The 71,098-nt window shown below is 46.1% G+C and overlaps 3 protein-coding genes and 1 long non-coding RNA gene across 4 annotated transcripts; 1 reads left to right on the plus strand and 3 right to left on the minus strand.

Annotated features, from left to right (window-relative positions):
• Positions 1 to 1,358: 1,358 nt before the first annotated feature.
• LOC139335530 (cryptochrome-1-like) lies at positions 1,359 to 25,165 on the minus strand. Its single transcript, XM_070969170.1, has 15 exons — positions 25,002 to 25,165; positions 21,506 to 21,669; positions 14,599 to 14,707; positions 14,304 to 14,446; positions 13,937 to 14,121; positions 12,613 to 12,701; positions 12,241 to 12,381; positions 11,830 to 12,141; positions 11,371 to 11,522; positions 7,685 to 7,887; positions 7,163 to 7,273; positions 6,894 to 7,073; positions 6,450 to 6,530; positions 6,047 to 6,168; positions 1,359 to 4,792 (listed from the first exon to the last, which is right to left on the minus strand). The coding sequence occupies exons 2-15, from the start codon at positions 21,661 to 21,663 to the stop codon at positions 4,784 to 4,786; spliced, it is 1,995 nt and encodes a 664-aa protein (XP_070825271.1). The 5' UTR covers positions 21,664 to 21,669; positions 25,002 to 25,165; the 3' UTR covers positions 1,359 to 4,783.
• Positions 25,166 to 32,056: 6,891 nt separating this feature from the next.
• LOC139334720 (ras-related protein Rab-7L1-like) lies at positions 32,057 to 34,004 on the minus strand. Its single transcript, XM_070967816.1, has 3 exons — positions 33,864 to 34,004; positions 32,935 to 33,080; positions 32,057 to 32,237 (listed from the first exon to the last, which is right to left on the minus strand). The coding sequence occupies exons 1-3, from the start codon at positions 34,002 to 34,004 to the stop codon at positions 32,114 to 32,116; spliced, it is 411 nt and encodes a 136-aa protein (XP_070823917.1). The 3' UTR covers positions 32,057 to 32,113.
• A 5,431-nt stretch (positions 34,005 to 39,435) lies between these two features.
• On the plus strand, positions 39,436 to 40,307 carry LOC139335671 (uncharacterized). Its single transcript, XR_011602434.1, has 3 exons — positions 39,436 to 39,509; positions 40,044 to 40,142; positions 40,270 to 40,307. It is a non-coding gene; the product is annotated as an uncharacterized lncRNA (long non-coding RNA).
• A 1,984-nt stretch (positions 40,308 to 42,291) lies between these two features.
• tmem81 (transmembrane protein 81) lies at positions 42,292 to 44,397 on the minus strand. The gene is made up of 5 exons (XM_070969341.1): positions 44,176 to 44,397; positions 43,945 to 44,090; positions 43,151 to 43,266; positions 42,878 to 43,071; positions 42,292 to 42,735 (listed from the first exon to the last, which is right to left on the minus strand). The coding sequence occupies exons 1-5, from the start codon at positions 44,395 to 44,397 to the stop codon at positions 42,640 to 42,642; spliced, it is 774 nt and encodes a 257-aa protein (XP_070825442.1). The 3' UTR covers positions 42,292 to 42,639.
• Positions 44,398 to 71,098: the final 26,701 nt, after the last annotated feature.

Here is a 71,098-nt window from a genome sequence, read left to right on the forward strand (position 1 = left end):
GGCGCTAGAGGAACAGTCAGAGGTCACGACAGTCTAGGATTCATCCTCTGGTCACCATGACTGTCTGTGCAACATGTCGTAGAAATCTATCAAATAGTTGTTGAGATGTTGTTGTTGTTGTCCTGTTGCTAGCATGGCTAAAAACATTAGAGCATTCATGGCTCCCACTCTTACCTGAAAATGGAAAACACCGCCATGACAGACTGAAACGAGGATGGAATAATGATGATAGGGCTTTTTAAAACTTCTTCCTCATTAGATTACGTGTGATGTTTCAGTCATGGCATAAGCCTGATACAAAATACTGCAGTCATGTATTTGACCGTAGAAAAGGCCTGTCTCAGCCTGCCTCAGCCCGCTTCGAGGAGCTAAGTTTCACTTGATCTGATCAGAAGAAACATTTTTGAGGGGCATGCCACATTTAGAATCTCTCTCTGGAATTCGTTGAACTGTAAAGCAGCAAAAAAACCCTGGCAACCCATCAAATATCAGCAAAACGTCAGCCATTGAAAACTGTTTAAATGACTGACCATAAATCCCTCATCGCACACGGCATCCTCCAAAGACGTCTGGATCTGAGGTCAGAAGATGAAACGAGATATCAGTGTTAATTCACTGGTCCAAGCTGCGACATGCTTTACTTCTGCTGAGTCACAGGCTAAAAAGGTGTTGTGGTTAAGACAGCGTTTGGCCTGAGGGTGCATACAAAGTGTGAAATAAGACCGTCCGTGCTTTTCTGAGTGAGATAGAGATCTCTGAAAGCATCCTGCCTGCAGCTTCCAGACGAGCACATATCTCACCCCCCCAACACTGTGAGCGTATTCATGTCGTATATCATTAGCTTATTGTTACTTATGCAATAATGATGGTTATTTTGTTTGAGCCCAAAGTGGCACCTTCACACTGTCTGTGGCCGCAGTGTGTGTGTGGATGGTTAAACAGCTTGTGATGAGCAGGCGGCCGAGCCATCAAATGACTGTGGGTGAATACAGGCTTGTGTTGTAAAAGCTTTGAGTGGTCGAACTGAGAACAGCACAAAGAGAAGAATGACATTGTGTTTGAAACTGATATCTCACTTTGCATCTGATGCCAACAACACGCTTCTTAAAAACGGGGCCAGGCTCATGTTTGGGAGCTGAGGAGACCAACTGCTGCTGTCATTCTTGGCTGATGTTCGATTTCAGCTGGTCAACAGTTCAGGGTCTCCTCTGTCGTGTTTTAGATTTCATAATGCGCCAAACAATGAGTGCAGGCAGGTCAGTTTAGCAGCAGGTGAGATCCAGGAGGAGGTGTTATGCGTTGAATCTGGGCGCAGCGTGAAGGCGTGAAGTGAACGGAGACGACAACGCCAAAAGATGTCAGGTTGTAACCATTTTAATTTCCTGTCATGAACTTGATCGAGCACAAGAAAAGCCTTTCACAACACAAGGAGAGACAGAGAAAGAGCATAATATTACAGAGATGATAGATGGCGTCTGTTTTCGCCTTCGTGTCACAGAAGGAGGAACAACAGAAAAAAAAGAAGCAAAAATAAAAACTTGGTTCGATTTGTTTCCATAGAGATAAAGCTACAAAAAACTACTGATGCCCAAATCCCCTTGAGAACATATAGAATTATAATACAGAACCAACACAATACTCTATCTCCCCCTCCCTCCCATTTACCCCCACCCTCTAAATTACTCCTGAAGTCGAGGCTGGAACGACCACAGATGGACAAATATCGAGTACTGTACACTGACACGAGTCATCACGGCTCCACTGAAACCAGAACTTTCTCAGGAGAGAATCCGCCATCACACATCGACAGCCCCCATCGGCTTAGCCTTCATCGGGGGGCCCGGTCTTTAATTCCACTGTCCGGAGGTTCTGATTGGTCGCTTACTACAGCATCTGCCGACAGCAGGAAGTGAGCGTTCGGCCAAATGGAAATGTCACGGGACGATTTTGTGGCTCACACACACAAGTTTACGCAAAAGGTCGAGTTTCATGGTGACTGATGGAGTCAGGCTTCACTTCTGTCCTGTCTAACCATTCAGAAGTGTGTGTGTGTGTGTGTGTGTGTGTGTGTGTGTGTGTGTGTGTGTGTGTGTGTGTGTGTGTGTAAAAGAATAATTCAAGATCAATAGGAGTGTGTGTATGTGCCATAAATTCAAACATACGGCTCCTTCGCTCTTGCAGCTGTTCACGCTTCTTCCACCTGAGCGTTAAAGGGCCGCAGATGGTCACGGCTAACCTTCTCTGAAGAGCTTTTACTTTGAAACACCAGCAGGAAGTGCTGACTTTGATTGACAGCAGCTTAGAATGATGAAAAGCAGCAGAACACACCGAGCTGTTGGTTCAAGAGCTGCTGACTGGCTTTAAAAATGGAGTCGGCTTTAGTTTGAGAATTTACAGTGTTTGTCTGTGAGGTTGTGAATGTTTTGCGTGCGTGTGTGTGTGTGTGTGTGTGTGTGTGTGTGTGTGTATTCACATCAGCTGCTGGGTGTATTTTACAGGGGAATCATACATTCTCTGATTCAGTTCAACTGCATTCATCTCACCAGGAGTAAAGGTGATAGTGGAGGAGGGATGGGACCTAAATAAGACACCAGCTTCATCTTTCCCGCGCTGTTACACACTCCTCCCGCCTCAGCTTGGCGCCCGCCCTCCTGCGACCCGTCAGATCGTGGTCGTTTTGCGGCGGCGGCGCGTTGCTGAACTGCTTGTACAGTAGTAGAAATCCTTCATGGGGAGGGTTCGCTCGTTTCTGAGGAATGTTGGTTTCTGCTGCGCTGACAGAATTCGGCTCATTTGGATCCGTTTTTGTGTCGACTCATTTTTTTTCTTCCTTTTTGTTTTGCAGCTTTTTGGTTTTTATATGAAATCTTAAAAAAAGCGAGATCTTTCCAGACCTCCTCTCCTCTGACAGCTTGTCACGTCGTCGCTGGGAACGAGGGAGCAGGCTTCAGGCGCCGCCTCTTTCTTTCTTTTCTCACCTCGTTGTCTTCCGTTCGTTGGTTTTACAGTCCGTCTGCGTTTGTACGAGTCTTTGCTGATTTTTAGTTTTCGAGTGTTTAAGTGATGGAAAAAAGAAAGAAAGAGGAGTTCGCACCCTGCCGCCCGTGTTCTCCATCCTGGTGGTTTCTGGCAGGTTTGACCACATCCTCTCCCAAAACGACCTTTTTTTTTGGTTGTTTGTACAGCAAAGAAACAATCCAGAGAGCCTCAGAGATTCTCCAAAGTCACTGCTTCTCGACTCCTTCAGGCATTTTGAGGCGTTTTAGAGACGATGAAGATCGGCGGGGGAAACAGAGAGGTGAAAATGTGACCGACTTTTGAAGGGAAGTCAAATTAAAAAGGCTGGAGGAGGATCGTCGAGCTGAGCCATAAAAAAGTTCTACCGGTCCTGAAACCACAGAGACGACTATCAACGAGAAGCAGAGTGAGGATGACAAAGCAGCTAACGATGAAGATGGGCCGGCGGCAAAGAGCCGGTGACCCTCAGTGAGCACGCAGAACAGAGCCTGCTCATGTCTGACTGATGTTCAACTAAAGGCCTAAACGATTCTCCAACCGATCACTTCAAGAAGAGTTTCACTTCCTGTGTCCGGTGACCTCAGTTACCCATAATGCTGCTGTCTGAAGGCAGTTTTATTCACTGTAAACATGTTTTTAACGAGCTGTTTGTCTTCTGCCGTGTTGAACGCCTTAAAGTCAGACAATCGCTGCTTTTAGCTGCCGACACAAACACGAGCGACGCCGAGAGCTAACCTGGCTGATGTTCCCGTCAGACAAACTGCAAACAGACGCGTTAGTGTCAGAAAGGAGAAGACGCTCGCTCGCCAGCAGGACCTCCAGCACCTACAGGACTCTGTGTGTCCACAGACTGAGACAGGAGCTGAGAAACGACTCATGTTCAGCTGACCATTGTTTTCATTAGCAGCTAATTCAGCCGGTAACATGTCAAGAAATTGTTCATCACTGTTTTCCAAAGCAAAAACTCCTCATTTCCTAAAGACAAGCAGCGAATTCTTACACTTCAGAGGCTGGAAGCAGCCAATGTCTAACGAGACGATTAATCGATCATCAGAACATCTGCAGGTTAATTTTGCTTCGATCGACGAATCGAGTCCCTGAAACGAGCTGCCGGGCTGTTACTGTGAGCGTTTGGTCATTTCGCCTGGAGAGATCAGGGTTAATACACAGTTTGAAAAAGAATTATCTTATTTACACACGTTTGATCTCAACAACACGAGCAGAGAAACGTAAAAACATCACTATGAAGAGGGTTTTTCCACGTTAAGACGCTTACGGGACATGTTTGAGAGCGAGAGCGTGAGACGGAGCGTGGTGCTTTCAGGTCAGCGAAGGTTCATGGCCGACCGCTTTTAAAAAAACAAATATTCCATTATTTTACACTGATAGCTGCTTCAGAGGTCATACAGTATACACTGGCTGGTGGCAGCAGTTTTAAGACAATACACAGTTTTTTATTTTTCTTTTCATTTTGTACAAAGAATTCGCCGCGCTGAGACTCTGAGGCGTCTTTTTCTTCCCCTCAGCTCGTCACCGTGTGAAAGCCCTTTTACAAATCGTGTCAAGAGCCAAAAATCACATTTTCACCTTTGTGTTTGCACCCCAGGGAGTTTGTGACGGTGAAGACAAAGAGCAGTTTGAGTCTGAGGGGAGACGGCGGCGCCTGGAGCGGCGAGCGTTCGGAGGAAACAGTGGGATTTCCTCTCTCTCCGCCGGCCGGGTGGTGACTCCATCGTGCATCCAGGCGCTCCAAGCTCCACCTGCTCTAGGTCGTCTGCAGGAAAGATGGAAAAAAAGAGAGTTTACTGAGAGAAAAGCTCATTCTGCAGAACGAGGAAGTGTGACTCCTCTTTTCCTGCTCGCTTCCTTTCACATTTTCCGACGCTGACTCAAACCTTTGTTTGGCATAGCTAACGCTCTGAATTCAAACATCTGCTTTGTATTTTTTATTGAGAACGTGGCAACCTCATGACAGACCGACATTTCCATAGGTGACTCTGCGCTGCCAATAGACTGCCAGGTGATGAAGTGTTTGTTTTGTAGTGGGAGTACGCCCAAGGCAGCGTGCAGCCTGAACAACAAACACCTGCCGTCACTCCAACTTTCACTGCTCGCTGCTGGAAATTAAAAAAGTCGACCGCCTCAACAGTCACATTTATAATTCATCACGGAGTGTGACGGGTGATTACATCAGCGGCATCAAAACACACACCGCGGGTGACATGTGTCACGGTGCAGCGGGACATTATCGCTGATAATCCTGTGGAAAAACATCTGTTTTATTCCATACGCTCCCTCAATCAGCTGCCGTACCGCAGCACACAGCATGGCCTGCAACGGTCGACACAACTGAGAGATAAATACCTTTACCCACTAACACCTGTTTCCAAAACTCTGACAGTTTGACAAATCTACATTATGTCACAGTCTACACTCAGCTGCCACTTTATTAGGTACACCTGGCTAAACCTAATGCAGCCTCAGAACACACTGAGTTTGGTTGTAGGCGACTGAAGAGCTGCTTTATTTTACTGTCAACAAACTGCCTGGAAAGACCAAAACCAACAAGATCCTGCAAACCAGCATCACCTGCAGAGCTGAGGTCTGATACATGTCAGTCCCACATTCACTGTCCTGCAGCCCCAAATGCTCGAAAGAGCACAAAACGTGGATCAATCCACCAACAGATGTCCCTGTGTCTGCGTGACGTTCGATAAACCGACAGCGAGCAGTTTGGAAAAGGAAACCCTGAAGTTATGAGCTGTTATTGAAGACTTAAGGGTTACAAACAGTTCTGGGACTGAACACATCGTTGGTTTTGGTCTTCAAACGGATTTAAGGACAAAAATAAAACTTCTTCTTTAAGTTCACAGAGACAAAACGTGTGAAATTCAGCGACTGTTCTTTTGGAGTATTTTAACAATAACCAAAAACAGAAAAGAAAACTTGAGCACTGGACTTTGATTGCACGATCACTCATCCTGACAGCTCTAATACCACCGGGCACAACGGTGAGCAGGAGCCTGACCTCAGCACTCTGCCTCTGCATCTTGTGAACGGAGCAGGACGCCGGATCTTTCTCCCCCGACCCCTCTCGTTCCGACTCACGCTCCCTCTTTCCTGTGATGCCTCTGGTGTGCAGAAGGAGTCCTGAATGTCCCAGTGAGCAAGAACAGAAGCGTTATCGTTACCTGAGCGCCTGATGCAGGTGACGGCTAATGGGGAGGAAGAGAGGCGCCCTCTTGTGGCAGCATTCACACACACCACACAAATACCTTCATGCCTCCCTTTGAAATTCTATTTCAGAAATGACACTATGATTTATTGAAGTATTGATTGATGAAGTGAGCATTGCAGGTTAGACTGTGAGTGCATGCACATCATTTCCATCCAAAGCTGGACGTCTGCAGAGGATCCTCTCTGCTTCCTACCTGGATGTTGAGGCACAGCGAACTCGTGGTAGAGCAAGCTGCTGGTGATGGTCTGGCTGGCGTCTGGCATTGAGTGGTATCCTGCAGACAGATGCATCAAACAGACACTTTAAACTCAACAGTTCAGTATCGTACACTCATAAAACAATGGCACAAACCACAATCAACAGGTAAAACAACATGTTTAACCTCGTTTGGTGAAGGGGGAAAGGTCAAGGGATCCGGACTGTGATCATCTGATGCAGTGTTTCAGAGGAGACCTAAAAATGACCATCGGGATGCTTTTGCAGACATGATGATGAGCCCTTTGAGGCCCTTTGAGGCCCTTTGAGGCCCTCTAAAACTAGCAAGTACTGCAGCTTATAAACACCTGAGCTACAGTGGAAGGCTGACACTGAAAGCTTCCTGACATGCTAACAGGAAACAGCGGTCGGGGGATCCTACCATGCTGCTGCTGCTGCTGTTGCTGTTGTTGTTGTTGTTGTTGTTGTTGTGGCAGTGCCTGCAGTCGTTGTTGCTGTTGTCCAGTGCTGCTCGGGCTCGTCTGTTCTTCATTGTCAAAGTTCAGTAGGATGCTCCCGCTGCCGTTACCCGTTGCGACGGAGCTCCCCGACACTCCAGGCACTGAAGAAAGAATCACACGGACAAAGACGTGACCTGAAGTGGTCGAACACGTGCGAACCATCGCGTCTCTTATCGTGAAACGGACTCACGGTGTGAGTTATTGTTGTTGTTGTTGGTCCCTGGCTGCTGCTCTCCAGGAGAGTAGGCCATCATTCCTCCGTTTCCGTTCCCATTGGTGGACGGCACTGATGCCAGCAGGCCTGAAAGACACAAACACGTGTTTCACTTCTTATTTTGAAGGCTCTAAAACTCCCACTGCTAACATTAGCATGCTAACATGGTTGAGTATTTTACGCCACCATTTCAAATATTTGAGTTTTACCACCGTAACCGTGTTTACATGACAGCATATCAAATGTTGCATGATGAACGTGTGCGTGTTAGCAGATTAGCTTGTGAAATTACAAACCTAATGGTAGCACGTTAGCAAGCACGCTATATTACATTTTAAGCACTAACACGTGACTGTGAGCATGATTCTGTGTGGATGCTAACATGCAAAACATTCATCAGTGCGTCGACATCATTGTGACGACGATAACAACACGATCCATCCGTCAGCACTAGTTTGTTCGCGCTAGCTATCAGACGTTTAGTGATCGATCTCTCACCCAGTCCCCGGTATCGGCTAAGCTGCTGGTAGATCTGCTTCATCCTCTCGATGTTGAGCCGGCTCGCCTCTGCGTGGTGCACCATGGGCTTCGGGTAGTGGACGCCAATTATGCACTTGGCGGCCGCCTGCACGGACTCCGGGGCGTTCCACGGGTCGTAGATGAACTTAGCAGGGAAACCTCGGAGGATAGGTAAATATCGTCTGGCAGCACAAGGAGACATTAGATTTGCTTGCTTGTGTCGACAAGACAAGGAAGGTCACAGAGTAAATCAGGGGCAGGAGCGACGTAGGGGTGAAAAACAACACCTTATAGTAGCAGCAAGATAAATGAAAATCTTACTTGTGTTTTGGCTATTTCAAATAGTTTGAAATGTATCGTGATTTAATGGTCACATTTAAAACTGCATTTCATGCATGATGCATGTATCTGAGAAGATAGTTTTATGAGTGAATCATGGTGCTACAAGATGCATTTCAGTCTTAATCTCACAGCTTCTGCATGTTCTGTAACTGACAGCTGGTCTGCAGCACTTCACGCTGGGTGCTACAAAATGAATGCTACCAACAACCACAACACTGCACAGTATGGCTACAGTACATGAGAGTGAACTTTTAGAGGCTGTGGCACTGAAGGGAGTTACCGTCACAGTGCGCAGTGAGGACTTTAGTTCACAACGTGGTGGAAGAACGAGGGGCTGCGGTCCCGAACAACATTTACTGTGAGTTAGTGTGATAGCAGCCACGCCGCAGACAGAAAGTGTGCTCCTCCAAGAGATGAAGCCAATGAAGCCCTGACTGCGACAGGAACCACAGAGGAGTCAACAGTCCAACCTGTGGACGGAGTTCTGTCCCCTTTGGGCTGTCGTGGATTTGCTCCATGTGACAAAGAGAAGCCACCTACCTACTGCGCTTGGTCCGACCTTACCGAGTCCGGGGAGGGGAGACAGACAGGACAGACGAGGGTGGGCGAGTGGAGCTGCGGGAAGCGGCAAGGCGCAGCGCTGACAGGCAGAGAGGGGGGTGGGGGCGCGGGCGGCGCACACACACGACGGACGGCGCTCCGGTTTCTACGGAGACCGCCTCCGTCGCTAGAGAGCTCACTGCCGTTCGGGTTGATGGATGCTAGGAGACGTCTACTGTAACACGCGGTTAGAAAGCAGAGTGTCTTGACCCCCGCCCACCCTCTCCCCCAACCACCCGCCCACCACCCAACCCAGACCAGAGCAGGTGTATGATGGAAAAGTTCTGCCATTGAGAGATCTGTTCCGTCTTCTTTCGCACCCCGGGACAAAAAATAATGTTAACACTCTTTCCTGGTGGTTGACTTCCCTTTTTGTCCGCCCTTCCATCGGGGGGGGGGCAGCGGAGGCTGAAAAACATCCCGAGTCTGAACATTTACAGGTTTAATCTTCTCAAAGCTCTGCCTTCACATCCCCGTGTCCTCACTTGATGCCCGTCCAGACAAAAGAGACTAAAGCTAAACGTCTACTTCAAATGACAGAAGTCTTCCATTATACCTCACAGCTCCAGGCCCCCACCCCCATCAGACAGCGGTGGACTGAGAAAAGAGCTCATGCCTGCTCCCCCTGTCCCTCAGACTGTGGTGGTTGTCTTTTAAGTGGTCTGACTGACTGTCCCCTCCCACGACCACAGCGCCACACTCTGGGCCGGCCCACTAGAGGGCCCCCTCATTTCACCAAAAAGGACGACAACCTTTTTGCCAGGAAGATCCGTGACCTGCCAGTAACAAGTGGCCCTGCAGAGGACAGCGGGTGGTGTGTTCGAGTCTGCGGCCAGTGTGTGTGTGTGTGTGTGTGTGTGTGTGTGTGTGTGTGTGTGTGTGTGTGTGTGTGTGCACGCTGTGGTGATCCATATTTTGCAGTTTCTTTAGAAGGTTTAAGAGCTTTAATGAGACAAAATGCGACCTAAAGCAAATCTCTGGGCTGTCACCATCATGAAATTTTAGTAGACGACTGTCACTGAAATAACTGCAATTAACAATTAAACTGTCTTTTTTCTGTTTTATGCAGCTACTAAGAGCACGAGCTTAAAAGTAGTTTAAGACACATCGACGTTATGAAGAAGAAGAGCCGTTCACTGGTGAGAACGTTGGAACATGAATAAAAATGACATCAGTCTTTGCCTTTAAGGCTTTGTAAAGTTAATTAGCCTCAAAGCCGATGGAGCTGAACCTGATTTAGGCTTCCCTCCACAAACTTTAACCAAATCTACAGAAAACGGGCAAAAGGAAGTGCAAAGTAATGTGTGTTTCCATCCAGCAGCACAGAGCGCCGTGCACACCTCAAACAGTGGAAGAAGACGTGGAAACAGTGAGGAGATGCGACGTTTCCATCAGCTGCGTCCAGCTGTTTGACGCAGGTGAAGGGGAAATGCTAAATGTGTGCATCTCGTTGTGTGTATGTCTGTGTTTGTGTCCTCAGTGCCGACATTGACCAGCCACTGCTCCAGGTCCACCTGAACCGGCAAGGCTGCATTCACATAAGCAGAGCACCACTGAACATTTCACAAAGGGCCGGATGAGGGGCTTTGCCCAGCGCCTGGACAACGGACCCACTCGCGTGGCACAGCGCAGGTAACGAGTACCGGCGCCAACCGTGCGTCACTGCGATGGCAGAGCAACAGCTGGTCCAACGCCTCTCCTCGCTACCCTTTGGGGAATGCTTCATAGTCCCCTACCTAATGAATGCAAGCAAGGCGTTTGCATTTCCCTACCAAACGGTCAGAATCCCTTTTGACGAAATGAGACGCCACCGAGTTACAAACCTGCCCAGAGGGTACCGCTGGGGCGCGAGCAAAGTCCCGTCCCTCGGGGTCGCACAGGTGAGTAAAAACAAATGACCACCGGTTTCTCAACTCAGTCCCCGACTTCCATCCAAGGCAGCCCCGGCCGGCGGCCCGGCTGCGCTGGGTGGGCGAGGGGGCGAGAACGACCAATCATCTTAAAAGCAATCAGCTACAATCTACGAAGAGGAGAGGGATAGCTGAACTGTTCCCCCAATCCCCCCAAAACACAGACACAGAGCCACATCCAGAGACAGAAGAACTCATCGACTCTGTGAGCTGAAAATCATCTGGTGGCAACAGTTACGCATGTTTGAACTAAAGATACGCACGCGTACACAATCACCAAAGGGACATTCACAAGCAATCAAAAGGTACGCAAAGAAGTACACTGTGGACACTGACATTATCACAGAGGACATGCCTGATTCCAAAAACTAAAGCGCTGAAGTTTCAACGGAAAGAAAACGACTGATGGGCAAAACGAAAAAGTAGAGAGGAGGGAAGGATGTTCCTCGTTCAGTCACTTACCCAGAGATCTGGATGGGGGACGCCCTTTATCCCTCCATCTCTCTCTGCTTCTCACTGCTAGATTACACCTGGGATAGAGTATGAGCTGTGTGTGCGTGTGTGTGTGTTACTTGTGGTCAAAATAGCTAAAGTATTTGTGTGTACTACGAGATGATACGAGTCTAGCGCTGTGAGTGTTACTGCCATGTCCGTCCTGCGTCTCCCTGCACGTCTGACTTCCTTCCTGCCCTCTCGCTGTTTCCTAACTGTCTGCCTGAATGTGTGTCGTCCGGAGAGACGGAGGGAGGAAGGGTGCCATCCAGGTGGAGGGTCAGCAGTTCACCAAGGGGCGATGCCAGGAAAGGTACCCACCTGATGAAGTCCCCGTTGGGGTCGGTGCGCCGGCCGAAGCCCACGGGGCAGTAGCAGTGGAAAAACTGCTGGAAGAATGAACTGCAGGACAGCCACATCCAGCTGCCTGCGTTCACGCTCCAGTCTGCATCGAGAAGCAACTCCTCGAAGACCTGCAGCGCAGAGACGGAGAGTTATCCAGCTGTTTACCTGAAGCCTGCGGCAGATGTTTCACTGTGCGACTGATGAGAGGCCTTTCAGGGGATGAGAAGCTGGGAAGTGATGCACATCTTTGCTCCTTTTAGGAGCCTGATTTGGCTGCTAGTGTTTGAATTCAACTGAAATAAGGAACTACATACTCCAGATGACGCTCTTATATCATTATAAGTTTAATATTATCATTAAACTGAGGTCAGAAGCAGCTGCTCTGCGAGGAGACGTCCCCCCTCCACCCTCCACTGCACAGCCCCGCGTCCTCACCTTCATCCCTTCCTCCCAGCTGATCCACAGGTCGCCCCTGGTGAGGAAGCAGGCCACAGCGTGCCTGGCCAGGTGATGGATCCAGCCCTCCTGCCTCAGCTGCGTCATGATGGCGTCTATCCAGGGGAAACCCGTCTTAGCTTCGGCCCACTTGGCCAGCGCTTCAGAGTTTTTGTCCCAGGGGATGCGGACGCAGATGGGGTTGCCCTCCATCTTGTCGAAGCGCGGGTTGTTGGTCGCCGCGGTGTAGAAGAACTCCCGCCACAGTAACTGGCCGTACAGAGAGAGCGGGGGGGAGCTGTTCTTTTTCACCTGGAGAGAAATAAACACGGCAGGAGATTCAGTGACGGCTCTCTGCAGCCAGATATCTGTGTTTCATATCGAGCTGCACTGGATGAGCCGTCAGCTGACCTTTCGGTAAAGGTCTGTGAGCTTGAAGTAGAAGAGGCGACACGAGAGGCAGCCGAAGCGCAGGTATGGACTCAGGCCTGTTGGGCTGGCCAGCAGCGAGTTGGCGTTCATCCTGGGACGCTCGAAGTTAGCCACCCAGGCCTGGAGGGAGACAGAGGCGGGCATGAAGGGACAGATGAGAGACGGCGGGTGAATGAAAGAGATGCAGAGAACAAGTCTAAGATACTGGCTTCACATTGAATGTCACATATCAGTTACGGTCTGTGAGGGTCTAAAAAGTTTGTTCTTCACGTCAAAGAAAACAACGAATGTGACGTCCCCAAAGGGTTTGTTCACATAACAGAGTGTCCAAGCAGGAGGCGCAGAACTAACTTTTCTCTCCAGGTGGCGCTCTATCCTCGTCAGAGCCTCCGTCTCTCCTCCCGGCCACACAGCTGTCGGCAGGCCCTCGATGTCAAAGCCTGAAAACATTGAAACAGCTCCATGGTTTACGAACAAACCGATGTGCTGGACGAGTCCGCTCTCAAACACCACGCGCAGCTTCATGTCGGCCCTCAGCACAAACTCCCACCTGCTCATAATTCACACAAAGCGTGAGCACATGTGCAACTGGCGGCCGTTCTCTGTCCTGCTTGTGATTCTCAGTTTATTCAGACAGACTTAACAAATGATCCTGATGTTTGGGGTTTGCAGGGTTTGGTGTGGAGCCGGCTGCAGGTGAAGCAGCAGATGCTGAGCCTGAGCGGAGCGATCCACATTGATCAGCGCTTCACACAGGAGCCGCTCAGCATTGACTGCTGTCCACCCGGCCTCAGCTCGCCGCGCATCACTCAAACAGATTCAGGAGGTTAAACGTGGAACTCCTTTCACATCCACAGCATTTTATAAATGACCAATTTACATCGACTGAGCTCCACTAATCACGAGGTCTGGTAAGACTTTCTTAATGCAGCAGGTGACCCAGTTAGCTCATGAGGGACGGTGGGTGCAGGTGTGAGCGGCAGGTGGCTGCAGAGCGTGAATGGAAAGTGGCCTCCTGTGAATGGAAACCAGACATCTTGACTGACCGAGTGTGAGACGGTTAATCTGTTACCTGGTTAATTTAGGGGACAAATGACAGCTTGGCTGGAGTAAAGCAGGAGTTAAAATATCTCAGACAGGTGTCGGCGGCAGATGGCTGCAAGGCAGTTTGTGGTGCAACTGCATGAATGGACTGTAAACTTCTGTGAAAGAGACTCAGAGAGGGCGAACACGTGACCTGACTCATGCTGAAGGTGGAGGCGTGAAAACATCTTTCTTCATCGTGGATTTGTTTTTAGATTTGGTCAGATTTCACATAACAAGTTCAAATTTAATTCTACTCTTTCTGGGTTTTACTTTAACGTAGACAAGGGGACAAGACATCAGATACTGTTTTTAAATGCAGACTGCAATGGATTATGGGTCTTTCGTAGTCTTAATATTACTTGGCTGGCGGGTTTAGAGTCTGGCTTTTAGACTTTTTGTAAGCGTTTCAGAAATCCAGTTTCTGAAGCTCTTTCAGGGACCAAATCATCTGTAAAGCAGCTGTCACTCAGTGTTCTTCCTCACTGCACTGCTGCAGCGGTCGCTCTGAGGTCAGTATGTTCCCCTCCTCCTGCTGCCCACGCACCTAAACATCCTTAATAAAGTGCAGGGTGTATGTTCGGTTTCTCACCCAGCTCCTCCAGGGACGGGACCCCGTACTTGTCTCCGTGGTCCTCAGAGATGGGGGTCACGCAGCGACCCATCAGGGAGTCCGAGAGCGTCTCCACGGGCATCTCAGGAGGATCCAGTCGACTGATCAGGGTCTGGAAACGCTTGTAGGTGAGAGGAGGCTGACCACCGTTCAGCTCGATGATCCTGGGGACGGGCGGGGACACGTTTTAATCTGAGCTCAAATTTACTATTTGCACAAGTAAAACACAAACTCTCAAACTGCTCCAGAAAACCACGCAGCGCGTCTCTCCTCCCTCTGCACGAGGAGATGAACTGTATTAACACTCCGACGTGTGTTTTCACTGTGTCTCTGAGTCTGTCCTCACTTGTCCAGGTCGTAGAGGGTGTGCGATATCTTGACGATGACCTCCACCCCCGCCTCCATGGCCAGCTTCTTGATGGCAGCGTCTCTCTCCTTCCCGAAAGGCTCCGAATCGTACTCGAAGGTCAGCCGAGAGATCTTCCACTCCTAAGAGACACAAACGTCCACGAGGTGACGCCTTTGGACGCTTCTGCATCCAAACCCAATGTGCAACGATACAAAACAGCAAACAGCTGCAAATCCAAACATCTGAGAGGCCGGAAACTACAACTTCTTGGCTTAATGAATGAAACTCTGACCTTAAAGAGCCGCGGGAACACGTTGGCTGGCTGGCCTCGGATGACAAAAAGGCGGGAGTTGAGCTTCCGAAGGTTGGCGTCCAGATCCTCCAAACACTGGAGGAGAAAGCTGAAGAGGAAGACAAAGAAGGGAGAGGACAATGAATTCATTACCAGCGGTCTGATTACGACTCCTTCACTGCTCCTCACTGCATGTTTCTGTTCAGTTTCAGATGTTTGGCCCGACGTCACGTGACAAAAGCTCTGACAACAAAAGGCCATCCGCTCGTTCGCTACAGACGCTCTATCAGAACAGTCTCTGTTAAAATACCCTGTGGTAAAAGTGTGTGTGTGTTTTTTGAGCTTCATGACGCATCGACCACCCAGTGAAAACTTATTTCCCTCAGCGTCAGACGCACATTTGAAGCTTTAATGGATCCGCGTGCATCAGAAAGAATACAGGAATGAGACTGGGCTGGTGTCAAATTAAGATGAAATGAGTCATTCGACGTGTCGTCTTTCAGATTCATGCTGAACTCTTTCATTCCTGTTCGTACAAACCCTGAACTCGCGCTCAGATCAGACGTGTTTTGCTTTGGTCGCTTTCGTCCTTCTGAAGCGGACGAGTGATGACGCTCGCTGATAAGAACAACAACAGGCGGGCCGCAGTGTCTTCGTCCAGTGACAAAAAAGCCCATCAGATGCCGACTGTCCACGGCCTGAGATGAGCTCATTCGCCTGATTACCATAACGAGCGGGCATCATGGGCAGACGACCTTTCTCTGTAAACGAGCTTGTGTGCAGACACTCGTGGGGATGCAAACCACTGCAAGCTGAGAGGCTGAAAGGCTTCTGTGTTTCTGCCTCTGAAGGACCTCACAAAGGTCGCCTGTGACGTCCGGTCTCCAAACGGACCAATCGCAGCGGCTCAGGATTTGTTTTGAGATGCTGACAGCGGTCCCTGACCTGCCGAGCAGCAAAATGAATTTATTTGGACTTTTCGGTTTCAATCGGAGCGAGGCGTGATCACAAGCCTCACAAAGCCATTCATGGCCACAGCGCGTCTGCTACATGACCTGCCCGCCGCGCCCGGGAACGGCCGTCAGCTCGTCGCCACAGGTCAAACGGTTGAGCGTCACCCCTCGTGTTGTGTCTGATGGCAGAATCTGGCAGGACCACGGGCCGAGCAGACGGCGTTCTGCTGCCTCCTGTCTGACCCCGTTAGCCTGATCATTCAACCAGAGGACGGCTCGCTAACAGCCAAAGCTCCGCTTGCTCCCAATCCGCATGCAGACGGGCAGAGCCGGGCGGCACGTGTCTGCTTATTAATGAGCACAGCCAGCTCAGACTGCAGCTGCAGCTTCAACGGTGATTCTAGCTCAGGCATTAAGATACGAACACTGCTCACCTTTAAGAAGCTCTCATAAGCAAACACCAAAAAGCCCGAAGGGGAAACACTAATTCTGCCTGTCAATCACGCTGGGATCAGATGACACACGTCCCGTCATGTTTCTGCACACTCAGCACCTGAAGCCAACACCTCCACCTGCCTCTGTCTTCATACACAGGCCAAGCTTTATTGACACATTCAAACAAAACAAACACACAGAACATCATATCAGAAGATTTACGGCCAGGAGTCTCAGACTGAAGATTTATTTTATTCTTATAAATATACTGAAAATGTTCAATTTCATCATCTAAAACTTGACTCTGATAGACAAAACGTGTGTTTCTGCTGCCCTCCTTCTGTCCCAGTGGACAAAAAGCATCTGAATAATGTCAGAGATGCTACCGGCTCCTGTGTGTGTGTGTGTGTGTGTGTGTGTGTGTGGACTTGTGAGCATCAGTGTGTGCTTCCACATTCGTGAGCCTCTGACTGTTCCTCTGTGCTTGTGTGTGTGTGTGTGTGTGTGTGTGTTGCGGGTTAGCCACTTCCTGTTGATGTTCCTGGCTGCCTGCCTGTGTGTGTGTGTGTGTGTGTGTGTGTGTGTGTGTGTGTGTGTGTGTGTGTGTGTGTGTGTGTGTGTGTGTTTTGGCTGGCTGCCTGGTCATGCATCAGTCCTTATATAACTGCTCTGGCCTACATCTGTCAGAACACACACACACACACACACACACACACACACACACACACACACACACACACACACACACACACACACACACACACACACACACACACACACACACACACACACACACACACACACAGCGAGGACTAACCACAGCACACTCACCAAGCCCAGTAACCTCATTCCTGGCAGGGCGGGACAGCTGGTCTCCTCTGTCACTGATACACAAATCAGTTTCTCAATCAATATCTGCAGATAAGGAACGACGGCTTGCTCATGCACACGCACACGCACACACACACACACACACACACACTCTATCGGTGCATCTCCAGGGTTTTCCAGCGTGTGTCCGCTGGCTGACGAGCCACGCGAGAAAGCCTTTCCACAAGTAGGTCACGATCACATAACCGCTCACAAGTTTCGCGCAGTGGCACACTAACCTACATACATCTGTCGCTCCGACTATTCTCACATTTTCCCCTAGACTGAGAAACAATCGATCAGCTTCTCTTTGATTGGCTTGTGCTGCTCCAGAGCTCCGGGTTACACATCACCACGGCGGGGACACAGAGCACGTCTTCATCTGTCGTGTGCTCAATGTGGCGCAAAAATACGCATTTAACTGGGATTTCTGAGGTAAAAACCTTTCTGTGTATCTTTTACATGTCAGTTTTGTACCATTTAACACGCTGACATCATATTTTTGAGCTGTTCTGACAGGACTGCTGTCCAGCTTTCAGTCCCACGTGACCGGTTGAGTGAAATTTGATCAGAAATCAAGTGACAATACAGCCCGAGTCTGTAGAAAATGTTGATGACACGCTATCATAAGACACTGAACATATAGACAGTTCAAGAGCAGCAAACAGGCTGATGGCATCAACCTGCAGAAAGTAAGCTACAAACAGAGGCCGCGTCCCAAATTGCGTGACGGTTCCTACGTCGTTAAACAAAAACAGGAAACTAACATGTACGTTTGTTCTAATTTCAATGAGAAAAAGGTTAGACCTTGTTTTTCATTCACGTCAGCAGAACCAACATTTCACAGATCTCTTCCAGCACACGGTTCTCCAGCGTGGCCTCCTTAAATCTTATTTACGGGCATTCAAAACAGATAAATAAAGCTGCAACAAACTGGGTGTTCATGAGTTAATGATGAAAACAGTGATGAAGCAGTGAGGCTCACTGAGTCATCGTCACGGTTACGTTGTTTACTGGAGCTGATGATGAGATGCTACATGAATAATGCTCTTTTATTTTAATCCTTTATTGATCTAATTCGTTGAATCTTTGTAGCTGTGACGTGGACACCAGAGGTCCATGTATGGACAGACGTGTCCTTCAGTAAGGACCAAACCTGCAGTCCAGAGCTGCTGGACGAGGATTGAATTCATTTGGAAAGTGTCACTGTTACACAGTTTGTCCACTAGAGGGCACTGATAAGTTGATTTAACTGCACGCAGTCTCTACTGCATCCACAATAAACACAATAAAATCATTTTTTGCATGTTGAGCTGACCTGCTGTGCGCTGCATCAAGGCCTCTGAGTTTAAGTGTAATTCAGTGGAAATACTTATGTGTAAGTGTTTTGACTGAACCCGTAATCCCACCAATATCAAAGGCTCTGGATCAAGAAAGGCTCACAGATTATTATCTGTTTTAATGGGTCTCAAAGTAAAATCCAGTGATTTGGTCAAAGTGGGAACACAAACATCAGCATGCTTATTTATTTCATGACACTGCGCTCCTCAGACTGTTTGATCAAAAAGGCCTTTAAGCGCAGCTGAATGCGAACACATTATCACCAGCTCAGCAGTTACATGCTATACGTGACAGCAGTGACTCTGAAAGACGTTTGTCCCCGTTTGTTTGGAGTATTTTAGCCTCTGCTGCTTTCATTTTGACCTTCCTTTATTTATCTGTCACTTCAAACTTTCTGAAAGCGTGGCGCGAAATCACTGAAGAGCCTTGGACTGGTGTCAATAACACCGTCAGACACACAAAGAAAAACCAGTTCAGGCTCTAATCCAGACTTTTCTTGTCGTTTGTCATCTTATTACTTCGTTAAAATAGGATCCATAATATCTGAGCACATTATTTCCTGGAATTAATATTGTATCTGTCAGAAAGACCAAAGGGCAGTTAAGATGTCTCTCACAGAGACAGACAGAGGCTTTTCTGTCTGATTGTGTCTGACTACACGTTTGAAAGTACTGAGGGACAACTGAGCAACAGTAAACAGGAAAGACGGCGACCAGCTGACTGAGAAGGTTGGACTGATGTCACTCGCTGTTAGTTCATCAGTCGGGACAGTTTGTGGGGCCTTTGAAGGCGGGGACAGCGGGACAGACACAGGACAGTCCCAGTTTAAGAACAGTTCTAATTGGATGCTGGTGTGCCGTGCCTGCAGGTGTCGGGGCAGCTGGACGGTTTTAGCGTCCCTGCCTGAGCATGTGAGGAGCGTTAATGCTGCAGGCATCTGTTTGGTCCGCCTCGCCTGCTCGCCGTCTGCATGTGGGACACGTCCAATTAGGTCCTCAAGAACTGAGGAAAATGCTGTCGTCTCACACAGCAGAGGGACGTGAACAAATAAGAGATCCAGCTGTGTGCTGGTGCAGAGACCAGCGACCTCAGGTCTGTTGGCTTTGTCTTAACTGGACCTCAGAGCATCAGGCTGCGACCTGTTATTCTTCTGCGTTCTGCAGATAAAAAGGCTCGCTGAGGCGTCGCTGCCTCCGTCCACATTTGTGGGACACATTCTGTCCACTTCAACTGAAAAGAAGAGCAAGCTTCTTTTTCTTTTAACCTCCTCAGCTATAAAATCAGTATTTCACTCAGACTCAGAGCAGATGTCCTCTGATATATGATGCATCTATCTATAGATATATATAGATATAGATATAATGTATTATTATTGTTTATCAGTTGTTTTCATGTAAACAATGTAAACAATCTTTTGCGTGTTCAGCTGACCTGCTGCGCGCTCACTAAAAGTCTCTGGGTTAAGGCAGCAGTTAACTGGGAATAAGTGTCTGACTGAACCTTTAATTAGAGCAAAGCGACACAGATCTTTCCAGGAATCTTTGCTGGAAATCTGAAGGAAAAAATGACGCTGTGACACAAAGTGTGAGCAAAGTTTCTGCATCAGCTGATCAGTGGGTACAGTTAGCTTGACGACATTAGCATTTCAGTGCATCTGCTTCACCGGTGACCTATAAATGATGTCTGGGCTCCGCGAGCGGCCACCGGGTGTCTGCCTCTGATGTGTTTCCTGCCTGGACGCTGCTGCCAAAACCAGCCACATGTTTACGTTTTTAGCACCACCATCAGCTGGATATCACTCGGTCACTGGCTTCAGTATCGACTATTTCTGTGCGGGGGACCACAAATAGCGCTTAAGAGCAAAAATGGGCCAGTGAGCAATGCATGCTGGGTGATATTCACTCTCCTCCCCTGCAGAGCAGATCTGATGGTTTACAAAGTCGACGCTCACGTGAACTCACATGCAACAACACACACACACACACACACACACACACACACACACACACACACACACACACACACACACACACACACACACACACACACACACACACACACACACACACACACACACACACACACACACACACATACCATTTATCCCAGCAGTTTGCACATCTTCTCTCATAACCTACTTCTCAGACCCCCCCTGAGCCCGCTGCATTTAGAGACGGCAGTCCTTGGCTCACCTACTCACCCGGCCGCCGAGGCCTGAGACTACCTGCCGGCTGACCTCTATATCGGGGATTAGTGGATGTGAGAGGAGGCTAAAACAAAACGGTGCCCTGTGGCTGTGAAACCAGCTGAGCAGGTGTATCCAGGTCAAAGCTGTAAACCCTTACTTATATCGCCTGTAAATCCCCTTAAACGAAGGGGTACAGTTTAAAACAATCTGGTTTTCTGTGGTGTGTTTTAAACCACCACTAATGGCCAAAAAGAAGCTGGAACAAGTCAAAACAGGATTTCCAAATCCAGATTCTGACTTGCCCAGCTCAGGACGACCTGAGCGTTTAAACTGTGAGAGGCTTCCAGACGACAGCGTTTGAAAAGCAGAGAAATGCTGCCATCCTGCTGCGTGTCGAGGAACTGCAGCCCGGTAGCTCTGATTTTTCTCCTCCTCATTATGTGAGTCACAGCTTCCAGCAGGTCTGTGACTGACTGTACGACAGGAGGAAAATATGCAATTCACATTCAGGGATGTGTGCTTCATTTTTCCTGCTTGTTTTGTCTCTGAATGTGTCTGACTCTGACTCATCATCGCCTTTTAAGCTGAAATGTGAGCTAGTTAGCAAACAGCTGCTGATTTACACGGCCAATAAGCACGATGGTTCATTTCCAGTCGTGTTTGTGTCACCTGATGAATCTGAGTTTGGTGTTCTCTCTCTTTTAGCTCACTGCTGAATACGCCACACCTCTCACGTCGTCATTCGACAGACTGTTATCATGAAAATATCACTTACATTGTTTGTTGTAGTGTCAAAAACCTGGAATCACTGATTAAAACCAGTATTTCCAAACCTTTTTGGCTGGTGATCCTTTGAGACGGACAGATTTTTACCTGCGAGCCCTCGTCATTGATCGCTTGCGACTAATGACTGACGAGTTCTTTCTTACGTGTTTTCCTCAGGACGCTGACCCTGAAGCCGTCTGAGGCTTACCTTCTGACCTACAAAAGACCTGTGTCAGGTGTTTTCATGATCAGGTGACACGTGAAGATTGGACAAAGGCGCTCTCACACGACTGTCAAAGAAATACCGAAAAACCTTAAAATGCACAAATACAGAGCAACAAAGAAGTCCTCTTACCGCCACCTGTTGACCCCGACATTGGAGGAGCCTGCAAACCACGGGTCCAGGAAGTAAACACAGCGAACCGTGCCCGCCCCTCTGACCGCCTCCCGCAGCGCCGGGTTGTCATGGAGACGAAGGCCCTTCCGGAACCAGTGGATGGAATTTGGGGCCATCTTATTCTGAAAGGACAAAGCGAGGAGGAAGAAGAGGGATCAGAGATGAGTCGACAACGACGGGACGGGCGGCGAAGGCGCCTTCTGCCTCGGCTCAGTCGCAGCTCGTACAAAACTCTCCAAACAGGAGAGAAGACAGAAGCAGCCGAGATGTACCAGCAGCCAACAGTGTGGGACGCGCCAATAATAGAACAATCTGAGCAGAGCAGCATCCCGTCGGCGTGGACGCAGAGTCTTCACGCTCTCTATCGTCAGCGAGTCATTTTCAGGCGTTTGGCGCCTGTTGAAGCAAAACTCAGCTGTGAGAACGCCAACACGGACAGTCAGAGGCAGGAAAGAAGAGTGAAGAGTTTAGAAGTGCCATTAGGTGATTAAACAAGAGACAGGAAATGATTAATTAAGACATCCTGACATGACACAGGAATGTTTCTTAACCTAAACACATCGCCACAATAATCACTGCAGCATTAAACTGCCTTTAAACAGGCTGTTTATTGATCAGCAGCATGAACAACCCCAGATACAGAAAGAGGCATTGCCAGCTCTTTGCGCCTGTTTCGAGTCAAATACTCGTGGTTGGACATCATCAGGACTGACAGAAGAGCTGAAGGGAAGACAAACAGACATGAAACTCTGTGCGTGCAGCAACTTGTGGCACTGCGCTAACGATGTCATGATGCTGGCTCGAATCCAGCCTTGTTCTTCTCTTTTGTTGCACGTCATCCACCTCCAATCTCTGCGTCCCACTCCTTCTGTCTGTCTGTCTGTCTGTCTGTCTGTCTGTCTGTCTGTCTGTCTGTCTTCTGTTCAGGCTGAGATCCATCAAATAATCAACACAAAGACCTGACGCAGCTTTGGTTTTATGGTATTGTGCTGCTTTCCTGCTGCAGCGCGCTCTGATGGGGCTGTTTCTACAAGAGTACAATAAGGTTTTAGGTTTTCACACATTTCATTTGCAGCAGAAGGATGAATGAATTGAAGGAGGCGCTATGCAGAGGGTGGGAGGCGTTTCTCAAAAGACTAACACAGTCTTTACCTGCCAGCGATGAATGGCAGCTGTGTCTATAATTACTCTCTCACATTTATCCTCGTACTCGCTGTCAGCAGCCTGTCTGAGGCCGGTGTCATGGAAAACCAACGGACTAGTCATTAAAACATTAAGGTCTCAGCAGTCCACCAGCCCGCGGGACAGGTGACACTTTGGGATTTACCTGCCATAAATAGTTCAACTCTTTCCGCCATTTGGTGCCCCACAGGTGCTCATTTTAAACCCCTCAGGTAACTTCGTGTCCAGACAAAACTCTCACGGCTACGACCGTTTTCCACGAGCTTTCGCTCGTGTCGACGTGGGGCTGCCGTGGCGTCGCAGGTCTGTAAACATGACAGCTGGCGGCAGCGGAAGAGAAACGAGTGTCCCTGACAGACGAACAGGCACTGACTAATTCAACGGGCTGATTGAGCGGGTGGCCAGCTGACTTAACTGCAGGTTCATTCACTTGATCTACTGTATCTGTCGACTGACTGACTGGAGCCGGGTCTGACCGCGAACCCAGCGTGCCTCATTGAAAAGAAAACGATGTTCACAGAGCTTAAAAGGAGCAAACTGCAGACACTATCCTCCATTCGACCGTCAGCAAGAGCAGAAAAACAGCAGCTGTGGAGCGTCTGAAAATCGGCCATGGGTTAACTTAAATCAGCCAAGTTTACTGCTGAACGTCACATATCTCTCTGTGTTTTCCTCTCTTTCAAACACTGCTGTACAACCAATGAATGGATATTCAGTAAAGGGCGCTAACCTGAGACCAAGAGAGTAGACTTTGACATGAATAAGTGAATAAAAGGTCTATCCAGCTGGCTGTAATCTGCAACCTCACCACTAGATGCTACCAAAGCCTCCACCCTGGATATGTAATCCACATTTCCTCTGTGGAAACTCTGGAAGCTCCAGAGGAATTTTAAAGATGTTTGGCTGAACAGACTGAGTTGGTTTGATGAGACTGTGCCACTGAAAACACGGCAGGACTGAAGACATTCAGACCTTAGGGTGAGGGGGGTGAGGGGGGTGAGGGGGGTGAGGGGGGTGACGGGGGTTAGGGTCGCACTGCAGTTTGTATTAAATAAATAGCATCATATCGAATATTTCCAAAAGCTTTCAGATGAAGTTTTAAGAAAACAGAGGCTTCCTGTGTCAGCAGGCAGAGGTTTTAATAGCGTGGGGGCTCTTTTAGCAAAATCTTGACAACCTTTTGTCATCAACAGTCACCTGAAGGTCCCGGCAGGGATCTTAACACCCAAGAGGGTCAATAAATCATAGATGAATGGATTAGAAAGGCCGTTTAGAGCCTTAAAAGTGAGCATTAAAATATCAACTGGGAGCCAGTGTTTGGAGGCAAACACAGCGGCGGTGTGTTCAGGGCTCGTTTGTGACAAACACAACCCATCATGCTCTCTGCCACGCCGCTGATTCGAAGCGCGTCACATGTAAGATGTGAGGCGTTAGTTGATCTGGCACTGCCAACAGCCGGCGAGCTGATCTCTGGAGGAGCCTCTGTGATGTGAAGCACATTCAGCACCAGCGTTGAGCCTGCTTGTGGCTCATCTTCTCCACACAAACAAATCCAGATTACAACACCCTGAAAAATAGCTGCAAATGGCTGATGAGGGATGGAGTGAAGGTGGATGGGACAGGTGGAGGGCTCTGAAACACTGCCATCAGCCTCACTCATGTGACTGTAATCACTGTAGTACACTGCTACCGGTCAAATCACAGTTATTTATTAAATTAGTACTAAATTATTAGCAATATAGAAGTAAATTAGGGAATGTTTTGAAAGTTCACTCATGTGACCTTCACGGAACACTGTAAACATGAGCATCATCTGTAATACAAAAGGTCCCAAGGCTTTGATTTGTATATTAATATGAGTATCAATAATTAATCTATACTCTCACTATCGAGCCTTGAGGCAGGTGATGTTGAGAAAAGGCAGATTTGTTGCTGAACACTGAGTCTCATGTCACACTGATGGCTTCTGTGACTTCTGCAAATGGAAATTAGGTCACATCGTCTGTTCTGAATGGTGGGCTGATAATGAATGTACCTGCTCGGATCCTCACCCACCGACCAAATAACGACACAAATAACGAGCAAAGTGGAATTAATGTCTGTAACAAGATCTACGAATAACTGAGTTTCAGTTCAAGTATCTGGCAAGGAAACAACATCTCTGAGGACCAAAACGGGGTCACCGGAGCACCGCTTATGTAAGCGGCGGCGCTGTGTATAAAAGAACAGGCGAAAACTAAAGCCAGAAAGCGGCCAAAAAGACCCGTCTTACCGTGAGTTGGCTCCCCGGAGGTGTTGTTTATGTCAAACCCAAAGAAAGAAGCATTTCTTCACTTGGTTTAGATGTGCGGGGACGTTATGCACGACCGGTAGTTATCTGTAGTCTCTGAATTGCTCTTGTGTGCCCCTACCTGTTTTCTACCGCTGCACTAGTTTGTTTCATAAGAGTTTGAGTCACTGCGCATGCGTCGGACTCTGCGCTGATCCTGTGCTGCGTTCAATGAACAGCGGTGACAGAAAAATTATAGAGCCACCTGACGTACGCGTCCGCATGTCAGAGCATTTATTGACGTTGTATAACTGCAAACAGGGGGATGATTACAGATAACATTAATGGTGACCACGAAATACGGCCAAATCCGAAGATTCTGCTTAAGCGCATTTGTTTTGTTTGATGGAAATAAACAATTTTATGTACTTTTGCGCAAATTATTTTCACGATAACAACAATAACAGAATCAGCGGACTTGGACTAGGTGGTGTAAATGCTTGATTGGTTCTATTTTTCACTTGATAACCTACACGAACCGTTATACAATGTCGTAAATGTTCGGTTTATCATATTTCCTACTGTACCGGAATGCAGCTCTGGCCTCTGTCAAACGTGAACTGCGACGTGTTGCCAATACCGCGCTCCCATTGGTCAGTTTAACATAACTTCTAAGATGCCGGGTCACGTTTGAGAGGCATGGAAATACGGAAATCCATTGACAGCAGCGAGTGGCAGCCATCCGTGTAATGAACAGCTTTTGAAGCTGTGATGGTGAAAACAAAGCGCCCTCAAATTATTTTACCGAGGAAATGAGTGAAACTGCAAAACGTTGATTATGACACGTTTAGGTTTTCCATAGAAAAACACCATAAACATGACTTTCCTAATTTGAAACCATTTAAAAAAATAGTAAAAGTACTCGGGCCTTTCAGTACTTTAACAAAGCACCTTTGGCAGCAGTTACAGCTTCTTATATGTAATTTATTAATGATTTGGCTGCAACAATTTGTTTTTCTTTGTTATAATATACAATGTAGTTGTGTATAATGTGCAAAACATTTGCTGTCTTTCTTAAATTATCAGTATTATGTAATGTTCCATATGACTGACACCACATGCTCTTTGGCTTGATGTTTACTGTCACAGCGGGTGTCTTATATACATCATTAACCTTCCAAAAGGCATCTTTTTTAAAGAACCAGACACTGTATCACCATAACAGCTTCTGTGGTGAACACGGAGCAGGTTTGGATGGCACTAAGATAACTTTTTAATGGCTGCCTGGCACATTGTTGGAATCACAGCATTTGTGGCATATTTATTGTTAGATAAGAGTGAGATGCATACGGCGAGTAACAGGGGACGATAACACCACCGTCATTTGGCTTCGCTCACTTATTTAATTGCTCTCTCTGTCTCTCTGCTCACTCTATCTGTTTCTTTTCTCCTTTTTCTCAGTAAATCCAGTCCTCTCTGTCTGTCCTGCTCCAGTGTACATGCATGTATCAAGGTGTAAATGCATAAGTTCTCTCTATTTCCAGAAATAATCCTGTTAATTATTTCAGTAGTCCTGCAACAAAAGGTGTTGCTACTGTAGTCTTCACACACAGCTAGTCTCTGTATTTGCTCTGTAGCCTGAGGTCGTCCTTTATATTTAAAGACACTTTCATGTTGGTATGGAGCCAAAGGTTTCCCCTCGCTCAAGGCTAATGTTCTGAAACTCATCATCACAGTTTCATCACCATCTGATTAACACGCTGTCAGAAACTGCTTCCAGATCTTTGCCTTGTTGTTGTTGTTGTGGTGGTGGTGGCTGCTGGTGCACGATTTCTCCCACAAGTATTAATTATCAGCATGACAATAAGAATCAACTGGTATGATGAAACACATGAGGAATTAGACTCCAGTTTTCTGAAGCGCTCAACGCTACACAATGCAGGAACAAATCTACAGGAAAATAGTCCAAATGTCAGATGCCCTGGAGGCTGCCCCTCACCAACACCTCCATTTATTTCTACCATTCATCCCCAAATAGTTTCCTTTAAACTGGTTCTGATGTTTGCATGGATCAGCATGAAGGCTTCTTGACCTGGATAGTTGGTCTTTTGTTTTTTCTGTCTCTGCTTGCTGTCTGTGTGACTCGCTGTCAGCAGATGGTGGAGGATCTGTTGGATGAAAAACCCCGACGCAAACAAACCCCAGTGAGACTTCCTACATTTGGCGTGGCAGCGTCATCAGGCATATTGTCATCCTGCCCACTCGTGGAACGTCAACCCCCGTGAATAATCATCCGGCTTTCCTTAATCACGACTGATGCATTTTATTCTTCACCCACAAAAAGTGGCTGTCGTTAACATTTTTATCTCATTTTTTACAACAACAGTTTTTGTGGAAACTTAACAGCACACTTACGTCACTGCTTTATTTCACTTTCATTGGGAAGATAAGCTTTGGGTCAGCCTACCTTCACCAGAGCGGCCTACACCTGCGGGTGATCCAGATTACGTCAGTCATGAAAAATGTCAAACGTAATTCATGATGCAACTGTCCGTTTGCTTGGGTTATTCCAGGAGGGTCAGAGGTAAAGGGAGTAAACACCATCCCTCCTCCAGCGGCTCCTTGAAGGAGCCACTGGGGCGCTGACGTCTCGTCTCAAGGCCTCGTGGAGTTTTGACGCTGCTTCTGCAAAATCAGCAAATTCTTCCTCTGAAGTGTTGTAGTTGACATCTGTGGGGACCTTTTCCTCCACCCACAGTCACCAATACTCCCTAAGTGAGAGCAGCATTTGATTTCAGCTGTGAAACCTCCATTGATTGCTAACCGCTAACACGTAGTATGAATCAGTGGATGATTTTCAAAAAGGACGTCCCTTCTGTAAATAACAATGTAGAATCTACAGCACAAGACTAAGAGTCTGCAAGCGTCCGGTGGCGCTGCCCCTTTGATTACTGCCTCACCCTTAAAACCCATGCAGTGAGTGTGATTTGTGTCTACAGCACATGAAGTAGTAATTCATCTTTTCAGACCACAATAAGCAAAATGAACTCTGTGGACTGGCTTTGGAAGGCTCATGCAACACTATCAGTTCCATTTTACACATATAAAACCATTTGGTTTTTATTCGGTCGATCTGATTGTGTGATGCAGCCTGTGGTGGAAGAAATCCTTAACATTCAGTAAAAGCACCAAAAATGATGCAAAAATACTCTATTACAAGGAAAGCAAGCAAAGGTATTATCAACAAATATAGACATACTATTAAATGATGATCATTTTAGGGGAATTGTCTGTTTGGTGAGGCCGTCCAGCTGGTTTAATCTGAAATAGTACTTCAATTTGACTTCAAGTACAGTAAAGCTGCGACCAAATGTTACTTTTGCTGTTGATTCATCTGTTTCGATTATTTTTTCGATTAATCGATCAGTTATTTAGTCTATGTCAAATGTCAGAAAATGGTGAAGAAGCCTAAATGACATCTTTACATGTCTTGTTTTGCCTACAGCCCAAAGATAGTTAGTTAACTCTCATAGAGGAGTGAAGAAACCAGAGAATATTCATATTTAAGGAGCTGGAATCAGACAAATTCAATAGTGTATTTTGCTTAATTTATTAGTAAAATTGTTTGGGATTAATTGAATAGTTTGAACAATAAATCTGCTTACTCGCTTTTCACCATCAGATGACACTAAAGACACAACATGAACTCCAGAGGCTAAATCCAAACACATTGGCCAAATATGCAATAAATGATGCTAAACAGATATGAGACTGGAGAAAATAAAGCCAACGTATGAAATCTAAATCAAACAAAACTGACATTTGGAGCAAACGTGATCGTGACATGGGACGAACAGCTCCTTCTATCTTTGGCTTTCTGGTTCAGAGCAACAGGCAGCTTTGACATGAGAGCGGCCGTCAGCCCACAGGAGGCTGGTGGGAGGCTTCCCACGCTGCTGAGGCCGGGAATAGAGACGTGCTGATGCCATCATCCGGCCAAGAAACGAAGCTCTGAATAAATGTTTGATGTCGTGGAGAAACGCTCACAAGCTCAGAACCAAAGTCATATTTTTGTTTATTCTTGGATATAAAAAGATGATGTCTTTAGGTGGTTTAATTTATGATAAAATAACATTTTTCATTTGCGGCATTTTTTCCTATTCACAGCAGCATTAAGCAAAATGTGCTCACTAGCGGCCCCAAATGGCAACAAGGGAGAACTGCTGCAACTTCAAAAGCTTCAGCTGCCAGAAATCACAAGTTTTTCCTCATTGAGGACAGATGTAACGAGGGGAAGGATGGGAAGGAAATGTGTTTTTATGGCACCTTTCAACAGCCTCAGAGTCCTGAGCTGCTTCTTAAAGACCCATGGTGGACACAGATCCAACTGGACGAAATGTCAAAGTGCATGAAGGTTGCAGTCAGGTGACCGGGTACAGGTGATATTGAGTTGTGGTAACATAAGAGGAAGAGAGGATAAGAAAAGGGATTTACGAACAGCTATTGAAAAGTTGCCGCTGCTGGAGTCTGGCAGCTGGGATCTCACGATCAACTGGGTCAAACTCAGAGCGTCCTCCTGTTTGCCATTTATCAGTGGACCTGGTGTGACCCCGTTGTATGGAGATGCTAATACAGAGATTCATTTAACCAGCATCACTACCAACTCCAAGCTACAGCCAAACACTTATTAGGACGATTCAGTCCTCAGTGTTCATTACTTGGTGTCAAACGGGCGAAGCGTGACTTGGCAGGCACAATAACCGCTTCTTACAGTGTGAAATTTAAGACCGGCACATGTGAGCAGAGAGAGGCCTCCCGGGTCGAAAAGCTCCACAATCGCAAATTTGCCCATTTACTTCCAGCGAGCCCTGCTGGAGTGCCCTTCCGACTGCTGACAAGCTGCGATTACATGAATAGAAAATAATATGATGAAAGTAGTGACGTATCCTGACAAATGGCCACTCTGACAAAAGTCCATCTGTTCAACATCCGGTCATTTTGTTGAGGCTTCTCCAGGACTGCAGCCCGTGTGGTCGACTGACTCACGGCCAAGAGCTCCTTCCTCCAACTCACTGATAGGAATAGAAGCCTCCACCCACACCGACGTGCAAACACACACACTCAACTCAAAGTGAATATAAGCAACAGGCATGCATGTACTGCAGGCTGCAAATTACAACAACACTTGTTTTTGTGTGTGTGTCACCCCGACCTTTCCTCCAGCGTCATGTTCAGGTCAAAATAAACACCTTGAAACACAAAATGTCCCATAATCCAACAGGCAGGTTGATTAAAATTGGTGCCTTACACTCATGCTCTGCATGGTTCTTTAGATTTCAAAGCAATCAGGACAAAATTTATACTTTTGGGTGCAATGGTAAGCCTCTAAAAATGGAGTCAGTCTCAGAGCTGAATGGATGCACCACTGTGAACTGTGGCGAAGGCGTGTCTGCTTGAGTTGAAAGTGTCTTAACTTGAGTGTAAAACAGAATGAGAGATAAGAAACGCTCACGCTGTGCTCACCTCCCTGAATCAATAATTGGCTTAATTTGTGCTGAATCTGCTTCTGTTCACATCCACGGCATGGATGTTCGGGACATGTAGGAACAGATCTGTTGCTGTGTTGGAACTGACAGTACAGAACATGAGTAACTGCTCCCCTTTCAGCTCTCTGAATATGTTGATGTCTCGATTCTGGGTCAGGTTGAGTTTCCGTGCTGCTGCTGCTCTGATTGGCCTCTCTGACTGAGCGCTTCTCCACAGCAACATTGTGGCTGGTGGTTATCACAGCATTTAGAGCCATCTGTCTTGATGAAGACTCCTCACAAGCAAGGTGAAGTCAAACTGGTTTAGCGCACTGAGGATGTCATTAACCAAAAGTTCATGCTGGGAATTTACTGCAGCTTTCCACATCATGTTTTTGTGTTTTACTGCAATGATTATGTCGCCAATGGGTGCAGTTCTGACATTAATAAAGACAATGTTTGAGATTCTTATCATTTTTAACCTCTTTTTGCTCAAAAAAACTGACTGCGCTTGACTCAAAAATAGTGTGAATTTACCCACAAATCCTGTCAACAGGATGTGTGTGTGTGTGTGTGTGTGTGTGTGTGTGTGCTCTTGATGTCGTAAAGGCACATGCACATCCATGTGCCTTCATCTGACACACACACGCAGAAACACAACAGCACCTACACACCATGTGGCTCGCTGGCACACACACACACACACACACACACACACACACACACACACACACACACACACACACACACACACAGGTTATTAGCACGAGGATGCCATGTGTCTGACTGACTCAGCCTGTTGGAGGAGGCGGCTTGACGCTCCACACCTTGTTCTCACACCGAGAGCTCTTCCATTTAATAAGCTGACACACACACACACACACACACACACACACACACACACACACACACACACACACACACACACCTCCCCTCTGCTCCTTCTGCTCCTCCTCATGTCTCTCTCTCCTCCTCATCACCGCGACCCGTCGCTCGGTTGGAGACTGTGGTGACTGATGTCTGTAAGGTTCAGGTCAACACCTCACAGAACGAGTGAGATGTTTTCTTCTGCATGTTGATGGTGGAGTTTCTGTAGGTGATGTAAATGCACACCATCCGATTCTTCTCACATTTACTGAAGAAATAACGACAAAAATGACGTTTACTCAAATGGAAAGAACATGAAAATTACCGGCAGTTTTTAGAATCTGGGCCGGCTGATTGGATATAAATTTGTGGATAATGGAAGACTGATTTACTGATGGATGCTTGGTGAATTTTTAATAAAAATAAATCTCTTAAACATTACAACAGTCATAAAAACCTACACATTCTCTGGTTACTGTGCTTGTTAGATTGTTTTAGAGAGCCTGACTGAGGCTTTGTGACATTAACGCTGGTGGTGGAGTATCATCCACCCTCAGTGTTTCTAATCGTAGATCAAACTGGCCGTTGGCAGCCTCGCGGTGCCTCCTCTGTCCTTCTCTGTTAGCAAAAAGCCTCAGTACTGGGGTGAAGTGGCTCCTCAAATGGCCAACGAGCAGCTCCCGGCTGTGTTTGCTTTTTCCCGTGACTGATGAAGGCAGCGCTTCAGCAGCAGCTTCTTCCTCTGCTGCTGCACTCTGAGTGCAGCTGAGGGCAAACGCTGTCCTGAGGTCCGGGTTGCAGCGGCTCCAGGCTGGACTGGACCGACAAAATCTCCTGCACCAACCTCCTGCAAAACAGATTTAGTGACTTTATTAATATGCAAACTGTATGAATCACAACCAGCCCTTTAAATGACTGTCGTCTCAGAGGCTGTAGGGGTACACAGCTGCAGAGATACACTGAAAACTTTTCCAAACAAGTGAAGCTGTGCTCTGATAGGACTTTACGGGCTCACATAGAGTGGACACAGGTTGCACGTGTCCACTATGACTTGTCGTCTTGCATCCATGCTGCCGGTCCACTCAAATTTGCCAAATTCTGATTTCCTGCCTGTTTTTATGCTTTTGCCAACCTGCAGCTTCTTCTGCGTCGTTAATACACCCACCTTTGACAAAGTTTGACAAAGTTTGACATCAGCTAAAAGCTACAAGTCTAGATGTTGAGCACATCTCATCTCCCAGCAGGATGTTGCAGAGGCCGAACTGCAGCAGCAGCAGCACTGTTTTTGGTCTTGAGTTCAAGAAAATACATGTTGGGTTATGACCCAAGAGAATATGTTATGGCCTCCTGACATGGCGTCATCATGCATACAAGGAGGTCTGAAAGAAGCTGCAGGTAATAAAACCATGTGAGGCTAAAGGCTGCAGAAAGTGACCTTAAACTGCAGCAAAATGGCTGATTTACGCTCACAGTATGTTTGCATTGATTTAGTGGGTCATCTTTTTCCTGTTAGCATCCTCCGGCCTGTCCTCCATCATCTGAACTTTCTCTGCCTCTTCTTGAGTTCCCTCATTGCCTCCCCAACCTTCTTGTTGTCTTTGACCGAAGTCTCCATCCGCGTCATGAAGCCGTTGGCCTTGCTGAACCTGTCGATGCTCTCTGCTGACACAACCCGCCGAGCCAGGTCACACTGGAGACAGACAGACGGACAGAGAGACAGAGAGAGGGCCAGGAAGACATTTTGTTGCTGTAAGGTGAGCAGTTTCAGCATCAGGTCTGCTCCATCTGCGGTATGGCTGATGTCAAATAGTCTGACCTGAATTTAGTGTAGTATCAATCTGTACAACGCTGTCATTTCGAGCGTGTTGATGTAGTGAAATGTGGCCTTGACGTTTTGTTTTCGCTCCGTCTCTGGGCCTCTGTAATTTGGATTGATTGATCTGAGGGAGAAATTTTGATTGTGACATGCTAATGCTAATATGCTAATATGTATGAAATTACAACTTTCTTTGAAAACATCCTTCAGAAGTATCTGCTGGAGGGATGCTTCATCAACTTTCTCAATGTTTGGAGTTATACGGTGGGTGAAAGGTGAAGATACCAAGCAATAACAGATGTTAGCAGGTCAAGGTTTCATTGTGTATCTGTGTGCCTTTTACTGAGAGTGAATGTGAATGGAAAAATAAAAGTGATTCACAGTTTTTGTGACATCTGTGCTTTTCTTTCTGTCTTGTTTTATGAAATGTCCAGCCAAAAACACAGAGCAAGAAAAAAAAGCTCTTTAAGCTCCATCAATCTTACCTCTTGATTATAATGTTGCTATAATCTAATCATTTAAATGATTATTTATTCATTTGACTCACAGAACATGAGGCTGTTAATCCATCCAGCGACAGCGCACGACTCATTTATTAATACTGAACCAGAAGGCTTTCATGATAAATTCATCATTACCGTAGATGCACTGAATCACCTTGCTGGCCAGCAGGATGCAGGGGATGGAGGCTCCGTTAGGCAGGATGGCCTTGTTGTCCAGGTCCTGTTTCCAATAGCAACAGCTGAGGAAGCTGGACGAGCTGGTGACGTCAAACATCACCGCACAGCTCACAGACATACATACGTAGACGCCTCATTACGTGCTGGAGTGTAATCCAGTGTATTACAAAGGACTAAGTATAAGTACACTTAGAAAGTACACTTTATTACTATTGAAAATATTTGTAATTCAGTGCATTTTTTAAAAGTACACAAGTACAATTTATGATACACTTACAATAAAGAACACTTTTTAAAAGTACTTTGAAATACCACTTTACTTTTTAGTACATTGAAGTAGAACTGAACGACGTGTATTTAGGAGAAGACTTTTTACAGTACGTGTCAAACACTTTCAATGAAGCACAAATGTTAAAGTTTGACTTTTCTGTACTGCAGTTATATTTGTAGTACTTTAAACTGAGTATGTTCAGTCTACATATGTGTTTTCTTTCCTTGCCGAGCTTTGAGTTGTCAGGGCCGCCACACCAAAGTGATCAAAAATAGAATAAATGCATTTTTACATCAAAACTTGGCGCTGAGCAGCTTCAAGCTTAGCGAGGCCGTTGAAGGCTGACAGACACCAGACCTGAGGCGATCCTGTTCTGCTGCTTCCAGTACGCCTGGATCCAACCATACGACCCTAACCCTAACATCAGCAGCTGGAGGGGGTCACTGGCAGATGAGACGCTCAAGTTCAGCAACTGGGACGTCCATCAGCCGTCTGGCTCCGTGAGTCAAGAACAATGTGGTGCCATGTTTGATACCGGACGCTGGCACGATAGCACCTGTGAAGCACCCTTTGAGCGTTCTGCATGGATGGCACAGGTGAGCAGCGGTGGACGAAGTACTCAGTGCCAGTACTTGAGTCAAAGTACAGATACTAATGGTCAAATATTACTGCACTACAAGTCAAAGGAGCTCAGTCAAAACATTACTCCAGTACTCAAATATTCAAAAGTACATGCTCTAAGAATTACTGAAGTAGAAGTAAAAGTACATTTTTATACACAGTCATGTGTATAAAAGACCAACTCATGTTCAGCAGGAACATTCAGGGAGGAGTGTCTTGAAGACCCCCTTCATCACCGCCGTCCCTGGTCGTGTGCTGTGAACACCTCACGGTAGCCAGAGTTGTTGAATTCTAACAAAATACTGATTGCTTGTTCTTTCTTAAAGTGGTTCTCCAGCCGTTTAGTGCTGGACTCCTAAAGCTGGGGGAAGAGTTAAAAAAAGACATCTTGACCTGTGTGAAACACAGGATCATACACTTCCCATGATGCATCTGTCATTTGACTCCTTTTGTGCAGAACAGCTTTTAAAGCTCCACACCTTCAGTTTAACTGCCCACTAAATTGACTTTAATGTGTAAAATGAGCAAATTGACGCTTTACGTGACACAAAACACCTGAGGAACAGGTGGACGAGCAGATGCTCAACCCAATCAGTGGAGGCTTGTAGAACACAGGGGAGCTTGAGCTGGAGCAGGAGTGCCCCCTGCTGGACACAGAGGGCGAGGTCAGCGCTGCTCTTGGTTCAGTGCGCGTTACTGCACACCTGCTGCACATATGAACGCACCTTTGATTGACAGTGACTGTGTTTGTAGATGCAGAGTGTGATCTCAGAGCAGGAGCAGCAGGAGAATAAGTACCCAGTGAAACCTCTGAGGGAGCTGAAGAGTCACTTTCTGATGCAGCAACAGAAGAAGAGACAGGATGCTGAAGCTGCGCTGCTTCACAAACAGAAACCACAGGAGGTAACGAGGCCTTTTCACTGAGACCAACACAGAGCGACAGCAGGCTCCCTGTTAGGTCGACACACACCCTCCCTCCTCTCACCTCCTCTTCCTGGACATGAGCAGGACGGCGAGCGGCGACCCGCTGACCCCCTGCGAGGACTGCAGGTGCACTGCTGGGTGTTGGTGCCGTCGGGCAGTCGGAGCATCGGAGAGAACTTCTTCATCGACCCTCTGACCGGGAACAGCTACTCCATCGACGACGACAACTTCCTGGACATCGAGAGTGTGTGGAACAAGCTCAGCTACTACGTGAACATGCAGGACTGCAGGAACAGCTGCACTGTGAGTCCATGACAGCTACAGACACACAGCTGACTGATGCTGTCAGTCACATGAGTACAGACAGGTCCGACATAAAGAAAGGAACAGCCGTCATGAAGGGTAAATACACTGACTGCAGTAAATGTGTTATACATGTGCCTGTGTACAGTATCTGCTTGTGTGTGTGTGTGTGTGTGTGTGTGTGTGTGTGTGTGTGTGTGTGTGTGTGTGTGCGTGTGTGTGTGTGTGTGTGTAAAGGATATGCTGTTTGACCTGGAAGATTTAAGGACGTGGGAGCTGGTCTTGTTCGGTGCAGCCAGCAAAAAGCAGCTGATTCTCTCCGTCCTGAACAAGAAGGAGAATAAGATGATGAACAGAATCAGCAGTGATGAAGAGGTGTGTGTGGAAAGTTGGACTGAAATGAGGTTTTCAAAGCAGAGGACACCTTTAAAGATAAGGCTGGTGTTCCTCCATCACTGTGAACACACACACACACTGTTTACTCTGGCAGTGTGTGACAGTGAATTAGCCGACTGTGAGCTCAACATTGTGTTTCTGTGTTGCAGCGCAGAGTTTTTGAGGTGCCCAGATCCTGGATCAGCCACATCACAATCTCCAAAAAAGGTGCAGGAGCAGCACAGGAGCTCTGTTTGTGCGCTGTTTGTTTTCAAGGTGTATGTGTAAGTGTAAAACACACAGATCAGTGCCAGCGTCCAGTCTCTGACACGTCTCCTGATGCTGGAAAACCTCCACAAACCGCTGCCTCGCCTCTCTGACTCAGACCTGGAGACCAGCTGGCCGCAGAGAACGAAGGTGACACGCTACAGGAAAGCAAAGCTGGAGAAGTTCGCGGCGTAGGTGAGGTCGGACGGCCTGGTCACACGCCCGACGAGATACCAAGACCTGGACTGTGAGTGAGGACACGTCTGACTGTCCACTCAGGGTTTGTCATGCGGAGAAGAAATGATGCACAGAGGAGAGGAGAGCGAGAGATGAGGAGATGAATTTTGGCAGAGAGGCATGATTAAAATCCCCTGGTGTGTGTGTGTGTGTGTGTGTGTGTGTGTGTGTGTGTGTGTGTGTGTGTGTGTGTGAGACAGTGCATTCTCCCTCTGTTTTTAATGCCAGTGTCGGTGAACAGTCATACGTGCGTTGGTGTGCAGAAACAGTGGCTGCGTTGTGATTGGAGGAGGGACTCTACCGTTTCCTAGTTGACCAGTGAAGCAGGAAGTGGCAGCATAAACCATCAGAGCTTCAACATGGAAGTCCAGCACACCTTGGTCTGCTTCCTCTTCCTCTGTGAGTGCATTCACTTCACTCGTTTTCTTCATTTTCGTGTCTTTGAGTGTGAAAATGGAAATTCAGCAGTCTGAGGTGTTCAGATCAAAGAGCCTCGTCCAGAGTTCAGTTTCAGGTGTTTGCTCTGTGGAGGGACGCTCTGAGGATTTCTCTGTGCTCACTGTGGGCAGCAGAACAAGATGTTCGTGTGAGACAGTCTGGTTCTGCTTTAGGACACACTTCAGAAAAAGTGATCCTTCAAAATAAAGTTCATCAGAAGTGAGATCGTAAACCGACTTTATGAAGTCAAACTAACTGAAGCCAATTAAAACTTCACAGCTGTCGAGAAACGAGTTTTTTATTTCAGTTCTTCTTTGCTTAAAGGTTGTTTGTTTTTTACGTGGTTGCTTTCAGCTGAAAGTAATGATTATTTTCATCATCGATTAATCTGCCAATTAATAAAAATCAGTATCAGCTCAAAACGCACAAATGTTCAGTTTACCCACTTTACTGTTATACATGAAGAAAAGAGTTGAATCCTGATGTTTGGGGAACTGGAACCACCAGAAGTTTGACGTCCTCGTTTGAAAGACAAAACGTTATCAACATAATTGCTATCAATTGATTGGTGGCTTCATCTTTTCAGCTCTTTGCAGCACAGAAGAGCAAAGAAAGCTGCACTAACGTTTGATGAATGTAAAAGACACTAAATCATTTTTCCTAAAACAAAACCAGCTGATGAGTGATTTCTCAGCATTATGTGGGAAACGCTGTGAAGGCTGTGGACTGACAGCAGCTCTTAAAAACAGGAAGACAGAGTGCAACAGGAGGTAATGTTGAAAGTCTCTTGTGGTTTGTGGCTGTTTGGACGTTTGGACGAACTCTGTTCCCTCTCAGGACGTTACAAAGTCCACGTTAACGTGAAGCGGGACGTGATCAGCCTGCAGCATCTGACAGACAAACTAATCATTGCTGGTCTTTTTGAAGCTTTGCAGGGTGGAAGCCGGGGTCTCGTTAACGCCCAGATCATCGTCTATTCAGGGAGCGAAGGGGGAGACGTCACAGTCGAATGCTCCCTGTCTCGCACCGGAAGCGGGACGTTCTTCTGCAGGGACAGCTGTGACGAAAAGGACATTCTCATTGAAACAACGGGTGTCACGGCTCACAGAGACAGATACAGCATCGAATACAGAAGAGCGTCTGGAGGAGGACGGCTTGTTGTGACCGTCAGACAGCTGAGGAAGTCTGATTCAGGACTGTACAGCTGTGGCTCCGACGGCAGACTCTCAAAGCAGCAGGTGGAAATCATCGTTATCGATGGTGAGTTTCTACTAGAAGGCAGGAAGAAAGTGCTCCACCTCGTCTGCAAAGTTACTGTTCAGTGACATCATCGCTGTGAGCGCTGACGGCTGCTCACACACACACACACACACACACACACACACACACACACACACACACACACACACATCTGTGTGACAGGTTTAAGAGTTTGAGCTGACTGTAGATCAGTTGAGTCGCTCTCTGCTAAAGACTGAGAGTCAGACGTAGAGTTTATCAAAAACACCTGAGCGTCTGCAGAACTTTTGCATAAAGTTGTTCATTAATTATCAGCTAAATCCTCTTTTTACAACTTAAACTCAAAGCCGGTTGTTTCATTAAAGCATCAAAGAAACAGAATGAGATGAAATGTCAAAATCTTCCTCCAGGATCAAAATAAACTGTCGATCATTGGTCTTTTCAGCGGCGCTGCACGATGAAAATCCTTCAGGAGAAAAAACCCTCTATGCACAAACTGGAGGAAGCGTCGTGGTCGAATGCTCCTTCACTGGCTCTGCAGCCGTGACCTACTTCTGCAAGGACAGATGTGAACCAAAGGACGTTCTTGTTAACACGATCGGGGTCAAAGTTCAGAGAGGCAGATACAGCATTGAATACGTAGAAGCATCTTCTTCAGGAGGATTTGTGTACGTGAGCATCACACAGCTGAACACGTCCGACTCGGGGCGGTACAGGTGTGCTGCGCTCAGAGGTTTGTCACGTCACTTCCGGGAGTTCACGCTCGTTGTCACAGATGGTGAGTTTAAAGTGGAACGAGAGTGAAGAAGCTAACGGTTCGGACACACACGAGCATCTCGTCTCTCGTGTTTCTGTCGTTCACAGCTTCGACCGTTTCAGCCCCCACAGCAGCAACAACGCAGACTTTAAGCTCCGACCAGCAGCAGCCTGACATGACGCCAGCTGCAGGTACGTCCACGCCCTGATGACAGTCTATGGCTGACAGGAAGCTCAGGTAACTGGTCCTCCGGCCACACAACGTGTTAGCAGGGAGACAAAGCCAGACGATCCCTTTCCTATTGCTCCCAGTCTCTATGCTAAGCTAAGCTAAGCTAAGCTAAGCTAACTGGCTCCTGGCTGTAGCGTCATATTCACTGTGCAGACATCAGAGTTTATTATTCTGCATATTTGACTCGTCTTACATTTAACGCCTTAGCCAAGGACACTTGGACATGTGGACAGGAAGAGCTGATTGTGGTTGCTGTCCTCCGGAGCCACAGCCGCCCTGAAGTATGTTTGAGGTGTCCTGTTCTATGATTTTATTGGACACCGGGCAGTAATGAGTATCATCTATAGCCAGGGTACGATGCTGATAAAGAACATCAAACTGCACACGGCAAGGTGTGATCGCACAGGTATATAATGTGTCTTTTAGCTGAGAGTCCAGCCGGACGTGTCACAGTAAACTGGCCGATGTCAAACTGTCCACTCGAACTTCTGCAGACGTCTGGCTCTATGTGGGTCTGACTCTGGCTGTCCTGGTCGTCCTGTTAGCAGTGGCTGTGCTGATCTACTGCAGGAAGATTTCTGCTAAACCCGAGGGTGAGAGACAGGAAACTTTCAACGTTTGACGTTTCTGTGCACGTGAAATTAACGTTTCAAACCCAAACGCCGCTCAAAGCTCAGATCAGGAGGTTGTAGGCTGATTGTAGACTGCTGTGTTCTTCAGAGCCTCCTGAGGAACCAGAGTACGCTTCTGTCTCACAGGTGAGTTTCAGAACATTTTGGACATTTAAGCATCGAGCTGATGTGAATACAAACCAAACCGTCTTCTCCTGTAGACCAACAGAGTGTGCGAGGACATCGGAGGGGACAGACGGATCAGATCTCCTGAGGTAAACTCTCCCATATACCAAAGCACACGCAGGAGAAACCAATAACTTCATCTGTGGGCTCAGAAAAAAGCTTACCAGAGGAAAATGATGTTCTTTCTGGAGGTTTTTGAACAAAACAAGTTACTGGACTTGAAGATGTTAAAGACACGTTGGTGAATTCGGCGCTGTTGGACAGTTTGACACCTGCTGACTGCAGCAAAGGAAGACAGCCAGCGAACATGGATGTCAGCGTCTGACGGACGTTAGGACGTTAACCCCTCTTTCTCTTCTTTTCCAGGCTGAAGACGACCCGAGTGAACTCACCTACTCTGAGCTGAACTTTTCCAGCCGGACGCACAACAGCGCCCTCTGTGGAAAGGGCGATGACGTCGTTTACGCTGTGCCTCGGCTAAAAGCGAGCTCTGCCAGCAGACGAGCCAAAGAGGATCCACCTTTGTGCTCTGCTGTCACTTAGCTGCAGTGCTGCTGGTCTGAAGAGCAATAAGACAGAAGCCTGGAATACCTGGAAGATGTTATTTCTGTCCTCTGTGGCATAAACACCAATCTGCTGACTCAACAGTTAGAGTCTGATTCTAAGGTAAATTTATTAAACCAGTTATCATATACGTCATTAAGGCCTTATCAGCACAGTAGGTTATTTGGTTAAATTAGGGTTCATCGCGTTGGTTAAAGTTAAACCTCAATTTACTCACATTTGAAATGATTCAAAAACAGAAATAAATAAATGAATACGAAGCATCATGTCCAGTGTGTGACGTCTGTTAGCAGCTGTGATGTGGTCACATGTTGTTAAAAGCTGAGTATTTATGGTGGACGTGTATGTTCAGAGGGCCTTAATCTACAGCACTGCATCTAATTCAATGAGCTCATCACGTCTTTGCAGCATCGCCGTCCTGTGACGACTAAACTTTAACGAGCTCAGGAAACCAGAAGAGGCCAAAAGAGGCTTTTTAAAGAGTTTATTTAGCTGAAGAGGGGGAGAGTTTTACTATTATTTTCAACATGTAGACATCTGGAGATACGTGGTTTTCTCAGGAAAGGAAGGCGATGAAAGTTGCAGTCTGAACAGTCACTGAAGCTGTCGGACAAATATAAATACACAAGTATGAAGTTGCATGAAACAGAAATACTGCACTTCAATGCAGCATTAAATGAAGTAGACGTGTGTGTGTGCGTGCGTGCGTGCGTGCGTGTGTGTGTGTGTGTGTGCGTGTGTGTGTGTTTCTGAGCTCAGAGGGTTGGGGGGGCACTGGACGAGTGATTCTGGGTGCAGGTGCATACAGGACAGCTTGTTCTTCATACAGCTGATCGGTGGGAAATTGCACCACAGGTGTGCTCAGCAGTGGGCGGGTGTTGTCACACGTTTTGTGTCAGTCTTGTTCCATTCAGTCAGAGTGAAGTAAGAGTCAAAGTTCATAACTCAACTGCACGAGTCTTTAGAGGAAGAGGAGACACTTCCTGTGCGTTCGCTTGGTTCGGCTGAGACCTGCAGCTTCACACGTCTATCGAACAGATGTCACCAAAAGGTCATGTTTCTCACCTGACACAGGTAAATGCCTCCTAAATGAATGTCCACAGGGAGTCAATGCAAGTTTTATATTTTGAAACTATCATCATACTTCCAGCCTCACCTTCCCCTGAAGCCAGCGAGCAGAAAAAAAGTGACAAACTACTGTAAAGATAACATAACCATAATACTAATGATAATGTAAATATTGAATGAATGGTAAATAAAACAACTCAACTGTAAAGATAAACACGCACAATATGGTAAAAATAATGCTGAAACAAGGTCGGAGTTCTGCTTCAGCAGGAAGGGGGCGAGCTGTATAACTGCATGGAGAGACCTTCACTTTGTGAACATGTGATTGGATGAAGGGGAATCCTGCAGGAAGTGGAAACAGACAACTTCCCCCTCTGGTGTTTCCAAGTGGTATTACAGGTGGTGCAGCTGCTGAAGACCCAGTGGTTGATGGAATTACACAGTGAAAGCGAGACTAAAGGAGCCAGTTGTGATTGTTATTATGATTGTTTAGCATTTTTTGTGTATGTATGTTTATTCATTGATTTATTTAATTGCTTTCCTTGCATAGTTGAAACTGTGTACCCTCTGAATGTTATGGAGAGGTGATATCTGTCAGTCCAGATGTTTTAATTTGTGAATTTGTCAGAGTTGGACAAGCAAAACTTCAGAAATCAACGGTTTAAAAAAGCCTGAGCTTTCTCCTCATCACGATGCAGCAGAGGCCCAACAGGATGAGTCCGGCAGCGACGCCTGCGAGGCTGAAGCTGATCAGCACCTGTGAAGGAACGCTGCTGATGAGGACGTTCATCGTTCTGTCATTAACATTTGGTCATTTTTGTGTTTAATCTGGTTTCTGCACAAGAGAAGAAAACAGTGAGGAGCGTCCACAAACCACCGCTTCCTGAAGCAAACCGTACTGTGTTAAGAAGAAGTGCCCAGTGGGCGTGCTGGTCTGACATGGTCTGGTTCTGCTGGTTTGCAGTAGAGTCCCACTGGGCCAGAGAGCTTTGGTAGTCCAGATTGAGAACCCCGACGGGCAAAACCCGGACCCCCCAGTAAACCCTCTTCACCCTGCGGAAGGTGGCATCGTGCACGTCACAGCGATAAGTGCCTGAAAATGACACCATCAGTTCAGGAAATCTTTTTTTGAATGAGGTGTTGACATTCAGCAGCTGAACAGAGGAGCTTACCTGCGTCCTCCTCCCTGACGGGGTCCAGAACCACTCGGTCCAGCAGAGGAGCGTCCCAGCGGGAGAACAGGGAGTCGTCAGAGGTGATTATTCCTCGGGCGTAACGCCAAGACACCCTGAGAGGTAACAGAAAACAGCACAGTGAGCGCTGGCCTCTGCTGCAGCCACGTGTTCTACCTGAGGAGGAAATCACCTGTTTGAGACGCAGTCGTTGCTGTTGTTTAATGCAACGCTGCGTCATCAGTTTGTGTGTAATGTGCATTTTACTGGCATTTACGTTGTGCTCATTTGATGAATTGGTTCGCATAGACTACAAATGTTTAAGTCCCTCATTTCACGCCTGGCTGAAAAGCTGTTTCACTGCCCACTGTGGTACAAGTTTCACCTCTGCCCACAGCCACAGCACAACCCACCAGTGACATCACAACCACTGCAACCAGGTGAGAAGCTGCTGCAGCTCAGCAAGAACAAGATTTTCAGCTGCTAAGCTGCTTCATGAAGTGTCTCCTGTATTTTACTTTTACTGTGAGATTTCATAACGTCTCAAAATGTAGTCGTCTTAACTTTAGCAAATTTTCCGTCACTATAATATATAATTTACTGCACATTATTAAATACATTTGAATGTATTCAACTTAAAAGCATCCTGAGTTTGGGTTCATTCAGCCCTGAGCAGAGGAAACCAGGCTGAACATACATCCAAACAGCAGACATTAGACTCCACTATGTCTGAGTCAACTTAAGAAGGACCTGAATGACTCCTGAATCCTCAGCCTCCTCGCCTCCAGCCTCACCTCCATGAGAACCTCCCCATCGCCTCCATGACTTCTCCCAGGCAGTCGATGTCCACTGTCTGTCCTGAAGTCACAGTCATCGTCCTGAGGCCACACTGCCACGACTCCACACACTTCACCTTACGGACTCGACACTCCTTTGACACCTTGGACACGTGCAGAAGACAGTGATCATTTATTCCCCGTCTCTCTCAGTCACAGCGTCCCATGTTTAAGACGTCTCTGTGTTACCTCTGCTCCCTCTTTGCTTCTCACGTCTTCTTCCATTGCTGTCTTGCCGTCTTTCAGCAAACACAACGTTTGAGTTTTCACGCCCAGCCCACAGGTGGCGCTGCAGGAGGAGCTGTCAACAATGACCTCCAGTGGCGCCTCATCCGCCTCCTCCAGGTGAACTGAGGCCAGAGGATGGAGGAGGAGGAGGTGGAGGAGCAAGCTGACAGTCACATGATGCATTTTGATGTTTGATAGTCAATCTGCAGGAAAGAAAAGGTTTTTCACTCAATGACCATAAAAAAACACACAATCACACTTTCTGTTTGATAATTTTTTTATCTCTGAGCAACATGTCCTGTCAGAAAGATTGATTTTTAGCTTAAGTGATTTTAATATGTGCTTTAAAATCCATTTCATGTGTTCAAGCAGAATTGCTCTCCAGTAGAGAGAATATATGAGTGAAAGCTCATCTGTAATTTGACAAATAATATTCAGAAAGAATCGACATATAACTGTACTAACCTGCACAGCACTCGGCCGCTCACCTGATGCTCTGCTGCTTCGCCGTTCAAAGGTCCAGCTGAAGCCAAAGTGAGCTCACCTCCTTCATAAAACCATTCAAATACAAAGTGAAGGCAAGAGTGCAAACTGCTGCATCTTCACTTATTTTGAGTTGAACGTTGTGTCGTGACAGCCGGCGTTCCGGCCTGCAGGTTCTCTCCGTCTCCATGACATCCCTGTCAGAGTGGAAACGCTGTGCAGTAAATTACCTGTCAAATGCAAGGAAATAACCTGAGAGCAGTGTCCAGTTTGGCCACAAAGTGCTTTTGCATTGGTTGTTATTCATTTCTTTGCACTTTACTTTCTTGCATATATCACATCAAATAACTGTTAATCCACAAATGAAATGACGTCTCAAAACATGCAGAATTTCAGAAAGACGCAAAAAATCTTCCAATATTATTTGAAGAAGTTGTGTAAAAGAAATCTATTCAGGGCGCTCATGATCTCAGAACACAAAGGTTTCTCGCTGTCTTATTTAGATTCACATTAAAAGGTCTGTTAGAGCCAATTTCAGACATAAAATCAAGACTGTAACCAGTAAAAGTTCTCCACAAACAGACGTCTGTTATTGTGGGTTAGAGTTTCCTCTCTGACGCAGGGAGCAGAAGCTGAACTGATTCATGTTTTTCATACAGAGTTTGTCATGTGAACTGGTGAAAACCAACTTGTATGTGGATGATGTTGCTGTTTGTAAGATGACCACCAGGTGTCAGACAAACACCAGACAGAACGACACACACCCAGAAAATCAGCTGTCGCCTTTCATCCACTGAGGAGATCATAAATTTAGAAATGAATCAACCAAGCAGTTTTATTTTAAAAAGACAGAACAACAATAAAAATCACTGATGGTCACAAGAGACAATAACAATTACAATGTTTGAATAAGTGTAAGAATAAAAAAAAATAGCTCTGGAAACTGTACACAGAGGAGGGAAACAGAAAAGTTGTCGTATAGTTAATAATAGAGTGATTTTGTCACGTTTGTTCAAATAATCAATATCATCATAGGGTGCAGACTGAGGGCAGGTTTACGGGTTAGGTAAGGTTAGGTACTGGGGACATTACAACGTGTGTGTGTGTGTGTGTGTGTGTGTGTGTGTGTGTGTGTGTGTGTGTGTGTGTGTGTGTGTGTGTGTGTGTGTGTAAAAATCCTGGAAACTGCTTTGTCATGAAGGCGAGACTTTTCTAACTTATGCAGACAGAGAAAAGTAAATCATACATGCAATGAATGCATGAAAAGCAGTGCTGCTCAGTCAATGGGATATTCAAAGTTCACATGAAACAGCTAGTTACTGGTAACACTTTCAGGGCAACGTCGGACTTATTCCAGATGTTTTATGCCAACAAATCCCATAAAAAGATGCAAACCAATGACTTCCTTCCCAGGGCACATGAAATGTGTGACGCCTCCCAGTCTGCCTCAGGGTCTCCTCCCTGGATGTGCCCAAAAAGCCTCCACGTGGAAGCATCCAAGAGGCACCTTGATGAGACTGAATCACCTCAGCTGGCCTCTCGCAGCACACAGGAGCACCACTTCTACATCGAGCTCCTCACCTCGTCCTCCAGGCTGAGTCTGGACGCCCTGCGAAGGAAACTCCACCCAGAGGCCATGAGCGGACCACCAAAGCCTCACCTTCAGGTTCAGCCTCCTCCTCAGCACAGCAGGCTGGCACAGCTTAATGCTGCTGCATGCACCTTTCTCACTTTGCCATCACGGCTCATGCATGTTGAAGCCAAACACAGGAGCCAGGTCCCCTCTGTAAAGGGCCACAAGATAAAGTTCTGCTCTGCGAATCTGTTTTCATTTTCTGGACCTTTCTCTCCTCTTGTGCTTTGTTTTGTTGAATATTGATTATTTTTCACATTTAAATGGAGCCATGTGAGAAGTTAAGAGTGGAAATGTCTCTGGAGAGTTTCTGTGGAGCTGCTTTCTTTGAGGCCCCTTCATTTGACATGAACTAGAAACTGTGGATGCAAAGCAAACGAGGTGAAGCAGTAATGAGTCATTATATGTTCTAACATTATATGTTATACGATGTCGGATACAAATAACGCCACAACCGCGGAGCAGTCGGACCCTACGTCGGCTACCATTGTGGAAGCTATTAACAACATGAAAACCTAATTTTCCATCAGGTTTGACGGTGTTTTGACTGCTACTGAAAACGTGAGGCAAGACATGACGGCCTGTGCAGAGCGCGTTACGGAGGCGGAAACGACAGTGTCACCTTGCTTCAAACCAAAGTACAAGTCCTAGAAAATAATAATAAAGACCTGGAGGAAAAAATTCTGCATCTGGAGACAAGATCAAGGCGCTCTAATTTGAGGCTTGTCAGTCCACAGGAGGGAGCGGAGGGCGCGGACGCCTGCGCCTTTCTGGAGAGCTGCTTGCCGGACGCGCTGGAGCTGGCACCGCCGCGCACAAATCTAACCTTGGAGAGGGCGCACAGAATCGGACCAAGAATACATGACACATCTTCACCCACAACGCTCATAATGAAGTTTCTGAACTATAAAGATAAAGAAATGGATGTGAGAGCCGCCAAGTACTCTACAAGAAGCAGCCGCTGAGGTGGTACCAGGACATGACAGCAGGCGTTCACAAGAAGGACTTCGACGAGGCGAGGCGGCAACTCCGGTCAATGGGACTCCGGTACGGCATCAATCCTCCAGCCCGGCTGATCGTGACACACCAGGAACGGTCTCACATTTTGAACAACCGAGGAGGCTGAAGACTTTATCCAGCAGATCAGGTCACAAACTGGACCCGACTGAGCTACCATGTGAACGAGGGTCGTGGATTACGAAGTGGAAGGTAACAGCTGAGTCAGCAAAGTAAACAACGAGGATGCATCTGTGAGAGTTTCAGCTGGTCTCACGCAAATCACGCCAGTTATTCAAGTTCATTCCTGTTAGGTAAATAATACCCATGGCTGATAACCCTGTCTCTTCTGAGACTGTTAATTAGGTTCATCTTAAAATGGCACTGACAAACTGGAAACTGGGATCTTATTTTAGAGAGCTGTTAGTGATATCCTCCTTTTTATATTTGCTTTATCATATATATTAAGAAATGCTGCGGCTGTCACTCTGTGAATATCAAGCAACGGGGTTAAATGTACACATTCATTTCTGTTCACGTTTTTCCATAACAATGTTTTGAAAATAAGGCTTTATAATTTAGTTCATGATTGAGTGAAAGTGTCTGAAAAGGACAGATGTTTTATCATGGTAGCACCAGAGTTTAAGCTGTTGGTGCAGTGAGCGCTGGGACAACAGTCTCATCTGTCAAACTGATGCTGTAAATAAGCACACGGAGGGAAATGACGTTCTTGGAAGCTTAACAGGGCACGTTCTTCCAGGAAATGAATGAATTACGGTTATCATCATAATTGCATTTGTGTTGTTCCCCTGGAGTCCCTCATTTGCCTCTGCTCCTCCCAAAGTAACACAAATGTACACCACCCACCAGCAGAGACATTTCACTCTGCTGTCATCTCCTTCCTCTCTCTGTCTCTGATGACACCCACATATGTTATGATTGAGACTTGTCCTAAAATAGGCCTGTTACTCACATTCTTTAACATTGGATGGAAAAAGTCCTGCATTCAAAATGTGATTTAAATGAATGCACAGATGTTAAAATACACATAAATGTCAGCAAAAGCGTGTTATGCAGAGCAGTGTTCTCCTGTATCTCAGTCAGGAGAGACACGTCAGTGAAGATAAATGTTTATTACAACAGATGATATGTGATGATGAAGTCTTGTTGAAAGTCTTCAGACTCTGCAGGGAGATTTTGTAATGGAGGGGCGTCGCCCTGCGGCCAGATAAACCCTCCACGCAGTCCAGACACCGGCGGCGGTGGCTGACGACTCTGCTGAGACTGAGGATGATGAAATGATGAAGATCTGCAAAGACCGGCGGTGATATGGAGGTGGAGGGGTGGACATCACATCAGCATGAGGCAGAGAGAGAGAACCATATTTAAAAAGACGGCAGCGAGACGATAGGCTCACAGAGAAGGTGTGTCGCTGTGCTATTGGACAGATGTGACCAGCTGACCACAGCAGCTGACGTCTTCATGACAGACACAGCCAAGGAAGTTATGAGTGAGCACGTATCAGAGGAGTGAATGTACGAGAAATAAGCACGCAGAAGAAGAACAACAGTTTTTTTTTAACTGCTCTTAAATGCATTTCAGGAATACTGAATTTTTACCAAAACCAGGATTTTTCTCTAAACCTAACCAAGTTGTTTTTGTCCTTTACCAAAACCTGAGCTGCATCCTACAGAATCTGACCAACCGATGCCCAAATTTCAACATGAGTGCCAAGTGTCCTGCTATGTCCTGACCACAGTAATACGTGTTGTATATAAAATCTTAACCTGCACCATGACCCGTCAAATACGCGTAGTGGAGTAAAAAAGACGATATAATGAAGCAGAAATGGAAAAACTCAAAGTTCAACTTCAAAATCAGTAAATGTTAGTAGTTACTTTGCGTCATTCAGAGAGCAGCTGTCGTAAATTGTTAAAGCCAAAGTTTTAAAACCACAAAGACCGAAAATCAAAATTCAGCTGTGTCCAATTGCTCAGGGAAAATCCCCTTGATGGTGTTCAAAAAATCTCCAGAAGTCAGAAGTCTGAAGAGCAAAATACCTTATTGCCGGCAACAAGGAGAATAATTCAGATATGCACAAGGTACAAACCCGAAGGATTCTGACCGACAGCGGTCTGTGTTCTGTCTTTTATACTGTCCACACAAAGAAGCAGCAGCTGCCAAGACACCTGCACACGAATCATTGCAAAGCCCCAGGAAGCATGCACATGAGCACTCATCTGTCTGCCCGTTCAGCACCACGGACAGCTCCATGGATTTATCAGCACGCAGCGGTCCAGGCCTTAGATTCTAACAGACCTCAGTCACATGAAGGATCAATGAGACAGACAGACCAGACTAACATATTGAACTTAACAGGCCCTCTGGCCGTGCACTCTCTCTGCCATGAGAGGATGGAGAAGGGGGGATGAAGGTTAACAAGGACATGGCACCCCCCTCAGATCTACTGCTGGCTGAATTCACGAAACATCTCAAGGCTCAATAAGCGGCTGAGCTCTAACTCCTCTATCTAAGAGGAATTCATTCAGTTTAGAGCCCAAAGCAGCGCCTCAGTCTGGAGGTCAGAGACCGAGCTGAAGACATGCAGCGTGTCCCTCGTCCATACCTCCAAACAGCGTTTCTAGCAGACAGACAGAAAACACACACCCTGATCTCTCTGAGGGGATTCAAGGCCATAATGAGGGATCGAGAGGAAAACTCCTTTGATCAATGCAACTGTTTTTGAACTCTTCTGCTTCTATTTTATTTACCCCCTCTCATTGCTGTTATTATCATTATTATTTGATTATCGTTATTGACCTGTACCCTTATGTCTGTTCGTATTGTTGTATTTGTTTTTTTTGTGATAATGTTGTTGGGCTGCCTTCTTGGCCAGGTCACTCTTGGAAAAGAGATTTTTAATCTCAATGAGGCTTTACCACACACACACACACACACACACACACACACACACACACACACACACACACACACACACACACACACACACACACACACACACACACACACACACACACTCTCCGTCACTGCTCATCTCTTTCCATCCCGCTGCCTCTCACCGCTGCATGAGATCTCTCCACAGCAATTCACACTCAGTCGCTCTCACTCAGTTTAAATGTCACTCTGTCACTCAGCGTAACTGAGTGGATCTGAACTCTCAGCAGCTCTGAACCACTGATTCTCCCTCGCTATCGTTAGTTCACGCTTCCATCTCGCTCTGCCTTTGTCCTCCACTCACCCGCTCGAATAAAAGCATGATGGGAGCAGACCCACCGGGACATTTTGTCTTCGTTTCCTCCTCAATACATCACGTCTGTGTGTCAATACCACGCGCTCTTCGTACAGACTGACTGTGTCTTTGCTTTGCATCATCACTCAAAATTAAGAACTGTTGACATGCAGAGAAAGCTCATAATCACACTTTGAGATTTCATTGCCCTGTGATGGTTCAGCTGATTGATATTGAAACTTGCATGCAAAAATATGTCTTTCAAAGATGGACATCATAAAAAATATGAGGGGAGAAAGAACAGATTTGGATGACTGTCAAGTATTTGCAGAGTTTTGTAGCTGCATCATTTGCACCTCTGAATGGGTGATACTGGTCCAGACTATTAACAGTAAAAATCTAATTTTCTCTCCAGTGCTAATAAATATAGATATTATAGGCTAATACCAAGTGCAGGGTTTGAACAGCACTGTAAAGTTTTATATCAGTGTCGCAGAACGAAGCCGCCAGCTTGTTCTGAAAGACCAAGTCTTGCTGATTTTAATTATATGATTCTCATTTATAGACATTAAGTGGCTCCCAAGTTATGAACCCGAGAGGAAAGAGTGGAATGAAAAAGCTGCAAATGGCTTTCATCTGGTTCAGCTGGTAAAATGATCATTTATTCAAGCCTGAGGTGTCGAGCTTTTGGCACAAACAGATTTTCGGTCTCTCCTTGTGTCCTCTTTGGACTCCACAGGAACTGGTGACATCAAGGCTGCACATTCAGCTCACACTTTCTATGTGCTAAATACAGTAAATAGAAAGATGCAGCATGACAAGATAACAGCCTCTAATAGTGGAGGACGTTAAATTACAGAGAACAAGACAGGGTGCTGCTCACATCGTTAAACAGTCTTTCATCTGAAGGTCTGGGGTGAAAATGATGTGAAAATGTTGCAGAATGTCACATCTCTAAAACTGTTAGTGTGAACCTTTTAGCATGAACCTGGCTGTAGATCAGCAAGACTCCACTTAAATGAAGTATGAGGGCAGAGCTTTTGCATAAAAGAATGCTCCCTTTTAATGTCTCCTTCCTCCTGTTTGCTGTCTGCCTTCTACAAAGGAAGAAAAAGTGGAAAAAGTGTCATTTAAGCTCCAGAGGTTAAACCTGTAAAACCCTGAATATCCTCAGAAAGATCAATCTGTGGACCAGCCTTTTAAAGGACAAACAAAAAGAGCTGTTCACAGGTGAATTTTAAAGTGTAGTGTAGTCAACAACTGATCTCCTTTTGTCAAAGTTCCTCATCAGTTTGGAGACTGTAGAGAAACTACAACAATAAACATGCTTGATCGGTCATCACACGCTAACAACATCTCATTTTCTTTGCATTTTGGTCAAGAGTTCTGTTTTCTGTGCAGCCGACCATCAATAAATATCTGAATTGTCTTTAGAGCTGGCTCCTGGGTAAGTATATAAACACCATTAGACCACCATAGATTCTACCCATTAAAGCCTGATTTATAATTACTCTTCTGTTATACCTTACCTTGTGGCACTGTGACCACCAAACAAAATATCCTTTCTGGCCTCCACCTCACCCACAAGCTCCTCTATTTCAGTCTCCGTAAAATTTCTTTTTCTTTTCTCTGCCATGATGAACGTAAAATGCCATTGATCAGCAGGCATATTTATATGCAAAGACATTCGTGAGGTACTTTGCATTGACCATTCATGGTGAAATGTGCGTGTGTCGGGGGCGGGATGTGAGGTGAATCCACCTGTGCAATCTTGTGTGCAGGTGTGAGTATGCACGGTTTTATAAATCTGAATATTTTTTGGTGCACACCATTTTCAGCTTTTGGGCGTACGCACACTTTTAGTATGGATTCTACACAATGTTTTTTAAATGAGGCCCCTGAGGTTTTCCTCTTCTGACATTTTTCGTCTCTTCATCCATGTCATGATTTATTCACGAAGTCCATCTCCATTGCACTTTGCCACTTCTTGGTTGTAGTGATGCACCAACTTTCTTACCTCCAGTCAGGTTTTTTTTATGTCCAGGTGAGTAGAAACGTTCAAGGGCCCCTCGAACCACCAACCCTGTGAAACTGCCCCTTTACCAGGCCTTCAAAAATTAATGGTTTGAAGCATTCATCTGGTGCCTCGCGGTCAAAAGTGACAGCGTTAACACCGTCTTCTGCCCTGATTAAACCAATGCCTTTCGGCTGCGGTGCACGATGCGAAGACGCAGATGTTAAATTTCTCAATTCAATTTTATTTGTATAGCGCCAAATCACAACAGAAGTTGTCTCAGGACACTTTCCATATAGAGCTGGTACAGACCAAGCTCTTTTATCTACAGAAAACCAACAATTCCCCCATGAGCAAGCACTTGGCGACAGTGGCGAGGAAAAACTTCCTTTTAACAGGCAGAAACCTCGAGCAGAACCAGACTCTGGGTGGGCGGCCATCTGCCTCGACCGGTTGGGTGAGAGAGGAAGAGCAAGAGAGGGAGAGTGAGACAGAGACAGACAGACAGACAGACAGACAGACAGACAGACAGACAGACAGACAGACAATCACAGTGACAGTGACAGTGGATGTAATAACAGCAGTAGCAGTAGCAGTGGATGTCAGGCAGGGCCAAGGCAGGAGACGCAGCTGCAATCCACAATCCAGATTCAGCCGCTGTGTAACCTGCAAGACAACCAAGCACAGAGACCCCCCCCCCAGCAGCAGGATCCTGTCTGTACACTGCACAAGGTAAGAAGGACCAAGATTTTAAGCCACAGGAGCACGTGACAGCGCGTCCACCACCACGTTCTCTGACCCCTTGATGTGGCGTATGTCCAATGAATAAGACTGTAACATCAGGGACCACCTAATTAACCGTTGATTAGGACATTTTAAAGAGTTCAAAAATGTCAGTGGGTTGTGGTCTGTAAAAACAACCACTGGCAGTCCAGAACCCACATACACATCATAATGCTGCAAAGCCCAAAGTAAAGCCGAGGTCTCTTTTTCAATTACAGAGTAGTTAAGTTGATGTTTGTTAAACTTCTTGGAAAAGAAGCTTACGGGTCTATCCACCCCCTGGTCATCTGACAGGAGCAGTCAGCACAGGGGCGGTACACAGGAGAGCCTTGATGCTCTGAAAAGCCTGCTGACACGAGGGAGACCACACATATTTAGCATTGACCTTTAACAAATCGGTAAGGGGAGCAACCACTGAGGAAAAGTTCTGGCAGAAGCTACGATAATATCCAACCATCCCCAGAAAACGCATCAACTCCTTTTTGGTTACAGGCACGGGGAACTGCTCTATTGCCTCACTTGGCCCTGACCCACAACATGACCCAGGTACGTTACAGTGGCACGAGCGAAGTCACACTTTGAAAGGTTAATTGTCAGCTGTGCAGCAGCCAAGCGTTCACACAGTGACTGGATGCGCAAAACATGGCTGTCCCAGCTATCACTGTAAACAACCAGGTCATCCAAGTAGACAGCACAACCTTCCAAATCACCGACAGCCATGTTCATCAAAGGCTGGAAAATTATCAGATTTGGGAACAAGCAGGCACGGGGACGCCCAGCTAGAGGATGACGGCTCAGCAATGTTATTTTCAAGCATATACTTTATCTCTGCATCTAACTGCCTGAGCTTTTCAGCAGACACGCTGCTTAATCGGCTTTGCCTCCCCCACGTCTATATCATGCTCTATGAGATGAGTTTGAGAAGGTGTCCCCAAACAGACTTGGAAACCTACCTGTGAGCTCTGCTAAGCCTCCTTCTCTCTCCTCTCTCCCACCGGAGTCAGTCAGGCGTGGGCTTAAGTAGTGGGAACACCGGGCCCAGGTGCTCCCATTGACATTCATGATGACCCCGCCTACCGGGCACCTGCAGCAGAAAAAGAGAAAAAGACAGCAGGCAGTCTAACAACGTAAAGGGGCGGGGTCGTGACACTAATGGTGCATTTCCATTACACAGTTCCAGCTCTACTCGACTCGGTTCTACTCTACTCTACTTGGTTTGGTTGAGTTTCCATTAAATTGAGTACTTCATAGTACCTCCTCAATGTAGGCGGGGTCGTCATACCACGGCTGCGTGAAACTGCCATGACGTCAATTTGTATGTGACGCAAACAGAGCCGACAAACAATGGAGGACATCGTGGCGATGTTGTATTTGCTGCTCGGTTTGTGGCTTTTTGTCACACACAAAGCAAGAGAAGAAACCCAGAAAAGGCTTCGGGCAGCCATTTCCCTCGAGTGAGAATAAAGAATAAAGTCAGCGGTTGCTGTTGCCCGCCGTTACAATGGTGGGGGCGGGATTGTTTTTCCGGTGTTGGACGTCGAGTCGAGTCAAGCCGCGCTAGTGGAAATGTGGCATAAGCAGTTGGCGATAACATGTTGTAGTATCTGGCAACACACGTTGTGTGTGCGTAATGAGGTCAGAGAGTACGTGACCTGTATGGGAGCGGGAGCGAAGTAAATAAAGAGCATGGTGATGACTGTCCGAGCGGAGTATGGTTATCAATGTTAAAAAGAAGTTGAAAACATTACAAACGACGACGAGAATCTAAAATGGCACGCAGAAAAAGCAGAACCAGTTAAAACTACACTTGAAGCTGATGAAGAGGAGGAAGAGAAGTGAACAGAGTGACCATGGTGCTACCGACAGTAACTCCCTTCGATGTGTTGAGCGACCCAGCTAATGTCGGCGTCCGCTGGGAAAGATGGCTTAATAGTTTTAAACTCTATTTAGTGGCATCGGGAATCCGCGACGATGCACGGAAAAGAGCTTTGCTGCTACATTTAGCAGGAGCTGAAGTCCAAGACATCTTCTTCACTCTGGATGATGCAAACAACGGTGGATACGACGGTGCAGTAAATAAGCTGAATGCCCATTTTACACCGCAGAAAAACATCCCCTATGAAAGACATGTGTTTAGACAAGCAGAACAAGCACAAGGAGAGTCCACAGACAATTCTGTGCAGCTACATGTGAGTTTGGGGACAACAGAGAGGATTTCATATGTGATCAAGTGATTGATAAATGCTCATCAAACGCACTGTGCAGATGGTTGCTGCCAGAAAAAGATTTGACACTCCCAGTGCTCCAAGAAAGTGCAAGAGTGATGGAAACAGCAGATTATCAGGCTGAAAGGATGGAAAAATTGACAATTAATGCTGTAGGAAAGAAATGTGACAAAAGTGGAGATAAATCTGTAAGATCCAGATTCACTAAACACCAAAGTCAGTCAGCACGTGATGAGCACAGCATCAAGTGTTACAGATGTGGCGGACACATGTGCACAGTGACGAAGAACAAAAAGTGTAATAACTGTGGAAAAGAAGGACATTTCGCAAAGATGTGTAAGACAAAGAGGATGCAGAGTCCCAACCACAGTAACACACCAAGGACCAGTGACAGAGAAGATGAGCATGTGTTCACAGTGAATGACTGTGCTGCCGAGGGGACACTGTCCATATTAATAAATGACCAACCAGTTGACATGTTGATAGATTCGGGGGCTTCGGGTAGAACGGTGGCACAAGTGGTAACACTGTCGCCTCACAGCTAGAGGGTCCCCGGTTTGAATCCCGCTGTGGCGTGTCCTCCACCATGCCTTGGTGCCTGCTGCTCGAGGAAAAAGGGGCCTTTCTGTGTGGAGTTTGCATGTTCTCCCCGTGTTCACCCGGGGTTTCCTCCGTAATAACCTCCACTAAAAACATGCAAGAAGATCACCACCTGACCGATGGTGACGGAGAAGTGCTGGTCCCCGATCTGTCGATCCTCGACAGATCGAGGATGGGTCAAATGCGGAAAAAACTAATTTCACGGAAAAGCAACTAACACCTGTGTGATGTGATTAATAAAGTACGTTTCTTCTTCTTCTTCTTTCTTCTTCTTCCTCATGTAATATTGTGACAGAATCCAAGTTTGAGCAGTTGAAGTCAAAGACTTACATCAAGCTGCAGTGTCCAGAGAAGAGAGTCCATCCATTTGGCTCTACAACACCACTACATGTAAAAGGTGTTTTCACAGCTGAATTCAAAGCTAATGAGACATCAGAAACAATCACAGCAACAGTCCAAGTGATTGAAGAGGCAAATTTGTGTGTTAGGCAGACACACTGCTGTGAAACTGGGACTTCGACCTATTGAACATGTGAATACAATCCAGCCACAAGATACGACAGCTTCCACAGCTGACACAGAGGACAAATACAAAGACTGTTTTCAGGGCTTAGAAAACTGAAAGACTTTCAGCTGAAGCTGCATGTGGACGACAGCGTACAGCCAGTTGCACAACCTGTTCGCAGGATAGCTTTCAGTGTGAGGAAACAAGTGGAGGTGAAACTGAAACAACTCGAGGAAGATGATGTCATTGAGAGAGTAAATGGACCGACACCATGGGTATCACCTCTTGTTGTTGTGCATGGTAAGAAAGAGCCTAGACTGTGTGTGGACATGCACAGGGCAAATGAGGCCATAGTGCCAGAAAGGCACCCAATCCCCGTCATCGACGAAATACTGGAGGACATGACAGGAGCCACAGTATTCTCCAAACTCGATCTGAAATGGGGGTACCATCAAATAGAGCTGGAGCCAGAGTCCAGATCACTCACCACTTGTGTAACACACACAGGCCTGTGGTGTTATAAGAGACTGATGTTTGGTATCTCATCTGCGCCTGAGATATATCAACACATCATTGGACAAGTACTGCAAGGCATCCCTGGAGTGCACAACATATCAGATGACATCATCGTATCAGGAGAAACCATACAGCAACATGATGAGAGGCTGCACCAAGTCATGCAACCATTGCAAGAGAGGCATCTGACAGTCAACAGCAAAAAGTGTCCATTCACAATGTCACAGCTGGAGTTTATGGACACGTGCTGTCCAAGAACGGAATAGGAGCAGCTCAGTCTAAGATCGAGGCAGTGGAAAATACACGTCCACCGACTAATGCTGCTGAGGAGAGGAGTTTTTTGGGCCTTGTGAACTATTGTGGCAGGTTCATCCCTAATCTAGCCACAACATCCGAACCACTGAGGAGGCTCACAAGGCAATCCTGTAAATGGACTTGGGGATCAGAGCAGGAAACAGCATTTGTGGAGTTAAAGAGACAGCTGGCCAGTTCACATGTAATGGCATACTTCAAACAGATGCAGAGACACATGTGGCTGTGGATGCTAGTCCAGTGGGATTAGGAGTGACACTGAGCCAGAAACAAAGTGATGAACACACAAACCTGTCTGCTATGCTGGCCATGCCTTGTCTGATGTACAGCGTCGCTATTCCCAAACTGAAAGAGACGCACTCGCTATTGTGTGGGCATGTGAGAAATTTCATGTATTTCTCTACAGAAAGGACTTTGTGCTGCTCACTGACCAGAAACCTCTAGAAACGATCTATTCACCAAAGTCCAAACCAGCAGCCAGGATTGAAAGATGGGCTTTGCGGCTGCAGCCCCATCGCTTCAAGGTCGTGTATAAACCAGACCCACAGAATGCAGCTGATTGGCTGTCACGCCTGACAGTCAACCAGCCAGTACAGAAAGGTACAATGGAGGACCACGTTTACTGGGTGGCTTAACATGCAGTGCCGCATGTCTTCACACCACGACAAATGGAGGAATTGTCAGCAGCAGACTTCACTCCAGTTACTCTACGGGACTGTATCAAAACAGGTGACTGGAGTAAATGTGAACCTGTTTATCAAACAGTCAAATCTGAGCTTTCCACTGTGGGGAAAATAGTGCTGAGAGGTTCCAGAATTGTAATTCCTCAGGCCGCACGACGACAGACGCTGACGTTAGCACACGGAGGTCCTCCAGGTGGGTGAGTGTTGACATCCTTCAGAAACCCACCTCTGTCAACATAATAAATGGTCTGAGACACTCATTTGCAACACACGGGCTCCCAGAATGCATAGGGACAGACAATGGTACTCCATTTGTGTCAAAGGAATTCAAAACACATCTACAGGAACATGGGAGCACACATCGCCGTGTCACGCCATACTGGCCGCAGGCAAATGGCGAAGTTGAAAGGCAGAACAGAGCTCTTTGTAAGGCCATACGTGCAGCTCATGCTGAAGGAAAGGACTGGCGCACTGAGCTGGACGTTTTTCTTCTGGCTTACCGCAGCACCCCGCAGTGTGTCACAGGTCGCAGCCCGGCCGAGCTACTATTCAACCGCCAGATCAGAACCAAACTCCCTGAACTGTCAGAATCCCAGCTGCAGCCTACAAGATACGATGCTGCTGTTCGCACAGCTGATGCTGTGAGGAAGGAGAAGGGACGTATAAATGCAGAGAGAGTCAGAGGAGCAAAAGAAAGCAGGGTGACAAAGTGCTCTTACAGCAACAGAAGAAAAACAAACTTTCAACACCATCTGAACGTGACCCCTATTCAGCGATGGATCGAAAAGGTCAATCAGTCCTTATTGAAAAGGATGACAAGAAGATGATGCAGGAGCAGGAGTGAAGTAACTAAAGAGCATGGTGATGATTGTCACAGCGGAGTATGGTTATTAATGCTAAAAAGAAGTTGAAAACATTACACAGGTCCAGGTTTGTGACAGTAAAAGCACTCTCTGTCCTCCCTCCTTGAGCTAAGTGCTTTGTGAATGCTGCTGTGCTGCTGTAGTATACTGGGACTGATCAACAGAGACTGACTGGAAAACAGTCTTGTGAGTGAGCGCATATTCGTCCACAAGCACAGCAGCGGAAGTGAGAGTGGCTACTTCCTGTTCAATCAAATGTACCACCATGCGCTCAGACAAACATTTCTCACTGTAGGTCTGATGAGGGGCTTTTTATCATTTCTAAATGTCTGCCTGTGCTGCAGGGACCAGCTCATAAGCACGTAAAATAGCAGCTTTAACCTTAAATCGTAGTGCGGGCTGTCCTCCACTGGGAGCGCAGCCACAGTTTCCTGAGCTTTCCCACCTTACACTGCACAGGAGACACCGCACCTCTGGCGGCCACCGCGATGCGGTAGCGATGCGTTCGCTAAGTAGGAGTGCAAAGTACAAAGCAAAGTACGAGTCTACTTCAGTTTCTCGGAACACAGTAATTACAGCAATGTGTTTGCTAATGTCAAAAGGTTTTTGAGAAGTGGTAGAGGAAGGAGATACCTGGGGCATAAGCGAATGCTCTAGGGTGCGCGAGGGTGTCTCTGTGAGCCTCGAGCCGCGGCTTTGTCAGCCTCGATTTCCAGCTGTTTTATCTCCAGCTGGAGCTGCCCCTCCTGTGCCTTTTCCTGAGCTTCCATCTGGCGACGTGCAAGCTGTACGATTAGCTTCGCCTCCGCTCTGGAGTCAGTACTAACAGACAGTGGTTCATACCGAGGCAGCGTGGACGGAGTTTGCGGCCGCTCAGCCGTTCCAGTCTCTGCTACTGAGACTGTTGGAGCACCGGTAGGATCACTCTCCAGCATCGCTGGCTCTGGTTGAGCCAGCACCAAGAGGATCTCTAACCCCACCCGCAATTTGAGCCAGATCATCTCTGTGGCAGCTGTCCAACTTGTCCGGGAATCTTTTAACATATATCCCGGACGAAACACCACTTTTTGTTACGACCCAGCTGCCTCTCCCGCGCCTTTTCCTGAGCTTCCATCTGGCGACGTGCAAGCCGTACGATAAGCTTCGCCTCCGCTCTGGAGTCAGTACTAACAGGCAGCGGTTCATACCGAGGCAGCGTGGACGCAGTTTGCGGCCGCTCAGCCGTTTCGGTCTCTGCTACTGAGACAGTTTGCGCACCGGGAGGAGCATCTTCCGCCGGCACCCCGATCATCTCCAGCTCTACCAGTTTATCTAGAACAAGAGCTTTAAGTTCCCTTTTCAGAATTTGTTTCTGGAACGAGAAACTGAAATAATTCGCAACTTGCGCCAGATCATCTTTGCGGCAGCCGTCCAATTTGTCCAACGAAGGACTGGCCAAAAACTGCTGCAAAGCGAACGACATCACCACCACACAGACAGTTACTAAGACAAAACCATGTAAACACTCTGGTTTAAACTATAACTGACCTTCGGGAATCTTTTAACAGATATCCCGGACGAGCCCCCGCTTTTTGTTACGACCCAGCTGGCTAGGGGTGGGGAAGTAACAATGATTTAAATCAAAGTATTCAAAACTGTTTTAAATTACAAAAGGCAAAAGACCAAGACAACGAAAAGAGCGAGTGGGTGCTTTTCAAACAAATGAAATAATGAAAACCAAAAGAAAACTCTCCTAAAATGAGAGTTTAACTAAATATAAAAGAGACCTAACTAATACTAACCAAAGAAAACTCTCTAAAAATGAGTTTAACTAAATATAAAAGAGACCTAACTAATACTAACCAAAGAAAACTCTCTAAAAATGAGAGTTTAACTAAATATAAAAGAGACCTAACTAATACTAACCAAAGAAAACTCTCTAAAAATGAGTTTAACTAAATATAAAAGAGACCTAACTAATACTAACCAAAGAAAACTCTCTAAAAATGAGAGTTTAACTAAATATAAAAGAGACCTAACTAATACTAACCAAAGAAAACTCTCTATAAATGAGAGTTTAACTAAATATAAAAGAGACCTAACTAATACTAACCAAAGAAAACTCTCTATAAATGAGAGTTTAACTAAATATAAAAGAGACCTAACTAATACTAACCAAAGAAAACTCTCTAAAAATGAGAGTTTAACTAAATATAAAAGAGACCTAACTAATACTAACCAAAGAAAACTCTCTATAAATGAGAGTTTAACTAAATATAAAAGAGACCTAACTAATACTAACCAAAGAAAACTCTCTAAAAATGAGAGTTTAACTAAATATAAAAGAGACCTAACTAATACTAACCAAAGAAAACTCTCTAAAAATGAGAGTTTAACTAAATATAAAAGAGACCTAACTAATACTAACCAAAGAAAACTCTCTAAAAATGAGAGTTTAACTAAATATAAAAGAGACCTAACTAATACTAACCAAAGAAAACTCTCTAAAAATGAGAGCTACCTAAATGACACACCAAACAAAATGGAAAACAAACCCTCCTAAAAAAGCACCCCTAAGCCTACTGAAGCTAACAAATCAAAACTAAATGTATGTACAAATCAGCCCCCCCCCCCCCCCCCCCCTAAACCTAGCTCAATATCGAGTCTGGTTGCCAAACAATACAAAGAGTTGAACTCTGACAAATCTGTCACATAAGTGGACCTGCTGCTACACAAGTTGAGTAACCTGCACCTTTACCTCACTGTGACCATCACTCATCTGCTCACCAACGCAGCCGCTGAAAGGCTCGTTCTTCTCCTCCGTCTTTCCCTCAGTTTTGTTCTTTTTCTTGTCCTTCCTCTCTTGCTTTTCTTTCCTTTTCCTCTCCTTCATCTCTGCCTTGTCTTCCTCTGTCTGTCCAGCCTTAAAGCAGTTCAGGTGAGACCAGAAGCTGCGTTTCTTCTTTGCCGCTGCCTCCTTTGGTGTCTCGCAGAGATTTTCCAGGTTCTCCACCTGCTCCATGATGGTCTCCCATTTGTTTGTGTTGTTGGCTTGCTGCTCTGCGAGCTTCTCCTGGAGAACTTCGATGCCTTCTGTGGCCTCTTTGAGCATGTCAGAGAGAGAGTCTTTTGCCTCTTTGTAAACAATGATTTCGGTGTCCCTCTGTTGGAGCTGCTGCTCCAGATGGTTCACCGTCATCTGCAGTCTCTCCTGGTTCTCTGCCATCTCGCTCTTCTCCTGGCACCAGGTCTGTTCGCTCTCGACCAGCTGCTCTGCGAGCTTCTCCTCGAGAGCTTCTGTGGCATCTGTGGCCTCTTTGAGCGAGTCAGAGAGATGGAGTTTCTCCTTTTTGAGATCCACGATTTCGGTGTCCCTCTGTTGGAGCTGCTGCTCCAGATGGTTCACCGTCATCTGCAGTCTCTCCTGGTTCTCTGCCATCTTGCTCTTCTCCTGGCACCAGGTCTGTTCGCTCTTGACCAGCTGCTCTGTGAGCTTTTCCTCAAGAGCTTTTGTGGCATCTGTGGCCTCCTTGAGCAGGTCAGAGAGATGGTCTTTCTCCTTTTTGAGATCCACGATTTCAGTGTCCCTCTGTTGGAGCTGCTGCTCCAGATGGTTCACTGTCATCTGCAGTCTCTCCTGGTTCTCTGCCATCTCGCTCACCTCCTTGCTCTGGATGGTTTCTGCCTGTTCCAGCTGGGACCGGGGACTTGAAGTCAAGGTCTCACCGCTGTTCCTCTCTTGAGAGCTGGCTTTCAGAAGCTCATCCCGTCTGCAAATTTCTCCTTCCAAGTTGGAGACACAGTAGCTGAGTCTCTTCTTTTCAGTCCTCAGTTGATCCCTTTCATACCACGCCTGGTTCAACTGGATCTTCAGATGGTTGATCTGGCTCTGACTGCGATGAAAGGCATTTTGCAGATGGAAGAATTCAGCGGGATGGATTGGATGGGCCTGACGAGCAGGACCAGCCAATGGACCCCTTTGGTAGCTTCTGGGGTTGCCTCTCTCCTCCATTGGACTGTCTAGTAGGCTGTAGTTGTCTGTAGTAGAGAGCAGTTGTCTGTAGTAGAAAGCAGTTCTCTGTAGTAGACACTAGTCGCCTGTAGTAGACAATCTCGTAGTACAATGTGTTCGTCAGTAGCAGAATAATAATCAATCAATAAATGAATCGATGTAATAATCTGTACTGAGGAACGCGTATCTCTCTTGTGTGTAAATCCAAGGTCGATACTGCTCTGCTGGGGTTTGCAGCTGAATTTATTGGTGTGGCATCAAAGCCAATTCCATTCTAGAACTACATCAAAGCCACTTCAATCCCATTGGCTGCACACATGATGACACGTTGGTGGGCGGGGCTAATCCAGGAACACATGTTCCCTTCTTTTTGCTTTGATTTTTTTTTTTTTTTTTTTTTTTTTAAGATTCTTCCATCAGGCTGTGAGATTTCTGAACTCATCCTCTGCACTTCACCATAGAAACTGTTTTAATTTTTGGACCATTTTTGTTTTGAGAGGAGCATAAAGGGAATATAGCTGTCCTTTCATTGTGTTGTACAATGACAAATAAATGAACCTTGTACCCTGAAACATCAGAACAACAGTTTAAGAGAGTGTCTTTGAGGAAAAGTTGAAGGTTCAAGAAGCCTGTGGACATATGTAAAAACAGGGAAACATCAGGATGTCATGAAATCTGTTTGGTCGACTCATCAAGTAACTGCAAAACATTTCAGCACGACGAGATGGAGCCAGAGGCTAAAACAGCTGGTCCTCAGAGAAAAGAGACCACTTCAGTGTGTGGACCAAAATCAATGTGTTCAGTCCATCTTGTTTGTTTAATTGCAGATGAAAAGTGGAAACTACCCCACATATCATCTTTGGTGTCATCTTTGATGGCGGCCTCAGTGTTAGTTACAGTTAAAGTTTAAAATTACTCACAAATCAGTCATAATGGGCTCTGTCCATGTCACATTTATATGCTACAATATTATCTCATTATCACTGATGCATTACCATGTGAGAAGAGCTACTTTCACTCATTTTATATCCTCTGAGGTGGCTTATTTCACTCCATGAAAATATTTTGGATTCAGCTCATTGCAGGTTTTGAACCTTCATCTGCAAAGCAACTCAAAACTACAGCTGTCAGAAAAAAATAACATATTTTCCTCCAAAATGTAGGGGACGACAAGTATAAAGTAAATGCTCAAGGAAAGTACAAGTACCTCAGTCTGTTTCAAGAGTTTTTATTCTGTAGCTGATGTTTCCTTCAGCCCGGTAACCTTCAGCCTTCCACTCTGAATTCACCTGATTTACAGTAACAACATTTCCTCCTTAAATGACCCCCATTAAAAACATGCCAGAAGATCACCGCCTGACCAACGGTGACTAAAGAGGATGGGTCCCCGGGCACCGGCGTTGGCTGGCGGCTGGCCGCGGAAGAACGACGCACCAAGATGGGTCAAAAGCGGAGAAAATAATTTCACGGTGCATGGCGTGTGTGCACGTGTGTCTCCTCCCTGTAACATGTGTGTGTGCAGTGATCAATAAAAGTAAATCTTAATCTTAATCTTAAATCTTAATATCTAACAGCTCTTTTTATACTGTACGGCTTCATTCACAGACACACACCTTTTTCAAAAATGATTGATTTCACACACACACACACACACACACACACACACACACACACACACACACTGAAGCCACCACACATCAAGTATTTGACCAGTCACGTGCGGCGTGAACGGAAAAAGTCGAGAAAAAACGAAAACAAAACTAACAAAACAAAACAAAAAAAGCCCAAAGCGGCTCGCTCTCTGGCTCCAATCTTCCACTTCAAACCGACACACGACCGACAGATCACTACTGTGTTACGCTAGAAAGTGTTCAGCACCTATAGGGGGTTTGTGGCTTAATCCCCGATTATTATTATTATTATTATTATTATTATTATTATTATTATTATTATTATTATTATTATTATTACGGTGTCCACGGTGCTCTTCTGTCGGCTGGGAGCCGATGGAGCGGTTTGTGCTCCTCTTTACAGCCAATAACAGGACAACGCCTGGACATGAATAATAGCACAGTGCTTTCAATAACAGCGGATCTGTGGGAAGGTGGCGCTGGGTGGAGAGACACCGAGCGCCGAATTCAAACGGCTGGTGTGGAAGCTGGTGTGGAAGCTGTAGGCAGGGTGCTTATGTGACCCTGCAGTTACTTACAGTAATGTAACTCTGTCAGGTTTGTTTTGGGTGCATTGCCCTTTAAGCGCCGCATGATGGCAGTTCTCACGACAGTCAACTGGTTTACGATACCGCCCCTAGTGGGGAATTCGCGGGCTCAAAGGGGTGTAGCCATGGGTGTAGCTGCTGCCGCATGTGGCGGTTCAGAGGCTCCACCGAGAGTGATTCGTACAGTGATGTTTTTCCACGCTAGGTGAGCTTTAACAGTTAATGTGTACTGTTATTGTTGTTGTACTGAGGTGTTGTGTATATGAAAGTTGAGCTAAATGACCAAAGTTGAGATTATTGATTTGTTTACGTTGTGTATCGCCAGTGCTAAATGCCTGCTAACTGTTATGGGTGTAACTGACGTGCTAACCCGAGCCATGTTTTAAGGCTGAGTGTTGCGTCGTTCTGTACATTTTTCTTTTCCTATGTGCTGTTGGGTAATATTTTATATGATGTGAAAAGCTTGGTGATAGGTTGGGTGTGGGGAATTCGCGGGCTCAGAGGGGTGTAGCCATGGGTGTAGCTGCAGCCGCATGTGAGATTCAGAGGCTCCACCGGGAGTGATTCATACAGTGATGTTTTTCCACGCTAGCCGCCAGAGGGGAAACGGTTTCTATCCGCGATGTGGACTTGAGGGGTCACAGAGAGAGACTGCTGAGGTGCTGTGGCCAGTGAACTGCAGAGGAGGACGTTCGCCGCCTGTCGTCTTCCTTCCCATCGCCCCTTGACCGTTGCCCAGGTAACCACACAAACACATTACTGTACCTCAGCCCCCTGCACATACACATACACGCACATAAATTAAAGAGCGCTCTATTTTTTTCTTTTCGCTGGCCAGCACTTTATTTTTTTTTATTTTGCAAAGACGATTTAGAGACTTTTCTAAAAGAATGAAAGGTGATTTTTCCCTTTCCTTTTCTTTTATTTGTTTATGAAAGAAATACCCCTTTTTAAAGTGGGAGGTTTTGGGTTCAATGATTTCATATATATATATATATATATATATATATATATATATATATATATATATATATAAAAAAAAAGGAGTGAATGTTTTTCATCTAAGTACTGTTTTCTGTTGTTGTTTCCTGAAACGTTAATACTCTTTGAAATTTGAGTATTTTGGGAGTTGTTTTGAGTACCGTGTGTTGATGTGGTGACAAGATGAGGTGATAAGCATTTCAGTCCCAGAAAATGTACAAATAAATCCTGGGTTGATAGTAAACTGCTGCCCAGATTGACAGTAAACGAGCTGTCAATCTTGGCGGGCGTCCCATGCCCGCCCGTCGCTCCGCCCCTGCCTGTGGTACATTAGCACCAAGTGACGGTACCTCGGTGATACAGTAGATCATTTGCATGCTCGCTCCATTTGCTCCTTTCTCTTGTCTGTGTAGTGGAAGTATACAAGTGCCTCACTACTTCCTGCTTTGGCCCTGAACGTTCATCCAGACCTTTTAACTCGAAACTAAAAACTAAGCTTACAACAAAAAAACAATGACAATATCACACTCTCAAAGAGATATATTAAAAAGCAGGCTGTGTCACCCCACAAATATCCACAAAATACCTGAAGGTGTCACATCTTTGTTGGTGGGCTCTTAACCTTCTGCGCTGCAGCACCTCCATTGTTTGTTTTGCAGCTGTCCTCTCCCATTCATTGTGCCGGAGTTACATTGACCTTTCCGTGAAGCACTCCGGCTCTTTCGAGTGTGAGTGCACCACTTTCACGTCGCCGCAGCGTCCAAATGTGCTCACCAGAACAAAGAAAACCAGAGAGGATGTCATCTGTGATCCAGAGCTGATTGCAGAACATAAACTGGCATTTGTACAGAGCTGGCAGATGTCACAGGGGGATTTTTAATAATCTGTGCAAAGAGGGAATTAACTGCTGATAGCATCACCCCTCCTAACTGAATAAACTAGCTCAACCTGCTATAGTCATGTGACACTTCTGATTTGATGTAATTAATTCAGCAATTTGTCTAGACTGAGACACAAGTGCTCCAAGTTTATACCGAATAAAAAAGCATTAAATGAACATATTTATGTACATTTTGCAACCTAGTTGGAGTGGAGTGTGCTGCTCTCTGGACACACACTCACACTGGAGCTATGGCAATAGCCTACATTTCCCATCAGGCCATGTTGGACAGAGTCGTTTATTCGGTTTGCTGCTTTCTTTTCTAAAATGCAAATGCTAGTTTTTTAGATTAGTGTTTGTATGATAGTGTGTGTGATGTGTGTGTTCATGCTGCTTTGTGTTGGTAACTGGTAACTCATTTTTGTGCTGGTTTATAGTTTTAACTGTTGGTGAAGTGGTTGCTGTGGCCGTATTGTCTCATTGTTTATTTGAGTTCATGTCTGCTTGATATGATTATTATTGAAGGATCAACATCATTGTTAGTTGCTGAACGGTTAATAGGTGGTGCTAAGCTGATGGTAACGCCACACTTTTGTGAAATGTCACTCCCTAAACTGTCTACAATGGACACTCTTCAGACACCTCATTTCATCCTTCTGTGGCTGTCTGCAAAGGGCATGTCCTGACCCCGCTCAGGTCGGCCTCATCCAGCACTTAAAGTCTCTTCTCTGACGAAAACACCTTGGATGAAGCACAGTCTCACCTTTGTGAAGTTTAATTCGTTCTGCATCTCTCGGGTCTTTCACTCTGCTGGTGTGTTATGTAGAATCGCTCTTTATTCAAGTCTGTGAGCTCAGGTCAGCTTGTTTTCACTGCGCAGACAAAGCCACTCACCTTGAATGTCAGGAGATGTCTGGAAGTCTTGTTTGTCGGTGTCTGAATCCCAGAGACACAAATATGATGGAGTTTTAAAATACATCATGTAGTCGCACTGTTGGCAAAGCAGGCTGTGCTTCTCTTCGCTAACAGAGTTCTTGCTAATTTGCTCTTCATAACAGAATACATCACATTCTACTTAAATTATCTGCCAGAGTGAGATCCTGGCTATTTCAATCAATTCACTGCTGTTCTGAGTCACCGCAATGATGGAAAATGTTTGATGTTCGTGACTCAACAGCTGCACAGCGTGCGGACAAACCCTGTGGGGTTGTGCACTCATTTCAAGCACTGAGACCGGCAGTGGAGAAACCAGCTGGAAGCCAGCTCGGTTGTTTCAGACTCATCATGTGGGCTGCGTGGCTTTCTGTGAGACCAGACCCTCCTAATGATCTCTCTGACTCCTGAAGTCAGTGATGTGTCAAGAGGATGATGTAAGTTACACTGTCAAGTGTGCAACACGCCACCTTCGCCAAATCATGCGTAGCGGGCAAATATACAAAGCAGAACAGCAGGAGGCGTTTAAGGACGGCTCAGCTTTTTCTAGTTCAGGTGAAGAATCCCCTGGATGAGCGCTGCAATTAGAGAGGGCCGCATTTTCCAAAGGCCAAGGCTATTTTGTGCCCAAGTGGTATTTGTCCAAAGGTTAATCTTTGTACAAAATACAAGGTAGCTCATGAGTTAACATGGCATTTTCTTGGCTTTTGAAAAGTCTTGAAAACTTTCATGGTCATAAAGTTGTTGTAAAAAAACCTCTTTGTTGTAGTACCAAAACATTGCCTTCCTCACTTGTTTTTTCTTGTTTGTGCTCAGGTGCCTCGCCCTCACCTGTCACCGTCCATGCCCTGTCTGACTGCTCTCATGAAGAACTCTGTCCCGTCTTCCTTGCTCCTTGCTCATATTCATTAAACTGTCCTCTGCCTCCTGCCTCATCTGCTGTCAAACACAAAGATCATCCGCGACCACCTCCGACAGACTCACAGAAACATCAGTGAGACGCTGTTCTCGCAGTTAAAGTGTCTGAACTATAAGTGATGCTCTTGTTCTTGACGAGGAGTCTCTGCACTCCATGTGGAAGCACCATTTGATACAGAGTGCTGAGTTCTGATGGGTCGGACCAGAAGCATCTCCCAACTGTTTCATGACTGCATCTTGGTCAACTGTGACTAAATCTGTCCACAGACGGACGGACAGACAACTGTCTTAATGTATAGACACTTAGCTTATAATGAGTTTTATAATAACTGAGCAGCGGCTCGGGGACTCTGAACTTTAGTCCTCTTCTTTATCTCCTGTTTTGTTCTTCTCATTTAATCTCTTTTCTGTCTTCCTGCTATTTATCATCCTTCGTCCTAGTCAGCCTCTGCCTTTGTCAGGCAGTGGGTAATTTAAAAAGAGAGCTGTATGGGGAATATGTCAGCAGCACTGTGGTGTTTCCTGATTAGTTTCCTTAATCACAGTATCTTTTGATGTTGCTTAACAGCGACTGTCATTACAGCCACTTAATTCAAAGAGGCTTCTGTCGTCTGATTAAGGGGAACATACGTTAACTAGATGTTTCCAATTAGAGCATCATTGTGCACACAGTATTGCTATGACCTGTAATGCTAAAGGTTTCCTGCAGGTGAGTTTTGTTTCGTATTCTCATCATGAACATGCTTTTATAACTCAATACAGATGATAAAATTCAAGCTCAGGCTGAATGAATCGAGTAATTTATCTGTAAAGCATCCTTTCACTCACTGTTGCATGTCCAACTTTTAAAGATTTTGCTCAGCTCAGTCTTTATATTTGGTTTTCCCATCAGTGTTTGTGCTATCCCAGGGTGATTAAATGCGCGCGATGTGTTTAAATCTTATGTGTGTGAAGTCTTTCCAGCTGAAGGCCCAGACCTAACTACAGATCCCTGCTGCAAAAACCTTTTTTTGTCAGATGCAGTCCAATAAAAACATGAACATTAACTTCATCATCAGTCAAATTTGCCAATAATAAATATAAGAATTTGACTCTTCCAAAATAAATTATATATCATTTTAAAAATGCTATAAAGACAACAGAGTTATGGGTGAACTGCCAAAGATCCTGCAGAGATAACTGGGACTCAGCCCCCAAAACCAGCCCTGTGGCTTGGCTGTAGAGTCAGTGGAGGCATGTTAATGTTTAGACGGAGAGTCCAGGTGGAGTTACAGCTCCATGTGTTTAAACAGGATTTTACAACAATACAAAGCTGCAGTTTTGTTATTATTAATCATTGGTTAAATGTGTATGAAATGTTGTATATTGTACATACATATGCTCTACACATTTAGATTATTAAATGCATATACTATCATCTTATATCCGTATATCTTATACTGATTTCCCCCCACAGACATGCAGGTAAAGACATGGCGACCACTCGCTGGCTGTGGGTTTATATCTGAGTGTGAATGGTTGAGTGTCTTTATGTGTTCACCCTGACGACCTGGCTCCAACCCCCCCGCAACCCTCCAGGGTTGTTGTTTTTATCATTATTTCTATATATTACTACATACTTTTATGACTACATGTACTGCTCAGACAAATCGATCCTCGAGTTTCACCTCGCCGGGTCATTTGTGATTGGTCGTAAATGACAATATGTTTTCAGTGTGTAGTACAACGACTGTAATAATTTAACTGGAGAAGCAGCTTGTATCTCCTGAACACCTGGAAATATGAATGTGTGTGCTGCAGCTCTTTTCCATCTCACCTCCTTCCTCTTTTCATTCCTCGCACTCCCACCTCTCCATCATCTCCTGTTGTTTTCTGTTCAGCGCCGTCCATGAGGAGCCTCTCTCATCTTGATAGCTGGCCTTTTTCTTCCCTCTCTGGTAAAAATCAAACACGCCGCGGCAAGCACTCAGCTGTGTCATTTCACTTTTCAAAGATGGAGAGAAAGGGCAAAGTGTTTCGATGATTACCCAAACTGTCATTTTCCCAGTGATTTTTGCTAGTATAACAATAACAGCAGGCACATTTTCCAGCACTTGCGTC

This window comes from Chaetodon trifascialis, chromosome 8, assembly GCF_039877785.1.
Source record: "Chaetodon trifascialis isolate fChaTrf1 chromosome 8, fChaTrf1.hap1, whole genome shotgun sequence".
Classification (NCBI taxonomy): domain Eukaryota; kingdom Metazoa; phylum Chordata; class Actinopteri; order Chaetodontiformes; family Chaetodontidae; genus Chaetodon; species Chaetodon trifascialis.

What these genes read in the sequence shown, in the direction of transcription:
- LOC139335530 (XM_070969170.1), bottom strand. Translation starts at nt 21,663, where the DNA reads ATGGCCCCAAATTCCATCCACTGGTTCCGGAAGGGCCTTCGTCTCCAT. An exon ending in CCCAACGGGGACTTCATCAG is followed by an intron (nt 7,888 to 11,370) that starts GTGGGTACCTTT and finishes TTGTGCTGCCAG; the next exon opens with ACGATATTTACCTATCCTCC. An exon ending in TAGCCGATACCGGGGACTGG is followed by an intron (nt 7,274 to 7,684) that starts GTGAGAGATCGA and finishes TGTGTCTTTCAG; the next exon opens with GCCTGCTGGCATCAGTGCCG.
- LOC139334720 (XM_070967816.1), bottom strand. Translation starts at nt 34,004, where the DNA reads ATGTCTGTGAGCTGTGCGGTGATGTTTGACGTCACCAGCTCGTCCAGC. An exon ending in GCATCCTGCTGGCCAGCAAG is followed by an intron (nt 33,081 to 33,863) that starts GTGATTCAGTGC and finishes GTCTGTCTCCAG; the next exon opens with TGTGACCTGGCTCGGCGGGT. An exon ending in CTCAAGAAGAGGCAGAGAAA is followed by an intron (nt 32,238 to 32,934) that starts GTTCAGATGATG and finishes TCTGTTTTGCAG; the next exon opens with GAGGTTGGTGCAGGAGATTT.
- tmem81 (XM_070969341.1), bottom strand. Translation starts at nt 44,397, where the DNA reads ATGCATCATGTGACTGTCAGCTTGCTCCTCCACCTCCTCCTCCTCCAT. An exon ending in ATGGGGAGGTTCTCATGGAG is followed by an intron (nt 43,267 to 43,944) that starts GTGAGGCTGGAG and finishes GTTACCTCTCAG; the next exon opens with GGTGTCTTGGCGTTACGCCC. An exon ending in CGTCAGGGAGGAGGACGCAG is followed by an intron (nt 43,072 to 43,150) that starts GTAAGCTCCTCT and finishes TGTCATTTTCAG; the next exon opens with GCACTTATCGCTGTGACGTG.